General features: G+C 42.5%; 1 long non-coding RNA gene across 1 annotated transcript; it reads left to right on the forward strand.

Moving 5' to 3' along the window:
* Nucleotides 1–1777: 1777 nt before the first annotated feature.
* Nucleotides 1778–54054, forward strand: LOC136748894 (uncharacterized). Its single transcript, XR_010816651.1, has 3 exons — nt 1778–2267; nt 3295–3405; nt 52366–54054. It is a non-coding gene; the product is annotated as an uncharacterized LOC136748894 (long non-coding RNA).
* Nucleotides 54055–72089: the final 18035 nt, after the last annotated feature.

Raw genomic sequence — 72089 nt, forward strand, 5'->3', positions numbered from 1 at the left:
ACTGACATTTCTGCTAAGCTTGGCACCTCTCAAATACTGTTACAGCTGTTCTGGACACTTAATAGTAAATCTGTTTACATATCCTGTGTTGCTAGCGCATTTTTTTCACAGTCCTCAAATTAAATTCAGACCCAAGTAGCAGACACTTACTCTGTGCTCTGTGCTATATAAAAAAGTAATCCTATGTAGGTAATGTCATTAGAAACAAACAAACAAGCAAACAAGTGGCCAGAAGATCTTTTATCACTTTCCAATTTGCAATCGGTTCTGCAGCACACCACTGCCAATAAAGAGGGACTAGTCATGCTACTTAGTTGAAGATGCAACAGTAGCACTTGTCAATAATTGTTCACACAGAGAGCAGCATGGCAAGAATCAATGTGGCGCTCTGGCGCTCTGGGAGAGTCTTGTTTTTAAGCAGCCACAATTCTTTGCAGTTGTCAGTTTAATCATAATATTTGCATTTGGTTATTTTGGTCAGTTCAATATAGCTATGTTTAATAAACCTAACCTTTATTTAAATAAATAAATAAATAATAATAATAATTAAAAGAAAAGTGCTGAAATGAGCCGTGGGAGGCTGGTGGGGTCGATCTATAATCCTTTGAATGCATTGGCTGGATAATTCAAAGCCCACAGGTCCATGCGAGAACTATAGACTGTATAAAGGCTTTCTTTGGTCGTATCGGTGGAAACTGGTTTTTGCTTATTTTAGAATTAGTGTTTAATTTATATTATTATTTATTATCATTATTAGTTTGTCTGTGTTCTTCAAAGCAGTCTTGCTCGAACAAAGACGTGAAGTTAGGGAGAGGTTATCATCGCCTCCCCCAAGTAACTTTTCAGTTTCTCCCTTTTCATTTCCAGTGTGTGGCGTGGATTCACAGCACACCACCATCACTGCTGGGCAGCTGTCCATTGTGGACACGCTGAAGGGTCTGGCTGAGTGTGCGTTGGAAGAGGCTGCGGAGGGGGACGGGGGCTCCTGACAGGGAGGAAGAATTGCGATGATTCTGTAGAGGCTCCTCCAGCGTGCCACTCTGAGCCTGAAACTCAGGGGAGGCCTTTGAAGAGCAACGTTGGCTTTTAGGAACAACATGATGCTGACGGCTTAATTTCCTAGATCCCAGAAGAACAGAAGTAGTTGTCAGGATTTAAATGGAAATAACTCATACAGATGCTTTTATGTTCTGTATTCATAATGAGGAGTTTATATCATGAATGCAATAGGTTATTATACTATAGTGAATTCTCGCATTGCCATACACCTGAGAGAGACAGACTGGGACTGAAGAGCAGAGGAGATACCCAGAGACAATTACAGTGCACTCATTCTAGAAGATAAGCAAAAAAACTTTGTGTATTATGAGAGTATTATATGAGTGCCAATTACAATTACAGGCTACAACAGTGGGAGAATGGCCATGCGTAGACAGGTTATCAAAAGAATAAACAATAACTTGTAAAACAGGATACAAATGATCTTGCATTACTGTAACTCAGGAAGATGATAATAATAATGATCATCATCAATCAATCAAAAAATAATAAGCGAACTCTGCAGTTCTGCGCGGATCTGCGCTGCTCCACCAATGAGAGCGCTGGAATTGTGCAGACGTGTGCAGAACTGCGTTAGTCTGCGCTACACGAACGACACCAAGATGTGAACCGGCGCAGCTGCTGTACCTCTAATGTGTCACTGCGGTTGAATAATGACGGAGATCTCAATCCGACACACAGGTGAGAGCTGCAGTCACACACCCATCTGCGTGGGTTATGACCCATAATGACTACATATACCCATTCCTGAAGAGTCTTCAATGAGAATAAAAAACAGTTCACATTACAATGTGGTTTTCACAGCATCCCTGATCCAGCCCAGAGCCGGCGCTGCTGCGGGTCGGGTCGGCCGACAGAGGGAGCCCGCGGTCCTCCAGAGCCCCGCCACCGGGAGGGAAGCAGCATATCGGAGCAGGAGCCCAGTCCTCACAAGCGTGCTTTCAGCCCAAACGATATGCATTTAAAGAAGGCAAAAATAAAAGTATTAATTAGTATGTTTGTATATTATATATACGATTATAATTATATAACCACAGCCTCGACTTACAAGCCCAGAGCCGCATAGTTTCATTTCCTCACGGAGTCTGGCGTTAACGACCAAAATGAGACAAAGCACAGCATCATGCCCAGCACTTCTCACTCCTCCAGTTAGTTTCACGTTTTCCTCCTCACAAAATCCCCCTTGCAAGCCAGCATCAGCATCCAGAGTAAGTGTTAAACGTGCTGTGTTTACCTAGTATCTCTGCCTTGTCCGTAAATATCCGCAAGATGGAAATGCCCGGGTGAGATATTTACCTTTATTTTATTACTTTGTTTGTATTTTATCGATTTAATATGAATTGTTGTACATTACCCTGTGTTATGCAATTTGTACTGTACAGCATATGCATTTAAATATAGTGTAAGTTATAGTTACAACTATTAACGTTCACCATGACTTACGACAGTAATAACAATTCCGACCTGTGTTCAAAACCAATTTACGGCAGGTCACATGAAAGCACCTGAATAATACATAGCACAAACAAGTATGTGACATCATCGACAGTGAAAATGACACACTGCCAGAACAACAGGACAAAGATGGACAAAGGAAGATATCGAATGGATCCCTAGAGATTAGAAGAGACCTAGAAGATGACCACATAAAATATGGGAAGATTAAATAATAAACTTTGAAGGCATGACATGGAGAAGAGAAGCTGTAGATCGAAACAAGTGGAAACATCTTGCGTAGACCTTCATCCAGCAGACGATCAATATGGGCTGAAGATGATTGTGATGATGATATGACGTAGTATAATCATCATGATCTGCCTTTAATGAGCCACTTACTTTTTGATCTCTTGGGATCCATTCTATAGCTTCTTTTGTCCATCGTTGAAGAATTGTTGTGTGGCAGTCTGGGCCTAATGGGGAAGTAGAAACCTGCTTTGCTTGGGCACTGGGGTCTCCAGCTCAGGTGGTCAGTGCCCTGCATCATCTTACTTTGGTCTCAGTTTGCAGAGATTGAGCATTCTTCGTGTGTTTGTTTGTGTGCTCGTTTTCCTGTTTGCCAGGACACTACACTGTGGTAGAAACTGCGAACCAGGGGAGTGCTAATGTATTATTTTCCCTAAGCCTGTCATGTCATGTGGTTGTCGTTCAGGTTGTGTTGCCTATGTTGACAGGGTGCTAATTCAGCACTAGTTCATTGAGTGGCTTTTCTGATCTCAATCCTCTGATTTCCTGCAGGCGCCGCTCTTCTGAAGCGCAGTGACAGTGTCGCTCGGCGCCGTGATCCGATCCGAAACATTAACTTACAAGCTGTTGGGACTCTGGACGCCAATACGGTTAAGACGACAGGTGAGTTTTTGTCATGGCATCCTTCCCAAAAGGACCTAAAGTTAAATGGCCTCAATCTTATGAACGACAGATGCTCTAATGTCTTTTCACATCAGCCATCTCGGAACCCGTGTGGGTTTTTTGGTTTAGTTTTATTTTAGTTTTATTTTGTCAATGTGAAAAACCTGGCTGTGGCCCAAGCGCTATTCTGAAATCTGCCACAGTATAAATTCCCATGCATAATTCAGATGGGTTTAAATAATTTATTGAGGAATGAACCCTGATGAAGTACGGGGACCTTAGCATTCGTGTTTGGTGTTGCAGATTCTTTGGAGTTTTTTTTTCTCCAGAATGTGAAGAATTGTGCCAATTATTCGTTCTTTAAGAGCAGTTGAGTTATTCCAGTCCCCATTGTGACATAGAGCTGTCTTGTGGTGGTGACACACCTTTTCCACATCTGTACTCACTACCCATATGGATTTAGCTTGCGTGGTTTAAGACCTATTTCCATTTCTCCTAGTGACAGTTTTCCAAGGAGTTATCTTGATTTGTGAGGCTAGTAAAAGTGGTAAAGCTCACTTTTTCTGTGGGCAGCCATTATCCTCAGTACGGATAGAGGGGTGGGGGTGCAGAAAATGTGTTGTAAAGATCTGTGGTTTATTATACACCACCAGTGTTGATTACCAAGTATTCTGTTAACACTCTATCTGAAATCAAACCTCAATTCTTATTCTGAAGTCTTCTTCCAGAGCTAGAATCAATAAGTGGGTTTTATCAGGAGTGAGAGCAAACACGCTGAAAAAGCAGTGGAATTATTCAGCTCCACATTAAGTACAGTGCCGAATGTATTCACTTATTTGTGTCCCTCTTAAGTATTCCCTGTGTGTGTGTGTGTCCCGCTGCTCAAAAGCCCATAGAATTCTCTTTACTCTCTTTCTCGTTTCTTCTGTTTGAAGATTGAAGAATTTCGGAACGCCTGGCATAGAGCTGCGGTCTTCGGGGGGGGGGCGAGAGGGGTATATTAAATAAACTGTGTCAGACTTCCTCTCATCACAGTTTCTTATCCATTATATATATAAAAAATCTATGAAAATAAAAATGCATCTTGTAGTCTTGGTAAGAAAAGAAGCTGCTTGCCGCAAAAATCAAAAGTGTGTAGTGGAGGTGGTATGAAATCATGTATTCGGTGAACCTGGTCATTCTGTGAACATTGGTGTCCCTCTGCTGGTTTCCAGTGAGAGAGACCTGGCTCTTCTGCAGGCCAGGCTAACCTTCATGTTAAGGGCAGGTCTGGTAGACAGTATATGGAGAGTATTGCAACGCTATGCTGTATAATTCCTAACGATGGGTGAAATCACTGACTGGTTGCTTATACAGTACTGTGCAAACGTTTTAGGCAGGTGTGGAAAAAATGCTGTAAAGTAAGAATGCTTTCAAAAATAGACATGTTAATAGATTATATTTGTCAATTAACTAAATGCAAAGTGAGTGAACGGAAGAAAAATCTAAATCAAATCCATATTTGGTGTGACCACCCTTTGCCTTCAAGACAGCATCAATTCTTCTAGGTGCACTTGCACATAGTCAGGGATTTTGTAGGCATATAGTCAGGTGTATGATTAAACAATTATACCAAACAGGTGCTAATGATCATCAATTCAGTATGTAGGTTGAAACACAATCATTGACTGAAACAGAAACAGCTGTGTAGGAGGAATAAAACTGGGTGAGGAACAGCCAAACTCAGCTAACAAGGTGAGGCTGCTGAAGACAGTTTACTGTCAAAAGTCAAACACCACGGCAAGACTGAGCACAGCAACAAGACACAAGGTAGTTATACTGCATCAGCAAGGTCTCTCCCAGGCAGACATTTCAATGCAGGCAGGGGTTTCCAGATGTGCTGTCCAAGCTCTTTTGAAGAAGCACACAGAAACGTTGAGGACCGTAGATGCAGTAGTTGGCCATGGAAAGTTACTGCAGCAGATGAAAGACACATCATGGAGTTGGGGATTTGATCAGAATGAATGGTCTCCTCAATGCTGAGAAGTACAGGCAGATACTTCTCCATCATGCAATACCATCAGGGAGGCATCTGATTGGGCCCAAATTTATTCTGCTGCATGACAACGACCCCAAACATACAGCGACAGTCATTAGGAACTGTCAGTGTAAAGAAGAACAAGGAGTCCTGGAAGTGATGGTATGGCCCCAACAGAGCCCTGATCTCAACATCATCGAGTCTGTCTGGGATGACATGAAGAGAGAGAAGCAACTGAGGCTGCCTAAATCCACAGACGAACTGTGGTTAGTTCTCCAAGATGTTTGGGCCAACCTACCTGCCAAGTTCCTTCAAAAACTGAAGTGTACCTAGAAGAATTGAAACTGTTTTGAAGGCAAAGGGTGGTCACTCCAAATATGGATTTGATTTAGATTTTTCTTCTGTTCACTCACTTTGCCTTTAGTTAATTGATAAATATAATCTATTAACATGTCTATTTTTGAAAGCATTCTTACTTTACAGCATTTTTTCACACCTGCCTAAAACTTTTGCACAGTACTGTACATACACATAAGAATTGAGCTGCATTCACAATAAGAAAATAAAAAACAGAAACAGACTCGTCGTGGCTGTGGGAGTCTCGCACTCTCCTCGAACGGAGTGAAGTTCTGATTTGCGAGCGGTGGTGCGCGGCGCCGAATTCATTGTTCTGCCTCCTGCCTCTGATTGAGTTTGAGAGTGGCGACCTTAATGAGGTGAGGAGGAGACGGGGGTCACACTGAACTTAATCCTGAGAGCTCATAAAAACAAATAAATACATAAAACAAAGAAGGAATGAACGAATTCATCAATGAGTGAAAAATCAATGACGGTTTTGTGCCTGGTGGTGTTGAGCAGAGTCGGAGAGTAGGAGCAGTGGGGAGTGAGTGAATTTGATCTTGCGGGTCAGTCAGTGTGGAAACTACCTGAACCCGGGGGTATCTGTCCTTCAGGGTCAATATGTACTGTGGTATTTAGACAGGGTGTGCCTCACAATGGCGTTCACCTTGATTCCCTTGCGTACAACTCAGCCAGACCCTGTACATAGTAATGGAAAGGACAAAACTAAAAAAAGAGAAAACACACAAGAAACCCAGCAACAAATAAATAATTTGGTTACCTCCATGTAATAACCCTTATTTGTGATGCAAATTGTACTCTGCCTCATTAGGCATGGTAATCGTGTATTCACAGTTCTGTATTAACATTTAATTTATTGGGCCAAAGAAAAATACATAAATAAATCAATACATAAATCAGATAGATGAGCGGTTGGTACTGTACTGCAGGTGGGTATAGACTGGTGCCCTTGTTGACTGGGAAATCAGGGAACGACTGCAGTCAAGTGTAAAGAGCGTGAGGAGGCGTGTTCAGTCAGTCATTACGGCCGGACAGGAACACCATTATGATTCATGCCAAATCCCCATGCAGATTTTAGCAGGGTCTGTCCCCACAGTCTAGACAAGGGTCTTTTGGAAGATCCATACACACGCATATGTAATAATAAATGGAACTTATATAGTTCTTTTCAAGGACCAAACTTGCTTTACAAGGCCAGTGGAGTTCATGGAGGACAGGGGTGATATGCTGCCAGGACTCATTGTGGGTGAGAAGTTTGGACCATTTGGAGTTTATGTTGAGAGCTTGAGTTGATACCATACCAGAGTCATGAGTTTTTTTAATAATTGAGATGGGAGGAAATGAATGGGTGAATGAGGGCTTCAGCAGCAGGACGGGAGAGGGAGGTAGAAGAATGAGGATTTGACAGTGTGTCTCATGTGGCAGTCAAAGGAGAGGGTGAAGTCCAGGATGACGCCAAGGCTGCGTGCATTGGAGGAGGGAGAGACAGTGATGTTTCCAGTTTTGGTGAGGGTGGATTTTGGTGCCTCTGAGGACGAGTTCTATTTTATCCCTTTTGAGCTTGAGATGCTTTTGTTGAATCCAGTCAAGATTCAATGTCAGGCAGAGGTGGACTGAGGAGGGATTTGGTGCTGAACACACACACGCACATGCACATGCACACGCACACACACACAGGACAGCAAAAATATCAAAGTTGTTTGGGGCTGTGGCTGTATGTCACTGAGTTGGTGATGGGTTCTTACAGAGTGTTTGAATCTGTGTGATTCAGTTGATCCATGTGAAGTCAAAATGTATTGAAAACTGTCATATAGAAATAATGTAATCCCCCACAACCATGTTATTTTATTTTGTATTAAATAAGTAATAATAAATGGTGTCTTTGAGAATCCAAAGCTTTGTTTGTCTGAAACAAATGTGGAAAAAAACACCTCAAAGAGAAATACCAGTCTTGCAGTTCACACAGAGAGCTTGTGAGTTCAGATTGTGGCCAAACCCATCTCCGGATCTTGATTATGGTCAGCAGGACTCTGAGGCAGAGGGGGATGGGGGTAGGGGACGTGTCAGTGTCCTCCAGAAGTTTCCTCCCTGGGAGAAGTGCAGAGCAAATCATCCATCATCAGTGGTGAAGTGCTGGTATCCGGGGGGGCTCCATTAGCCTCGACCCAGCAGGAGGCACCTTGAGTAGGCAGCCGTTCCCCAGCACGGCTCTCTATGCTGGTGGAAGCGCATTTGCATATAAACACTGCCATACACACTCGCACTCAAAAACACAAAAATATTTACACTTTCATCTCCATTTGTTTAGGAATGTTACCTGGGCTGAATCTGAAGCTTGTTAAAAAAAAACACAATAAAAAGAATCAGTGCAATTTGAATATATTTGCACGCATGTCCTCATAAATTCAAGTCTGGTTTTCACACTGTCATCAGGTAGTCAACAAGTGAAGTGATTTCAGCAGCAGATACTGGTTATTCAGGTTTTCATTAGTTATGTATTTTTGGTCAGATGAGTATGACGGATAATTCACAAATTAAGTGCCGAGAATGCCAAACACGCAGATACCTAATATAGCAGCAAATCGGTTTCCATTTATACAGATTCCAGAGGTAAACATGTGAGGATTAAAGATGGATGTGCGAGGGGCCTGTATTGTGGGCTCGTCCTTCAGCTGTTGGCCAGCAGCCAGTCTAAGCCACAACAGTGAGAGGGCTAGATAAGGCCAAAAGGCCCGGGATGTGACCTGGGAGTCTATACCTCAGTGTTTCGGGATTATGGTTGTAATTAATGTGTGTGTTTATTAATTTAGGGGATTCCCTTATCCCAGGCAAAGCAATGCCAAGTTATAATGTGATATGTGCAGTCAAGCTGTCCACAGAAGAGGTTTCTAACTGTTTTTCACTGTAGTATTTTAAATGGAGAACTATGTGTTTCCTGATCTATTTGCCCGTCTGTATGTTCCTGTAACTATTTAATTTGTTTTGTTTGTTTGTCTTTTATTATTGCACAGTGTATCAAGTAACTGATTCCTCTGATACAGGAGCCAAAGTTGGCGTCTCTCCTGTCACAGAGAGGGGACCCAAAGGGGGAGGTGGAAAGAGCACAGGGACACACAGAGCATGATGGCCACTACACTCCCTGAAATTCAACCTTTTATTTTTTCGCCCCTGTCTCACCAAGGCTGCTTTGCTACACATGCAGATTTTTGACAGGTTATTCCGCGCCTCCCCAGAGACCAAATACATCTCCCAGAAGTCAAAGGAAGACATTAATTCATATTTAGAGCTGATCCTTAAGGGGCTGCTGCATTAAAGATGCATGCACTTTCGAGATATAGAGCTCTATGGTATATTGAACTAGCCAGGTTGTTCCTTCAATTCATGCGCTCATAAATATTTGATAAAATATTTTGAAATTAGCTTTTCTTCTGCACCAGAATACATATTGTATAGCATAGGAATTGTTTGTGTGTTTTCTCTCTCTGAAGGCTGAGAAGTAGAAGTTGAACATGGGGACAAAGTGACTTTACTGATGCAGACTCATTCATCACCCAGCTCAGCTGGAGGTGTGAAGTGATTAGCTGACAGTGTAAAACAAAGTAAATAACTGCAAAGTTCTCTGATCGTTTGTTTCCAGCAATGCCTGCTTTTGTTAATAATGTCCTTACTAGCACAGGATGAAATAATTTATGCATTTAAGCATACATTTCAGGTCATTTTTAGGGTTGGGGTTTGAACACTTACATGTATGCATGAAGCACGAATTACAAGTTTAATTAGCCACCGGTAACAAGGATATGACTTTGAGAAGACACATACTTGCTAATATCTCACCAGCCATTAATTAGCAGTTATTTAAAATGTCAAGTTTACAGGATTCCACCGCAATAAATCTATTGTACACCCCCCTGTCGCTTGACTGGGATACCATAATTAATGTTAATTAGTTATTAGCTGACGCATTTATTCAAAGCACCACACTAAGCCTGGAGGTGAATTGAGACAGACAGCTACAGCGACGCTGATGTGTGCTGGATTACCGAGCCGTGCTCAAACACCTAACACCTGAATCAACCAATCAGGAAAGACTATGGTCATGTCTGGTTCGCCGCAATATCCAACGTGGCAGTGGCGAGGTTTCTGAGCACAGTATTGTTTTGCTTACGTTGACTGGATTGTGCTCATCTGAAGGATGGCGCTCGGGGGGGTGGGGGGGTTTTAGGTCACATCAACTCCATGTAGTGATAATTCATAATTCTCTAAGAAAAACATACCTTCCATTTCCTTTCTAGTATTTGAAATGTGTGGCAATTGCTTGTCATGCTGTGTTCTGGAGCTCTAATTTTAATAATAAATACATAAATTACACTCCTTTCTCCCAATTTGCAAAATGCCATTACAAACAGGGAGCAACCCAATCACTCACAAGTTTCTCAGAGGTTCCTCCTCATCTTATTGCTGGAAAGGAAACGGCCTGTCTTTGGGTTGGATATGATGATTTGATGAAACCCATCTTGGCAGACCTTTCCATAGCCTGCTCTGTTAGTTGGTGCCAGAACCAGGGCGAGAACCTGCAGTCTGCTGCAAACAAGCCCCTTAGCTTCACCACGGGGCCGCCCGGCCTATGAGCTTATTAGAGACGTGTATAAGATATTCGCTGCGGCTTCCTTAACGGTGCCTCAGAGAATCAAAGCCTGTGACTTGCCTGCTTTGTGAATTGTTCTTACAGTTTTAAATAAAACCAAAATCAGCTGACCTTTAGGATTCTGGCGAAGACGCGATGTTTTATGCAATAATTGTTCTCCACTTTCCATACTTATTGCTCATTAAAACTAAATAAATAAAATCATGTCACTGTGCTCTACCTTTTAATAATAAACATTTTTTTTTAAATACATAAAGTTGAACAATACTGTGCGCACAGTTTTTGTAATGAGACAAGAAAAGTGTTTTAATGTTAATAATTTTTGTTTTACATTTATCTGAATGTTTAAATTAAAACACGGACCTCAGAAATGTCATCTAGAATGCAGCCGGCACTTTTAATTAAATTGCCAATATGAAATAATGTCGCTTGATATTATTTGTAATTCATGCCTCAGACTCTAGAGCATTCCTGTGCTCGTCTCCACTTCAGCTGAAAGATATTTCACAGGATTAGACATTTTCCAAGGGAGAGTTTTATTTTGTGTCTAAATGCTTTTAATTACACACACACACACATTGCATGGGGTGCAGATGTCTGAATCTGTGAATTTTTTAAACATAACAGGTAAACACATCGAGTGTCATTTGACATTCCAGTGTATTTATCTTATTTTCACACAAAAACCTTTCGCACAAAAACCTTTCGCACAAGACCTTTAGTCAGCTAATAAAGTCCAGGGCCGTCAGATTGCCTGGGGTATTACACCCCCCCCCGGAGCGACCCACTCCGTGTGGATGTCCTTACTCTGCAGGAGCAGGTGGCTTTGACCCGAATGCCTTATGCAATCCATTTAAACAATTGCTGGTTTGGTCGGCACCTTCTCCTCAGTGTCTGTCACCCGCGCGGCAGGTCAGCTCGTGGGAACTTTCCTGCACTGCTCTTTGAGTTGTGAATTGATGAGCGGAGCGGACGGCGCAGCCGCCATTTCCAGCGCTGAGCATCCTGCTCATCACATCCCCAGCAGGGTATTGATTCGAGAAGTTCATCAGGCCAGTTACTGAAACATCCCCAGGAAGCAGCTCCCAGTCCGTGTGTGTTAATGAGAAAGTGTTGTAAATAGGATGGTAAATTAACTTGAGTCTGACCCCACCAAGTGTCATCGCTCTCTCTCAGGAAGAGGCTGCCTTTATTCCTGTGTCGGGGTCGCTGCTGTTTTGTAGAACCCATGTACTGGAGTGTACATGTCCTCTGAGTGTGTGCATCAAGGTTCTGGACTGAATGTTCTGGAGAATGATGATGACAATAATAATAATCGTGAAATATAGGTGTATTATTTTGATGTACTCATGGAACAGACACCTTTTATCCAAGGTGACTTACATGTTTTTTCTAACGTGAAATGTACTCCATTTACACACCATTGCAAGGGTGAAATCGCTATAAAAAATGAATGCACACATTACTATGAATCATGGAAACCTTTCTCATGAGCTGCTGTGTTTCTGCACTTTCCTGTCTGTGGGGGGAACCTGCAGGAGGGAACTGGCTGGGATTGCACCGTATGCAACACTGATAGCACAGTCAGTCATGTCAGGAACTTAAAAAAAACAAAGTCCACCAGCGTCAGTGTGTTTTTGTGTGTGTGCTCTGGCAGTGGCTCAGCCCTGAGTTGTGTAATTGCTTACCCCCATCTGCATAGCCAGTGATATATTTCTGCTGAGCAGAAGAACCAGATTGAGGGCCGTGCTTTGGTATCGGTTAGTCCTTCTGTAAAGTGATTGCATTCATTTCTACTGCAGAATAACTAAAATAAACACATGAACAGAGAGCCATCCATGCTGGGCAGGAACATGCCAGTGGCTCCTGTGAAAACCTTCCTGAGGGGATCCATATTGCGCTCCTCTGGCTGCTGCTTCTCTTTCCTTCTGCTATGTATGCACATGGTGTTAGAGTACTATGGAGCACCGCTCAGTCCACTGGGGAAGGGGCTTCACAACTGGAAATCGAAATCCGTTACACAGAGACAGAGGGGGGGAGGGAGGGCGGCAAGGCGGATTCTGGATCAGGGTGTTGTTTGGTTAGTTAGCGCAGAGTTTGAAGCTTGGAAACGGTCGGCAGATTTTTCTATGCATCCCTCAGGATCATAGCGATCCATGCGCCAATCAGCGGTCCGCGACTGCGGCGCTTTGGCAGAGTCCAATTTAGCAGGATGACTCATGCCTTAGTCTTCTCTGCCATCCCGTGGGATCGCCTCGATGGAGGGGGAGGGAGGCAAACTGACGCACTTCAGTTGGTCCCTAACTGGGGTCCTCAGGCTGTATAATTGCCTGTATGTCAGCGGTGAGCTTTCTACATCAGAAAGGCTTCTCTACAAGGGCCCTTGGAGCTCTGTGTTGGGCCTTCATAGAGGGAAGGGCGAATTGAGATCCGTTTTAATTAATAATTTGTTACGTTGAGAAGACCTGCACATCTTTACTACCTGGCAGAGCAGTAGAAGCTGTCAGCGGTGGATTTAGAGTGGAAAATGGCTTCTTCAGTGAAGAGAGGGCTCAACCCACTGGTCCAAAGAGGCATTCCATGAAGTATGCAAGCACAACAAAAGTCTGATATGTATGTACCTACAGAGTGGCTATCATGTATGCGTTCATGCATTTTAAACGAACGGATGATTGTGCCCTGCAAATGAATGATCGGAAGGCCAAAGCTGTGCAAATGATCCTTGCAGGACATTTGCTGTGTCAGTGGGGCGAGAGCCCTGCAGCACCCAGCAGCTTGGGAGATATATGGAATATGAGAAAACAGTGGCTACACAGAGTGCAATTGACCCATTCCCTTATCAAGATTAATTATTACCAGCTCGTCATGGCTCAGGAGTGCCTGGCTTGAATTATTCTTGTCAATAAGTAATTTATATATAGATATACACAGTACTGTACAAAAGTTTTAGGCAGGTGTGAAAAAATGCTGTAAAGTAAGAATGCTTTCAAAAATAGACATGTTAATAGATTATATTTATTAATTAAATAAATGCAAAGTGAGTGAACAGAAGACAAATGTAAATCAAATCCATATTTGGTGTGACCACCCTTCACCTTTAAAACAGCATCAATTCTTCTAGGTACACTTGCACAAAGTCAGGGATTTTGTAGGCATATAGTCAGTTGTTTGACTAAACAATTATACCAAACAGGTGCTAATGATCATCAATTCAATATGTAGGTTGAAACACAATCATTAACTGAAGCAGAAACAGCTGTGTAGGAGGAATAAAACTGGGTGAGGAACAGCCAAACTCAGCTAACAAAGTGAGGCTGCTGAAGAGTTTACTGTCAAAAGTCAAACACCACGGCAAGACTGAGCACAGCAACAAGACACAAGGTAGTTCTACTGCATCAGCAAGGTCTCTCCCAGGCAGACATTTCAATGCAGTCAGGGGTTTCCAGATGTGCTGTCCAAGCTCTTTTGAAGAAGCACAAAGAAACGGGCAACGTTGAGGACCATAGACGCAGTGGTCGGCCAAGGGAACTTACTGTAGCAGATGAAAGACACATCATGCTTAATTCCCTTCGCAATCAGAAGATGTCCAGCAGTGCCATCATCTCAGAATTGGAAGAAAACAGTGGGACCCTGGTACACCCATCTACTGTCTGGTCAGAAGTGGCCTTCATGGAAGACCTTCGGCCAAAAAACCTCAGACGTGGCAACAAGGCCAAGCCACTCAACTATGCACAAAAACACAGGAACTGGGGTGCAGAAAAATGGCAGCAGGTGCTCTAGACTGCTGAGTCAAAATGTGAAATATTTGGCTGTAGCAGAAGGCAGTTTGTTCGCCAAAGGGCTGGAGAGCGGTACACGAATGAGTGTCTGCAGGCAACAGTTGAAGCATGGTGGAGGTTACTTACAAGTTTGGCAAGAACTGTGTGCAAGTGTACCTAGAAGAATTGATGCTGTTTTGAAGGCAAAGGGTGGTCTCACCAAATATTGAATGGATGTAGATTTTTCTTCATTTAGATAATTGATAAATATAATCTATTAACATGTCTATTTTTGAAAGCATTCTTACAGCATTTTTTCACACCTGCCTAAAACTTTTGCACAGTACTGTATGTATGTGTGTGTATATATGTGTATATATATATAATTACACACCGATCAGCCATAACATTATGACCACCTGCCTAATATTGTGTTGGTCCCCATTTTGCCACCAAAACAGCCCTGACCTGTCGAGGCATGGACTCCACTAGACCTCTGAAGGTGTGCTGTGGTATCTGGCACCAAGACGTTAGCAGCAGATCCTTTAAGTCCTGTAAGTTGCGAGGTGGGGCCTCCATGGATCGGACTTGTTTGTCCAGCACATCCCACAGATGCTCGATTGGATGTAAGTCAACACCTTGAACTCGTGGTGTTTCTCAAACCATTGCTGAGCAATTTTTGCTTTGTGGCAGGGCGCATTATCCTGCTGAAAGAGGCCAATGCCATCAGGGAATACTGTTTTCATGAAAGGGTGTACATGGTCTGCAACAATGCTTAGGTAGGTGGTATGTGTCAAAGTAACATCCACATGAATGGCAGGACCCAATGTTTCCCAGCAGAACATTGAACAAAGCATCACACTGCCTCCACCGGCTTGCCTTCTTCCCATAGTGCATCCTGGTGCCATGTGTTCTCCAGGTAAACGATGCACACGCACCCGGCCATCCACATGATGTAAAAGAAAACGTGATTCATCAGACCAGGCCACCTTCTTCCATTGCTTTGTGGTCCAGTTCTGATGCTCACGTGCCCATTGTAGGTGCTTTCGGCAGTGGACAGGGGTCAGCATGGGCACCCTGACTGTTCTGCGGCTATGCAGCCTCATACGCAACAAACTGTGATGCACTGTGTGTTCTGACACCTTTCTATCAGAACCAGCATTCACTTTTTCAGCAATTTGAGCTACAGTAGCTCGTCTGTTGGATCGGACCACACGGGCCAGCCTTCGCTCCCCACGTGCATCAATGAGCCTTGGCCGCCCATGACCCTGTCGCCGGTTCACCGCTTTTCCTTCCTTGGACCACGTTTGATAGGTACTGACCACTGCAGACCGGGAACACCCCACAAGAGCTGCAGTTTTGGAGATGCTCTGACCCAGTCGTCTAGCCATCACAATTTGGCCCTTGTCAAAGTCACTCAGATCCTCACACTTGCCCATTTTTCCTGCTTCTAACACATCAACTTTGAGGATAAAATGTTCACTTGCTGCCTAATATATCCCACTCACTGACAGGTGCCATGATAACGAAATTATCAGTGTTATTCACTTCACCTGTCAGTGGTCATAATGTTATGGTTGATTGGTGTGTATATATATATATATATATATATATATTTTTTTTTTAACGAGAGTGCACCATCCACTTGCTTTGAAGTGAACTCTACAGTTCGAGAGAAGAAAATGTGCGAGGGGAACATGCATTCACTTTGTTATGAGGAATTCAGCTGGAAGTCTAAATCAATGCTTGACCTCCAAGGGCATCAAAGCCAGTTGGAGACGGAACAGTCTCCGTGGATCAGAGACATGTCGTGTAAAGATGTTCCATCCTGAAACTGTCCTTTTGTTCCAGTGCTGAACAAGGCCGAGCCTAGATGCTTTGTGTGGAGTGTGCCAACAGGGCACTATACTAAAACACCTGGCTGTGTAAGTGTTCTCCAGAGTAGCTGGAAGAGAAAACAATAGAAAGGAAAATACAGTAAGTTTTTATATTCTCTCTCGTTCCCGTTTATGTGCTCTTGTTTACCTGTCAAACAATGTGTCAGCCTCAACACATAAGTGCTTCTGTTTGAAATGTTTTGCAATGAAAGGAAAGCTGTCTTTTAGACCGCAGCCGGGGGGATGGGGACCTGGGCAGGGAGGGGTCAGCGTTTTTTTTTTGCCGATCTTTGATGAAGGCCTTGTTACTCGATGAAAGAACAGAGAGAATAGACACATTTTGGTGTGATTGTGTGTGTTTGTAGGGGGGCGAGGATGGGGGGGTAAACATCATATAAAATAACGGACCTGTCCTTGTACATTGTTTAACAGACAGACATTACAGTCACATGCACTGACTTTACTGTGAATTATTATTATTATTAATTATTATTATTATTATTATTATTTATTTCTTAGCAGATGCTCTTGTCCCGGGCGACTTACCAAATATAAGCGCAATGTTCTTGCAGCTTGCACTAGTGAGGAGTGGCTTGATAGTGTTTGGGCTCGTATCATGTGGAGGTGTAGGTGTTCAATGCAGATCAGAGAATGAAATATGCAGTAGAGTACATCTTGTGTACTGATGTGATGCCAGTGCTTAAAATGTAAACGCAGTCAGCTTTTTGAATTATTTTTAAACGTGCTGGGTTATAATTTTGACATCTTGTTCAATCCTGCAACCTCTTTAACACTTTAAATAATTTAAATTTTAGCTTTAGCAGCTTTTGATCAGACTGTGGCATATGCTCTCTAACCTTTTAGAGCATTTCTTGAAAGAACACTTTATTCAGATTTTTTTAAATATAATTTAATTTCCTGCTGATATTCATGAAAATGGAAATCTTTGAGGTTCGAGTGACGCCAGTGGAAACACGGATCACATTCCCTTTTATTTATTTAATTTACATATAATCTTGTGTTCTCTGCTCACTCCCCGGGCCATGACACTATGTTCATAGTTAGTCATTATTTTTTAAATATCACTTCTACAAGTTATTAATCTCGTTAAATGCAGCTGAACATATTCATCAAATTTTAATTTTTTCTTCACTTCCATATCAGACAACTCTATTATCCTTCATGTTATTAGTTAAATTACACTTAAAACTGGCTCGATCATCACACTTTGGACAGAAGAAAAGATGTATTCTTGACTTTCCCTTCATGCGGTTTTACTCTTCGAATTCCAAGAGAAGCTTACGAACCTTCCGTGAAGGTCACTTTTAGAAGCCTGTTGATTCAATTACCAGGAAACGGACATTTACTTTTGATGACAAAAAATAAATACATTGAATAATAAAACCCGACTGTGAGAAACGTGGTGGTATTTCCTGTAAAAGAGAGATTCAGATCTGTACACATGCAGGCAATTAGCTTTTCCTTGACAGGCTTTCTTTGGGAAGTGTAATGCTGTGCCTTTGCCCTGAGAGTCCAGTAGTTCAGTGCGATGTGTGGGGGAGTAAATGTTTCACCTTCTGTTCTGTACTTATTTTTCTCAATTTCTGCCATATTATAATTGCTTTTTTGTTGGGGGGGGTCTGTGGTCAATTGGATTGAAAGTAGCATGACTGTTTAATAGCTTCCCATTGTTGACTACACAGAGCTGTGTTATTCGTGGCTCATGCTTATTTACAGTTCTGTGTGTGACTGTGCGTAGCGCCATTTATAGATTAATTTATTTTCAGAGTTTCCGAGAAGTATCATTTTGACAGAAGGCCAATGGGGAGAAGGTGCTGCAGAAGTCAGAATGTCAATTATAATTTTTGGTGTCTTGTTTTTCCATTAGAAACCCAAGAGTAGGAAAAAGGCATAGAGAAACTCAATCCTTAAATCTTTATTCACTGAGGAAGGACAATATTATCCCTGCTTCTTTTATACTCACCGTAGGGTGTCTCTAAACTCCCCTGATGTCTGTGATGTATGTTGACAGAGCGCTAATGGAGATGGGCACCATGTAGTAAGGTGAGATATAATAAATGTGTCTACTCCAGTCGTCACCGGTGCTCTCCCTTATTAAAGGGGAAAAAATTGACTAATTAAATGGAAGAGGAAAAACACTAATTAAGATTTGAATTTAATTGTTTTACCATTTTCATAATTTAGTCATGCAAGCAGGTTCAAAAGAAATGGTCCCCGCCTTGACTGTTAATGCACGTCAGCCATTTAAGTAATTTGAGAACAAGGAAGGAATTGGCGGAGGAGTGGAAGAGAGAGTGAGAGAAAGAGAGATAGGAGTGGGGGGGGGGGAAGGTAAGTTACAAAAATAATGATCTGTTAACTAATATATGAGAGAGAGAGAATAAAGCATGAAACCGAAAAGGATTTATCTGTTTTTATTTTATTTCACATTATTTGGTAATCTTTGTCTGCCCATTTTTCTGTGGAAGGCATGGAGATTCTGAGATTTTGGTAATCCTTGCCCTGTGAATATTCCAGTGTAACACTCCACACTGGTGTATAATCACACACAGCTGAGAGAGTCTTCATGTTCTTCTCGTGCTCCACCCCCCCTCTCTCTTTCTCTCTCTCTCTCTCTCTCTCTCTCTCTCTCTCTCTCTCTCTCTCTCTACCCCTCTTGGCAGTGATGGTCCTCAGACACTGTAAAGACTATGTAAGACAGGGTCATCCAGTAGACTTAGGGTTGTCTTTGGAAATTAGGAGGGAAAAGAGAGAATAATAAAGCAGTCATGGTTGGCTTAAAATCCATTTCAATTTTCTGTCGTGGCAAGTGAAATCGCACTGTTGAGCAATGGCTTCATCATTTTCTGGTCATCCGCTGGCATCCGAAGTCTGTCACAGACTCCACACAGGATGGCTGATACATGAAAGGCTACACTATGCCTCGAAGTGTCTTCATTGTACTCCCTTTCAATTCGCTTATTTATATATTTATGTTCTGTTCTGATGCAGTCTATCGCTGTTCATTGTTGAGATGATTCCCAAAGGCTGACATTTTCATGAGCAGAAACAGTCCAAGAGTATCTGATTGCATATCTGGAATGACCAGTAGATTGAACTGTCATTGCGTCTTTTGTTCTCAATCAAAGGAGGTGAAACTCACTGAGGCAGTGTTGCAGCCTTTGAATGCACGTAGTTTGAAAGGATTTTGTGTTGGGGGTGGGGGGAGCTGGGAGCGGGGAGTGAATACATGGATATTTTTCTCTGAGCTCCAGAAGAACATGCCACTGGCTGTTCCGGTTCCTCTTTGTCTTCTCTGATTATTAATGACTGTTCCCAAGTGCAACTAATTAGTCTTCAAAGATCGATGGTGTATTCCTCTATTGATGGCTGCAATAGTAGTTTGAGTGGCAATTAGCTGCCTGTGCTCGACTGGTCACACAGGGTTAGTCGGACAACGGAGGAGCTATTGACATGAAGACAGTCAGTGGTGCAGTAATGGAGTACAATTGGCCAGCTGAAGCCCCATATTCTTCAGTTAGGAACTGTTGAGAGCGATCCATTCCTCTGGGAGTGGAGACACTGAAGATGGGGGGAGGTTGATGCCTGTACCTGAAGAGTTGAGCTAAGTTATCTCTCTCCCACACGTGTATGCACACACACAAATTCACTCTAACGCACACTGCATTCCTCTCACATCCTCCCCTTCCCCTCTGCTATGTCAGACACCCGGGGCCTGTGGGGTTCCTGTGAGCGATCTGATAATCTAATGGATATGATGCAACAAGGAGATCACACTTACTGCAGTCTTGGAGGGATTAAAGGATTTGAGTGTTGTGTTCGCTACAGCTCCTCAACGTGTGCAGTCCAAGCATTGTGCAGATGCACTCTGCTGTTTCTTTACACACCACAGCTATCAAGCCTGGGTGCCTCAGTGCATGGCTTTGAAATTATTCAATTAGAATAGCCACAGCCACATGACCAGTCACTGCAGGCTGCAGGTATGAAGACACTCACAGGACAAGCTGGGTGGGGGGACATATACAGTGAGGGAAAAAAGTATTTGATCCCCTGCTGATTTTGTATGTTTGCCCACTGACAAAGAAATGATCAGTCTATAATTTTAATGGTAGGTGTATTTTAACAGTGAGAGACAGAATAACAACAAACAAATCCAGAAAAACAAATTTCAAAAAAGTTATAAATTGATTTGCATGTTAATGAGTGAAATAAGTATTTGATCCCCTATCAATCAGCAAGATTTCTGGCTCCCAGGTGTCTTTTATACAGGTAACGAGCTGAGATTAGGAGCACTCTCTTAAAGGGACTGCTCCTAATCTTAGCTTGTTACCTGTATAAAAGACACCTGTCCACAGAAGCAATCAATCAATCAGATTCCAAACTCTCCACCATGGCCAAGACCAAAGAGATGTCCAAGGATGTCAGGGACAAGATTGTAGACCTACACAAGGCTGGAATGGGCTACAAGACCATCGCCAAGCAGCTTGGTGAGAAGGTGACAACAGTTGGTGCGATTATTCGCAAATGAAAGAAACACAAAATAACTGTCAATCTCCCTCGGTCTGTGGCTCCATGCAAGATCTCACCTCGTGGAGTTTCAAAGATCATGAGAACGGTGAGGAATCAGCCCAGAACTACACAGGAGGATCTTGTTAATGATCTCAAGGCAGCTGGGACCATAGTCACCAAGAAAACAATTGGTAACACACTATGCCATGAAGGACTGAAATCCTGCAGCGCCCGCAAGGTCCCCCTGCTCAAGAAAGCACATGTACAGGCCCGTCTGAAGTTTGCCAATGAACATCTGAATGATTCAGATTCAGTGGTCAGATGAGACCAAAATCAAGCTCTTTGGCATCAACTCAACTCGCCGTGTTTGGAGGAGGAGGAATGACCCCAAGAACACCATCCCTACCGTCAAACATGGAGGTGGAAACATTATGCTTTGGGGGTGTTTTTCTGCTAAGGGGACAGGACAACTGCACCGCATCAAAGGTACGATGGACAGGGCCATGTACCATCAAATCTTGGGTGAGACCCTCCTTCCCTCAGCAAGGGCATTGAAAATGGGTCGTGGATGGGTATTTCAGCATGACAATGACCCAAAAAACACAGCCAAGGCAACAAAGGAGTGGCTCAAGAAGAAGCACATTAAGGTCCTGGAGTGGCCTAGCCAGTCTCCAGACCTTAATCCCATAGAAAATCTGTGGAGGGAGCTGAAGGTTCGAGTTGCCAAACGTCAGCCTCGAAACCTTAATGACTTGGAGAGGATCTGCAAAGAGGAGTGGGACAAAATCCCTCCTGAGATGTGTGCAAACCTGGTGGCCAACTACAAGAAACGTCTGACCTCTGTGATTGCCAGCAAGGGTTTTGCCACCAAGTACTAAGTCGAAGGGGTCAAATACTTATTTCCCTCATTAACATGCAAATCAATTTTTAACTTTTTTGAAATGCGTTTTTCTGGATTTTTTTGTTGTTATTCTGTCTCTCACTGTTAAAATACACCCACCATTAAAATTATAGACTGATCATTTCTTTGTCAGTGGGCAAACATACAAAATCAGCAGGGGATCAAATACTTTTTTCCCTCACTGTATACAGCAACACAGCTGCGTGAGTGAGTTGTTGAGTCCTTTGTTCCTGGTGATGTATTACTTCCTACTGCATATTGTGACTCCACTTTCTTTGCAGACCTCATGTTTGCCTGCTGGAGTTTGTCTTCTACTACCTGTTTGTTTTCCCCCTCCTCCAGCCTGCCATCCCTACTACGCGGCTTATCCTCGTTCATTCCTGAGTGTGCTGGGAAGCTGAGGCACTCCCGAGTTTAAGATGGCCTCCTTAGCAGGTTATCAGGAAAGTTAAAGCTTCAAGGCAGTTTGTCAGTGCTCCACAGCGAATGTTTTTATGTAGGCCTATTTTTTTTAAATGCATCGAGGATACTGATGGCTTTGATAGCCCCTTTGTTTGAGTTAGAAAACAGCTAAGGCTCCTTTTAGCACCTTGACATGAGAAAATGGTGATAGTAAACAGTGACAGTATGAGATACCTCTGGCCTGGCAGCCTGTGCTTGTCAGCTGACACGGTTCTGGCACCAGAGCTGGAGTGCTTGCAGACCACCATGTGCTTTGTGGAAATGTGGACAGTGTACCGTCTTTTGCCCAGTAATTCACACACCTTGAGAGCGTGACCGCAATAATAATCTGCCACCCATATGAAGAACGAAAATTGCAAAGCAAAGTTTAATAATCTAATGTCATTCGAATGTGCGGTCCATACGTCCCCCCAGGGCAAACAAACAACATTCAGCATTAAAATATTCCAGATATTAATTCCATAAATAGGCTCACACTGATACTCCCACAGGATGTTTTTATTTTTCCACAGTACAAATTACAGAACTGTGTAAATGCTTGTATGTGTGTGGGTGTGTGAGATAGTGAGTGTGTACATACATCTAGATATTATATAGCAGAGTTGATTTTCCTAATTCCACTTAATTATTCCATACCTTGTATAAAGTTGTTAATTGTACATAATTACATAATTAATTGCTATTATGGTACAGCAGAACCCTTATCTTATCAGCATGTGTTTCTATAGATTAGAGTGGGAACTTCTCTTTGAAAACAGCAGGTGTCTGTCTGAGCTCGCAATACCATGAGGAAAAACACTCTGCCCCAGATATAAGCCTACTGATGTTCTCACATGGGAAGGTGATGTTCAAAAGACATGGAGAAAGAATAATATTATAAAATTGTCACGTCTTCATAAATTCAGCCCTTAAAGTTGCCAATCTGAGTTAAATTATTATGAAATGATGGTAAAGTGGAAACCCAGCAGGAGCAGTTTGGCCTAGTGTCCTCTGGGATCCTCTGGGATGGTTTTGAGTGAAATCCACTGTGGTTCCAGATGAAGGGATTGGCTCCCTCCCAGAGCTGCACATCGAAACAGGGTCGAACAAAACTAGACCTGCGACTTCTCACTCCCATGGAAAATGTTTAGGATGCATTTCCAAATGATGACTTAAGTATTTTTGGAATCGAAGAAGAAAAAATAGAATAACGGCAAACTATTAGTGATACAGAAAACCGAAAACGAAGCATTCCTCTATCACAAACCCAGTGGGAACCCGTCTGACAAGCTGAACAAATCAACTACTGCTCTCCTGTTTATGTTTTAAAATGGTATTCTAATAAATCCATGACTGTGCTCTTTTAAAGCCCCGAAAGGGAAGAAAACATTTTTGTTCTTCTGTCTTACATAGCAGTGGACATGATATGCCCTGCCTACATGCACAAGATCTTGAATCTCAGACTGTTAATCCACTGCGCTCACTTCTAATTTAGGTCCTGGGAGATTTTTGACATACTTTGTCTGTGTTTCTCAGCACAACTATTTGTATATATTATTTATATACCACTCTTCTATATGTAACCTCAATCATTTACTGCCCTTTACTGTCCCTTGTTCAATAAACACAATTTTGAAATCAGTGGTTTTCCTTTTGCCGTGCAAAGGGTTTTCTGATGCAGCTTTGAAGCCCTGAGTGGATCTCGGTGAATTTAGTTTTGCAGGGGTCATTTTTCATGGTGCTGCAGTGGATTATCTTGACTCCTGGCAGGGTGCAGGTCAGCGTGGGTCAGGGAGCTGAAGTCTGTGGTGTTTACATGGCTCCAGAGTTGAAGCCGAGCATGGGTGTGCCGCTGTATAATGTGAGCTTCATTACCTAGAGGTAGTGCTTGCTTGTTCGTTTTGACTCATTGGCAAGACTGAAAATGTCCAACCTCATTGTTTTAGTGACAACCTCGCCCAGTCTTTGGTGTCGTATGATTGCAGAAATGTCTAAATATGCTGTGGAAAATGGGCTGTGCTAAATAAAATAGGAGAAAGGAGTCATTCAGCTTAAAAACAAACAAACAAACCTGGTCTGCTATTTTGTTTTTCTTGTTACTAGTGGGCAGAATCCCTTTGTGGGCATTTTGGACACAGTGGCCTGCAGGGCCCTTCACTCAGATTTACGTTAAGGGTGAGATGCTGAGAAGGTAAGCTGTCACACTGCTTAGTACTTACTTAATTGATTTGTTTTATTTAAATAAACAAATACATAAATAAAATGTTAACACAGATAACAACATTAATTACTGAAGTGTGTTTGTGTTGGAAGTCTGCAGAAAGGCGCTCGGCTAAATGAAAATGAATGCTCTGTAATTATGGGTTTACTTTTACAATAACGTTGCTAAAGTGAATCATGCAATTAATCAACATTCCCTAAATGGCAATGAATTAATTTGCTTGTGAAAGTCATGTGATGCCACAATACATATTTACAGGGTAGCTTGCAGCTGCAATTATTTCTTTATTTCAGACTGGAGCTTTGCAATATAATATAGCCCGTGTCAGAGGAATCTATAGCGGCAGCGCGGCTGAGAGCAGCTCCTTATGTGTGTTGGCGTAGGAAAGTATACTTAATGTGAATGGATAGCTAGGCAGCAAGGATGTGTGTGTGATCTCCAGAGGTTTTGCCCGTGGCAGTCCTCAACAGCCAGCTTGGCTCACAGCATAGTTTTCTTACTGTGCTGTTGCATATGTGTTGTGTCAACTACCTGTAAAGTGTCTGTAGGCCTGTTTAATTACTTGTGAACTGTTGGTATGATATTTTGATACCCCTACCCACCATACTGATGATGATAATCCTCATCGTTTTACAAACTTCCCTTTTGGTAATTTCTCTAAGTTCCTCTCTGTCCTTCTCCTCCGTCACTCTCTCTCTACCTCTCCATCCCTCTCCTTCCTGCTCTTTATCCCTCCCCCCCCCCCCCCCCTCTCTCTCTCTCTCTCTCTCTCTCAGGTGTTTTTTCTCTGCTCCTGCCTTCATTTGTTTTTCTCTTTGTTGGCTATTGTTAAAGACTGCCCTGTAAGAACGGTTACTTGTCAAGGGGAAAGCTTTGGAGAGTTCTTTAGCACTTTCAGCTACTTTTATATTATCTGTTATTAAAAGCAGGACTTTAAAATGTATATATACATCATTGATTGATTTTTATTTTATCCAGAGAGTGCTGTTGAGGGTATGGTGATGAATTACTGCTAAGTCCTCAGCACACCTGAAATGTTTTGACATAGTTTAGTGAAACAGTGAAGAAAGGATGTGATTGTTTTTGCTTGCTTATTAAGATCCTACCATGTGGTGTGTTGTTGGGCTTTCATCTCAACCTTTTTATTTATTTATTTTTCTTTTCTGTCAGGTACTGGTGAGTTTTATTACTTTATATTCTTTCAGTGTTTATTGATATTTTTCATATTTGTGCCATTAGTGTCCCTTTATAGCGAAGCATATCAACGGATGCAAAGCAAAGATTGAAAAATAATTGCGCCGCGCAGGATGCGTACAGAAATTGTATTCCAAATTGCCGAGCGGACCCAGACATATTATTTATAATGTCACTTTTTATTACTTTCTGTTTTTCATTGTTTTTGTCATTACAATTTTCGACAATCCAGAAATATGTGTTCTGTTCAATACCGAATCCGCACATAACAAATGCACAATGGAGACGCAGTATTCAATACAATTTCTTAAAACAAACAAATAAATAAATGGTAAAGAAAATGTGTGTTTGTAAGAGCATCCCTACCATCCACAGAGCTCACACAGTCACTCAGCAATGACTGATGGAGGACTGAGAGAGTGACACTGAATATGAGCGTTTCTGTGAATTAATTGTGTGTTTATCAAAGAGAGTGTGTCCCTGAGTTACCTGTCCATTATGGCCCACAGCATCCCCTTGGAACTCTTTAGCATCTGTTTATGGGGCCTGACACAGAAATAGTACTCAATAATGGAAGTAACTGCTGTTCATTGGTCAAGCTGTACTGACCAGCTCAGTCAGAGCAGATTATTCCAGGCCCTGCCCTTCAGCCCACCCTCTTCCAGAAGTTACGAGTTATTATTCATGTCTGTTGGGGGCAGAAACACTGGTTGCAGCTCGCTTCTCTGATCATGCCACTCTTTTTGTCACCCATTACCTGGTGCGCGATGCCTGCGTTCTTGCCTGCTGTCTGTGTGACTCTGTGGCTCCTGAGCTCTTAATAGCGCTGTGGTTTAGGAATGCGAGCAGCTGTTTGCGAATGGCAGCCCGTGCCAAATTAGAGGTGCTTTTTAGTAATTATGGGCTCTTTAACACAGCAGCTTTAATGGGAGCTGTCAGCCAAGACCATTTAGATGTCGACCAGATTGACACATCTGGGAAATTCTTAACGTCATGAAACAACGCTTGTTACATTTTAAAGTAGCCACACTACTGCTACTATCACTATCACCACTAGTAATAATAGTCAAATTAAGTTTGTTTTAATAAATAAAAAACAACAACATGCATCAGCTGAAAATCCACACAGTGAGGGATGTCCTGTCTGCAGTTAGGGAGCGAGAGGCTGGTGTATGTTGTCTGTAATGAGAAGTGTCCATCTTTCCATTACTAAGTGTGCCGGCCTTTTTAATCACGGGTGATGACCCATCCCATTCATTGTCCTGTCTGAGATGGTGTCCAGTCCAGCTGCACTTGAAGCAGCATTAACAACATGAAAACGCGGGGTGGGAATCAAACAAGTTTGGTATCATGACTACAAAAATACTAAATGAAACCAGTGCCATGAGACATGCAGTGGATTGTACATAACAGGGCACATTACATTCAGTTTCAGGAATAATGACACATATCTGCAGAGAAAAGTGAACCTGGAGCCTAAAACGCACTTCTGAAGCACAGCAATATGCGATCATTGTGGATCTTAACACAGTGACAGCATCGGGAGTGCTAGGGGAGAGAGAGACATTTAAGTGTTTATTTTTTCTTGTCTCTAATTGTATTCCTGATGTGTGTTTAAGTGGAGCTCAATCCCGCCCCCCCCCCCCGGAAAGTGTTCATGTCAGCAGCAACAATTGTTTTATTTAACTTTAGATAAATAATGTATGACTTTTCTCAGATGAAACGTCATTGTCAAGCAAATAGTTTTACATGAAATGCTGTATAAATCATTGATGGCATGTTGGTTTTAAGAGTTGCTTGAATATCTTGTTTTATGATCTGCAGAAATGCAATATGTACTCCAGTTATGAATTTTACATATTTTTTTCCCCGCCAAATATCTAAAGAGTGTTTTGTTACTTTTCATGAGCAGAATCTGATTTAAAAAAAAAAACCTAACAAGAGCTTTTGTACCTTTTGAATTACAGTAATTTAGGTCTACACACAGCTGTCGAATGAGTTGAATTTTGTATGAACCCCCTCCCTTCCCAGGTAACATAAACCTCTCTGTATTTCTGTGATCTAAAGAAGATTAGAACAGTTGTAAGCTGACTGAAAAGAAAACCACAATGGTGGAAAATCGGCAAGAGACGACTAATGTGGCAATGCTGTATTTCAGCAAAATGACACCTCTTTATCATCAGACTGTGGGTTCCCGATGGCCTCTTTCAAAGACCAATTTCGCATTACACTGCCTTTTCCTACAGGGGAGGATAAAAGGCAATCAGCCCTTGAGCTCTGAAACCAAGACCAAACGAGTCTCTCCAAAGTGCCACACTAAATTAAAATAAAATAAAATAAAATGTCTGAATTGTGGGGTTGGAAAGAACTGCAGAAAAAATAAATGAAATGAAGCCCTTAATTAGTTTAAATTTAGTTTCAAGGTCTGTAATGCAGCTTTTTTTTCCCCTTACTAAATTAGAAAATTAATGCGTTTCAACACTGACAGATCTGCACAGGCCTGTTGTGCTGTGATGCCCATGAAGAGCGTGCTGCGGCAGGAGATTGGAGATTGAATACGGACCCCACACTGCCCCCGCTGTTCCTGCTACCCCCTGCTACCTTTCTGAGCCCAGCCGCAGCGCTAACTCACTCTTCTCGACTCGTTGGCAGTGTAGTTGTACGACCTGCCCGACCTCCTTTACGTGGCTTTCGGCTTTCTTCCTCTGCCAAGCTGTCTTTCACACACCCTGCTGCAGAGGGTGCAGACATATGCAAACAATGGTGCCATAGTTTCAAACCTGGAAAGCAGTGGAGACCAGGAGTGGAAACCCAGTCAAACAGGCTCATATTTCCTGTGGAACTGTAATTGAATTTAGTTTTGAAAGAGAACCAAGTAGCTTGGCACTATGAGATTAACTTTCACTTTTCTCTTTTATTACACAGTGATGCCATTTTTAGTGTCAGTCTGCACCCAAGGTATCTTCCGCAGGGCTCGCTTTTCTTCTGCTTTTGTAGTTTCACTTCAGTTATCTCCACAGGTGGCAAGCACACTGCTACGCGGAGATAATGGTTTTCTGTTGGAGGCTGGAGTCATAAAAAGAGCTGAGTGGTGCACTGTAACTGGAGGAATCGCCGAGTGCCAGCTCTTTGTTGTGAACTGGGCATCTCAGTATTAATGGCCTGTCTCACCCAGATGACCTTTTACATCCTTGGGTGTTAATTATGATTAGTTTTTCTGGTTCACAATCAGTATTATTTTGTGATTTCAGCCCTGACTAATACAGCTGTGATTTTCCATCACGTCTAAATGCTACCGTCAGATTTCTTTGGCAGGCAGCAGTTAGTAAGTGCAGGATGCTGCAACAATGATCTTTTCGTTGCTCCCTCAACAAATTCTCAGCCTGTTTAAAGTCAAGACTATATGAAATAGAAATGTGTAAATACGAGCTGAATAAGGAAAAGAAAGAGTGGGGAACAGGTAGCCAAAAACTGTCACAGGGAACAAGAGATGCCATATGTAATATTATTATTATTTATTATTAAAAATGTAATTCTTACCACTTGGGTCATCTTAAACAAGATATTTTATTTCATTAAAGCAGTTCCACTGGATATAATGGTTAGGTTTGCAAATATATAACCCCAGCAGAGGCTGTGACGGTTAACGGGACGGCCGTTAATGAACATGGGAATGAATGCGAACTGCCAGTATTAATTGGCTTCTGTTGACACACTGTGAAGTTGAAAATGTAAATGGATTATAAGAGTAAAGTATCAGAGCTTCAAGACATGTTGCTTGACTATATATTTAGTGAACGTGGAGAAACGCCCGTTGACTGTTCAGTATTGATCTTTTTAGATGGATCTTGTTTGAAGCGCTTAAACTTTGAATTACGTGTTTAAAAGAAAGCACTTAAATGAATCCCCATCCTCTTTCTGCTCTGTCCCACTTTCACTCCACTCATCCAATGATGTTTACTGTGTTTTCAGTATCATAAGCAGCAGAGTTTCTACTGGCATTAAACTGCAGCACCAACACACAGAATGCTTGACTTAAAAATATAATTGCATAACGGACATATTCAGTACCTCTGTGCATAAAGTACATTTTAATGAAAAGCAGGACACCTTTAATCCTTAAATGTTGTAGATTGATATCAATCAATAATAATAAGAATAATATAAATAACTAAAGTCTCTAGTTTGGAGGGAGTGTGCGATTGGCCTGCTGACAGCAGTAATGTCCACCAGAGCTGCAGGCAGGTCAAGACCCTGGTGAGGATGACGAGCTTCCCCGAGAGATGAGAGATGGTTTCTGACATTTTGTGCAGAATTTCTTCAGTTGTGCAAACCCCCAGTTTCATCAGCTGGTCTTAGATGATCCCGCAGGTGAAGCAGCCAGATGTGGAGGTCCTGGGCTGGTGTGGTTACGTGTGAATCTTTCATTTCAGCTCTAGAAGCATGGGACCAACACAGTAGCCTACATATTGCGTTTATATTTTTGTTCAGTAAAAAAAACATTTAATTATTTATCTTTGCTGCTTGGAAATTCACTCAGTGCCATTTTTATTAATGTAAGATTATTTTAAAAGGATTATGATTAGTAAGCTTTGGCCCATTTTCTTCCATGTCTTACAATTACCAACAAAGACAATGAAAAGACTGAATGGTTTCTGGCTGTCAGTGCGAAGGAAATGCAAGCTGATCACTAAACCTTTCATGCTCTGTGTTGTGTCCTTGGAGCTTTGACATGGAATATGTTCCTTCCCAATCCAGGCCCAGAAGGTGGGAGTTTATCTTCTTAAATCCCACCTGCAATCTTTTAAACCTACATTCGCTGCAGGCAAAAAATATCCCACATAGCATTAATCCATGAAATACACCCACTGCCATTGTTATTAATTATTAAGCTGTGGTGCTAAATTGGACACAGTTGTGATTCATGCATGGAGATCTTAGGGTCTATTTACAAACGCACACATGCTGTACAGATGCAGTACCCCATAAGAAGTCATCTCAGTTTATTCCCTTCTTTTCATCTTTCATGAACAAAAGCGGCTGCATATTCTTTCTTCTTTGAGATGCTGAAGATCTGTATTACTCCCAGGCTACCAGCGTAGCGTTTGCACCCAACACAAAACACATCAGAACTGGAGTCATTCCAGCAGCCGCTCCGAGCGGTGCGTTTGTTCTCTCTGTTCTGAGGCTGGCATTTGGCAGATATATGTGGGTCAGGTGCGGGTCGTCTTCAGGGCCGGTTCCTGCTCAAGTTAAGCCGCTTGCACCTGATTGGCCTGTATTCTAACTGGTCAGTGGCCAGTTGCCTTACACACCTCTAACTTTGACTAACTGATCTATTATATACAGCAGCTTGAGGAGTGACTTCAGTGCAGTACACCTAAGGGGAAAACTGTGGTGAGAACACGCTTAAATACCTTCCTGCATCTGGTCACTGTCCTTCAGTCGTTCTGGTGAATTAAATTAGTGCATTGCGAGGCCACAGTTTGCAGCAGTGTGGAAATCTGACAGGTTGGCTTGCGGATTGTTGGAGTTTCTTCAGAATCAGGCTCCTTGGATCTCCCACGGGGAATATTGGTAACATCTAACAGATTGTAAAAGACTGGTATTTCACACGCACTGGTTTGCCAAAAGTTGTTTTGAATTATCTTTTTATGTTTGCTAAAGCCTTTCAAGATTTGGCTTGTCCACGCTGCCGTGCCAATTCAAGACATGAATGGAACAACACAATCCTCTTGTAGCGATGGGGACTTAGAGCTCAATTTAAACGAGACGTGGTGGTGGTTCATTGTGATGGTTTTCTTCTTCCAAACAACTGTGTTTGGAGGAGGTTAGAGCCCAGGACTCTACTCAGTGCTCCCCTGAGGCCTGCGTGCTGTAGTTTCTTACTGGTACAGAAGTAGCGCGGTCTGATCCAGTTTAGTACTCCAGGCATGCCTGCCTACCCTTACACCACCAGGATCCCAAAGACAGGATTCAGGATGATTCTTCAGCCCTTGGGACAAGCATGCCTCTGGGCTTTTATGAACAAACCACATGGCTGTTCTCCATTTCTGTTTGGCTTGTGCTACCATTACTCGCAGCACTGTGACTCAAGTTGGACTGGTTATCACAATGTTTCCGGTCTGTTTGAACTGTTTTAATAATCCAGCGCAAACAGAGCAGAACTCTGAAGTTCCTCACCTGGGTAGCTGCTCTGATACCCCTTATAATCATATTCCAACCACGAAAAAGCCATCCACGGCAATTGGATTTATTTCTATTTTTATTTTCCAGCTATGAGCAATGCTTCATCTCACAATAGCTCGTCTTTATTTTCAATCGAACTGGAGCGAGCCTCCTGCTGCTGCTGCGCATTAGCATCGTAGCACTTTGCCACATTTCTCTGGCCATAAAAATGACAAAATAAAAGGTCTGTGTGCCAGCAGGAGAGAGAGCAGAGGTGGGCTGCTGAATGGGCATCTTCAGAGCCAATCGTCATATTAACACAGACCGCAGGGAAAAGGGCATGCAACCTCCCCGCCTATGCGAACACGTCTTAATCTTCCCGACCAACACAGGAGCACAAACAAACACAGGCTTTTTAGGTAAAAGACGCATTGATAAAGGCTGCTTTTCTGCAAGTCTTTCTGTTCTTTTGTGCTCCAGCAGTACTGCGGACACTCGCGCACAAAGCACATGTAGAGGCAGTAGCTGTGGGCTCTTGTCAGAGTTGAGTATACATTATACTGTGTGATAATAAATGTTTGCATATTATATATATAAAAGGATCACATGTTTTTAGTGTACTGGTAGAGTTCTCCTTTTGGCAACAGGAGTATGCTTATCCCAAAATGGGATATGTATAGGGTTAATTGGGTTAATATAGTGTTAAATTGGTTAATATAGGGTTATTCTATATTATTTCTGAAGCTTATTTTTGTGTCATTCTAAATGATAAACTTGCCGTTTGGAGGAGCTGAGTAACACCAACGAACTCTGCCAGCACCTGCGAGCGATATTTCTGATACAGGACTGACCCTGAGAAGGTGAAAAGGCCACAAGGACACGCAAACTGTAAATCTTCAAAGACTGTGGAAATGTTAGCAGCTGTGTTTAACGTTTTGGTGCACAGTAGTCCATGATGTCGTTCCTGTGGTCTGGCGTCTTGCTGGATTTCTCTGATGACTTGTTGCACATCCTAGATGGTGCCAGAGAGGCAGGCTGCCATTACCCTCTTGATATCAAACTGGCTGTATCCTTCACTGGCATTCTGCACAGATTAGCAGAGCTGCCACCATAGCCTACTGCACAGCTGCTATTTACGGGAATACTCATAAATAAAAATGGAGATCGGCAAGTTTCCTAAATGTGTTGTAATTGTATAAATCAACGCTAAATTGTCGTTTGCTCCTCCCCACACTAAAGGCCTGAACTGGACTGCGCTTGTTCTTTGTTTTGACTGTGTTCGTGCAGATCACCCCAGTGAGGATTTGATTAATAAGCCTTTTTCACATTCCAATGCATCCATTTAGTTTTCGGATGATTTATTTAAGTGTCTTCTGAAGAAGCAAGATAAGTTTGCACACACTTGCTGGTTTTAAGCGCTAAACTACAGAATCTGCATGCTCTTAGCTTATCACTATAACACAGCCCATTAATCACCACAGCAGGGGGAATATTATAGATGAAAAATTAATAATTACAGTTATAACTTGCTATGCCGTTACCGTTCCATAAATCAAGTTAATACAGTAGGAAAGCACGCCTGTTGTATGCATGTTGTGTGAAATTTTGTGTGGAGAGAATACCAAAATTTCTGTAAATGCATTCACTCTATTAGTATGTCTGTGTATATGACCCACATTAAAGGCATTGTTTCAGTGTAATTCAATTGCCATCAACAGAGATCTCTTCAAACTCAATAAAAAATTATTTATTTAACAAATCTTCTGTGACTGACACAGAGACAGTACCTCAGTGCCATTTGTGTTTTGGAGATCCACAAATGTGTAAAATAAATGTCTGATAAATACGTATTTATAATTTGATCTCAAAGTCTCCACACGGAAGAACCATGAATAAGCAATTTATGGAAAAGCTATGCAAACAGATATACAGTATGATCCAAATATATAAAAAATGTATTACACATATATTTAAGGTAGCATATAAGAGTTCAATCATCTGGGATATGCGTCTAAACTTTAAGCCTTTCCCCACGTTCTGACCAAACAGAAACCCTTAAAGAAGACCTTGTTTACTAGATACAGTAACCATAACCCTAGTCTGAGCCTTACACTTATAACTAATGCAAACTCTAGCTAGGGTTAGGTTAAGGTTACTCAGAAAACATGTCATTCCATTAGTACTATGATTGCATTTCCTCCAGCCGAACTGAGACCAAATGAGTGGAGGATTGGGGGCACTGATAGAGTGTGTGCGTGTGTGTGTGTTTGTGTATAAGCACACCCAGATGGAAGGACAGATAGAGAGGGAGAGGGAGAGGGAGGAGGGGGTTGGTGCATTGTGACAGGAAGCAGGAGGCCAAGCTTACGGTAATAAGAGCTCGGGACAGGAATACTGCAGTGTTTTGGCTGGTGATTTTAATATTAGAAACTATTGGATTTTTCTCTGCCTGTTGATAAATATCCGCCTTCTTCAACTCTGTTACTATTTATATGTTTCTTTTCTTTCATTCATTAATTCCTTTTTTTTGCAGTCTATTGAAATGAACTAGTTTTTTTTTTATCATTATTTGTAGGTCACATTGGGCAGACCTTTGATAGCTCTCTGTGCGCAGTACTGTGTAATAAGCTGTCTCCACAACACATGCATGAAGTGCGAAAACACAACATGAAATGCCTGGGCCTTCTTACATATGGTTGTTGAATCTCAAGCGAATAGTTTTGCTCATTCCACTGGTGTGTTCATGGTACTTTCATGTTCCAACTAAAGATTCAGACATGCACACTACACATGGGGGTGTCAGTACAAAAGGTCTATATGTGTTTCATGTGTAATTGACATATTGGTGAAGAAATTGATAATTTGTTTGCAGTGCCTCTCCCTCTGTGGTGATAAGTTATTTATGTTCTCCTTGTCACTATTAACTACACGTGGTGATAGCGGAGACGGCAGCTCTCTGACTTGGCCCTCTCCCAGCTCTAAAGCTCGTTGCTCAACAGCAGAGCACCTGACAGCACAGCTTAATGTGATTTGATCAAAATCCACTGCATTACATATTCAGTAAAGTTGACATGCCTTAAACCTATTCCCTTTTCACTGTGTTGAAGTCATTAAAGTTTGAAAGTACACCATGACAGGCATAAATCTTTAAAATAAACTTAAAATATTTATACCCCCACCTACACTTTGGGTTGGGCTTTCCAAATGAATTAGGAAAACAACAAAACACCAAATAAATAAATCCAATCAGTGACCATTTCGATATTTAGAAGAATCTGACAGGATGTGGCAGTCTATAAACCTGTGATTGTAAATTTATTGATTTATTTTTCTGACATGGACAGCGATGACAGTCAAGTGAGCTGTTAGTGTTTTTAAAAGTAGTTGCTACTTATCTTAGGAGTGTTCTGCAGGGTCACTAATTTAAACAGCAGCATGGAGAATAATAATTTAGTTTAGGTGTCTGGTTTACTCCTGAAAAGAATGAGCAGCAAAGGAGACCGTTTCATTAGAAGCATTTCAAGTTAGGACTTAGTATGACTGAGACCTAGATTTATCTGTGGGATATGATTATTAATAATAATAAAGAAGAATGATGATTATAATTTGTAATATTAATATATTTTCCACATCTGTAATACAGTAACACCTAGGATCATGTTGTCATGCATGAAATCCTTGCAGTACCTTTATATACAGTGAGGGAAAAAAGTATTTGATCCCCTGCTGATTTTGTACGTTTGCCCACTGACAAAGAAATGATCAGTCTATAATTTTAATGGTAGCTGTATTTTAACAGTGAGAGACAGAATAACAACAAAAAAATCCAGAAAAACGCATTTCAAAAAAGTTATAAATTGATTTGCATGTTAATGAGGGAAATAAGTATTTGATCCCCTATCAATCAGCAAGATTTCTGGCTCCCAGGTGTCTTTTATACAGGTAACGAGCTGAGATTAGGAGCACTCTCTTAAAGGGACTCTCCTAATCTCAGCTCGTTACCTGTATAAAAGACACCTGTCCACAGAAGCAATCAATCAATCAGATTCCAAACTCTCCACCATGGCCAAGACCAAAGAGCTGTCCAAGGATGTCAGGGACAAGATTGTAGACCTACACAAGGCTGGAATGGGCTACAAGACCATCGCCAAGCAGCTTGGTGAGAAGGTGACAACAGTTGGTGCGATTATTCGCAAATGGAAGAAACACAAAATAACTGTCAATCTCCCTCAGTCTTGGGCTCCATGCAAGATCTCACCTCGTGGAGTTTCAATGATCATGAGAACGGTGAGGAATCAGCCCAGAACTACACGGGAGGATCTTGTTAATGATCTCAAGGCAGCTGGGACCATAGTCACCAAGAAAACAATTGATAACACACTACGCCATGAAGGAATGAAATTCTGCAGCACCCGCAAGGTCCCCCTGCTCAAGAAAGCACATGTACAGGCCCGTCTGAAGTTTGCCAATGAACATCTGAATGATTCAGAGGAGAACTGGGTGAAAGTGTTGTAGTCAGATGAGACCAAAATCGAGCTCTTTGGCATCAACTCAACCTGCCGTGTTTGGAGAAGGAGAAATGACCCCAAGAACACCATCCCCACCGTTAAACATGGAGGTGGAAACATTATGCTTTGGGGGTGTTTTTCTGCTAAGGGGACAGAACAACTGCACCGCATCAAAGGGACGATGGACGGGGCCATGTACCGTCAAATCTTGGGTGAGACCCTCCTTCCCTCAGCCAGGGCATTGAAAATGGGTCGTGGATGGGAATTCCAGCATGACAATGACCCAAAACACACAGCCAAGGCAACAAAGGAGTGGCTCAAGAAGAAGCACATTAAGGTCCTGGAGTGGCCTAGCCAGTCTCCAGACCTTAATCCCATAGAAAATCTGAGGAGGGAGCTGAAGGTTCGAGTTGCCAAACGTCAGCCTCGAAACCTTAATGACTTGGAGAGGATCTGCAAAGAGGAGTGGGACAAAATCCCTCCTGAGATGTGTGCAAACCTGGTGGCCAACTACAAGAAACGTCTGACCCCTGTGATTGCCAACAAGGGTTTTGCCACCAAGTACTAAGTCGAAGGGGTCAAATACTTATTTCCCTCATTAACATGCAAATCAATGTATAACTTTTTTGAAATGTGTTTTTCTGGATTTTTTTGTTGTTATTCTGTCTCTCACTGTTAAAATACACCTACCATTAAAATTATAGACTGATCATTTCTTTGTCAGTGGGCAAACGTACAAAATCGGCAGGGGATCAAATACTTTTTTCCCTCACTGTACCTCAGCATGCTTTTGGGATGCAAACATTAATGATGTATACATTGTAAACATTTTCCAAATGTATAAAATCCCCCAAACAAAATGGAATAGAGGAGGCTTTGTGTGATGGCTGACATGTTTCAGTGCCTGCTTCAATTTGAATGAAACACCCTTGACTTGATGGTATTGACGCCCAACAATGATCTGACACCTGTGTTAACCCGTGACATTTTATTCTGCCGTGCTGAATGCAGTCCTATTCTGAAGCACTGTGAGCTGCCCACGCCAAACAAGATGAAGTGTGTAATCCCAAGCTTAACTCTTCCCCAAATACACATCTTTTATTCACGAAGACATCCTGTTTTCATTTGATATTCTGCAATGTATAACTCAGCGGATGACGACCAGTGGTTATTGCTGCTATGAAACGATGACAGTATTGCAGGTTTTTTGGGCAATTTGCACCATCTGTATTTGTCTCTCTGCTTGTCTTAAAGAGCCCCTTTTGTTCTGTACTTATTACTAATTGAGAATGGCCTTATGTTCTCTGTCACGTAATGGAGTCCATTCTGCCTGGCGCAGTCAATTAATCATTAACCTTCTCACTCCTCCTCCCGAAGAGCGAGGTGCGTGAGGACGATTTCCATTATTTGCCATTACCGGGTGTGAAATAATTAATTTGGATTTGTGAAAATAAATAATTACAAGTGAGATATGTTTTATTAAATGGTATTTCTCCACCAGATGGAAGGCCACTTGGATAATTTTAGTGAAGGTCAGATTCCTGGTCAAATAATATACAACTGGAAAATGCTTTGATTATCCCTTACACCGGCTTCAGACCCGGTAAAGTACCGTTTGAAAGTAATACGTGATGGACAATGACACTATGAAGTGTTTGTGTTTTTTTTTTTTCTCTCTCTCTCTCGACTCTTGAGCTCTTTCAGTGTTTTAAATATGAAGGAAGTTCCTTGCAGTGTTCTCTGTTTTGCAGGTTCCTCATTACAAGCGAGAATGGAATTGGTAAGTGGTTTCATTGCTGAAGAGGAATGAGGCTTTATTACTAATCAGATTATTATTATTTTTATCTTCTCCTAAATCCCGTATCTTCCTTGCATAAGTGAATCTGTAAGGATCATTGGACTAATCACTGTTGATTGCAGCACCATGCTTGTCAGTGCCTTGTCACGACTCAGTTTCTTTAGTGTGTCAGAACAAAACTGAACAGGCAGAAGTAGAAATTTGTAATGATCTTTTGGTCTAAGACTCTAGGAATTCATAGGACATGAGTGGCCCTGATATCTGGGTCCACAGCCTACAGAATCACTCCTGGAAATTACGGATGCCCTCGCCACCCTTCAAAGCTCATCTTCCTTCTTTTGGCTTTGTTTCACCGAGGTGCACTTATTACCCTGCCCTGTAGGGGTCACTGTCACTATGCTCTCCTTCATACATGCAGTACGCCAGCACCACTCACTTGTGGAGGTGAAACTCATGATCTGGCAGCAATGAATTTCAATGAACGCTGCTGCTGCTTTCTTCTTGAACAAGATTCACACCTCGCTCTATAATTTCCTCATGTTGCTGCTAACATCTTTTTTTCCTGTCATTAAAACAAATATTGTCTTTGTTCCTTCATTTGGTTGTCAGTGTGCAGCTTGTGCGCTGTGGAGAGGGGTGTCTGTGTGCTGCTGCGGGGAGGCCCTTCACACTCTGATACCCACCTCCTTGACACCGTGATGATGGTAGCTCACCTTTTCCAGCAATGTGGCCGGAGAGCAGAGCAGCTGATTCGCCAGTGCTGAGCAGAAAGTGTAGCCTTATATATATTTTTTATTGTTTGTGTTTTTGTGCCACTTTTAGCATTATGGACATTTAATTCGCATACATTTTAATAGCGATTTTAATCAGGACCCGAACTTCCTGGGTGACTGGCACACTCCCTGATTAATGCCTCCCTCAGAGGTCTGTGATAAGTGTTCCAAGTTGCACTATCTGCACCAGCCAGACCCTAAACAATCAGTAGGGGAGTTAGGGACATAATGTATTTAATGCCTTGTGACTGATCTGCAGCAATACCTATCTACTGCTGCTGCCGGGCGCAGATAGGAACTCGCCGACACAGCTCATGTAGGGATATTTGAAATATATCACCTGTGGTAAGGATAATCCTCTCTGGGATTAAATTTTATTATCCCTGTGTGTGGTGTAATTCCTGCCAGATAACGGCATTAAAGGAAAACATCATCTAAAACAGAGGGAGGGGAAACTTTCTCTCTTAACGCCGCCGCCAAGCACTGCCGCTGTTTCTTCTTCTTCTTCTCATTCATCCACCCTGTGCTCCCTAGCTGTCTGTTCTGCTGCCGACTCCTGTGCGCCCAGAGAAGGCCTCCCTAAAGCGGGTGCTGGGCGTCTCCAGCCTCCTCCTGCTCTCGTCAGATATTTCGAGCCCCCCAGTGGCATTAAAGCAGTGACAGTGAAGGCGTTGCAGTGATGTTAGGATGTAAATGTTAGGTGTAGTAGAAAACAAACCAACAAGCAAAAAACAAAAACATATGATTCACAGAAATGTGTTGGAGTGAAGAGAGGTCTAGTTTTTGAAAGGTTTTAAAATGTCAGGAACTTAAATGTTGTAATATATATAAATAAATAGCTTTCTTCTCTAAAATAACACATTGGCAATTTAATTATTCCTCTTCACATTTAATAAAAAGGGAACAACAACAATAAACAATGGTGGTTTAATTACCACCATTTTTACCAGACTTAATTTCACGACTCATTTATTTTATGCAGCAGTTCTACCTTTTTAACCAAATCAATTAATCGCAATTAACAGATTTTGCTTAGTCAAAGCATTTTGCAAGTGAAACTAACTGCCGATCTCCATGAGAGCCCCTCGGTGTCAACATGTTACGAAGGCATTCATTTGCATCATGTATGAGCAATAACTGGTATATAAAGCGGTTAGTTTAATTTGTTGTCATTAGTTTTGTGCTTGTGTAACACCAAAGTGAAATGTCTCTTCCTCCTTCACAAAGCCACTGTTTGTTAGCACTTTTTGAGTGGTTCATGAAGGTCTAGGCAATGACTCTTGTTTCGCCGTTCAGCAGATTTCTTGGCTCATATATTGGGGGAGCATGAAGTGGGGTCTCGATCAGTGAGAACAAGACCACCGGAGAGCTGGATGAGTCTAATTATTTTTCTGCAGATGGTGTAAAAATAATTGAGATTGAGCTTTTCAGCCTGACAGGTGGATTGACCCGTGTCTTTGTGGTGCACAGTGACAGCAGGTTTGTGTCCAGTTAACAACAGTGAATATGTTTTACACATCTCTGTGTGTGTTTGTGTGTTTGTTAATTTCCACTATATGCTAATTGTATCTGAAATAAAATGGTGGGCAACCATGGCAAATGTAATTGACTACAATCCCTGCTGTCCACTGATGAGTGTCAGTACACAATGCCATCCATTCTTTGAATAGCGGGATGAATGATTTATAAGTCTAAACAGTTTTGAGTTTTTCTGAGAGAAGAGAGACTGCACCCAGACTGACAGCAGCTGTTTGATTACCAGTGTAATACCATTTACGACTACGTCAATATGTATTTTAAAGATAAAACATTTTTTTGATCTTCTACAAAGCAGGCCTTTTATTTAATCAAAAAGTTATTTGACGGGTCACGAATACTGTCAACTCAGTTTTTTCTTTCTCTTCCCATACATTCCTAAGCAAACTGCCTTGCAGCAGATCCCTGTGTGGTTGTGGGTTTCATATCTCAATTTAGCAATCTCTGGCCAGTTTGATGTCTCTCACGCCTCGTTTCAGATGAGCAGAGGTGCCACCTCTCTTTCCGTCTTCATGCACAGTGAGTTTCGGGCTGCAAAATATCTTGGCACTGAGCTCCTCTGGCAGCTGAGCTCCAAGCTTCTGGAAAGCGCCAAGTTTCTGTCCCTCTCAGGAAGAACAGTTGCTTAGTAGCCGAGATATCAGTGTTAGGCAGCAGGTCTGTCTGTAGGGCAAGGTTAAACCGCACGGCTAGGTCGGTGTAGAAAGATATAACAGGAAAACTGCATTTTAGAATTATTTAGGAACGTGCTTTTTTAAAACATGAAAATTAAAAATACAGCCATGTTGATAAGCCATTAGGTGCCAAGTTAGTAAATCATTAATAATGTAGTTAATAAAGTGAAATTAACTAACTTGCTACCCATCGTGTTGCAAAGCTGGGCATGTGAATTGCATCACTTCTCTTGTTTTAACCCTTTTGTCTCACAGAGAGTGTCTGAAGTATCTAACTGTTCGTCACAGAAGGCGAGAGAGATGATGTCAGGTTTTGGGAGGTTTTCTTTGAATGGGATGCACTGGAGAATGACTCCAGGGGTGTTCTCTTCTCATCTCTGGCATTCTAACCTTTATTCATTCAGATGGAGTTCCAGTGGAACCATCAGGGTGAAACAAGGAGGCCTCCTGGCGTTGTGTGCAGAATACTGTGCCATCTCGGAGAGTGTAGGTTTCTACCTGCAGCAGCATCGTTGTCATGGTCTGAGATGAGCAGGCCTGCCATTAGTCCTCAGATGAACGTGAATAAGGCCTGATTAATGGCCTCATCTTAAGCAGGACCCATAGTGTGAGCACTGATCACTGCTGCCTGAGCTTTAAGCTGGGCTTCCTGCTGCTTCCGCTGTCATCACTCCTCATGTCCTTCAATCAGAGCTCAGGGTTTACATCTCTATGATGGGTACGTAATCCTGTGGTGGGTCTTCTAGACTGCCCTTCTTTGCCGGAGGAGTTCAGTGTGACTCTGACTTACAGGTGTGTGTGTGTGTGCATATTTGGGATGTTGTTATAAAAATCTAATTCCTAATGTGAATAGTGAACAGAAATGAATAGAGTGAAAAAGCAAATTATTTACAGGGGCTGTGAAAAGCTGTGAGTGGAGACCTAATGCTGGAGTGAACAATAAGCTTGTCTGTGAAGGATGAAGAGACAAAGAAAAAACCTGCTTGGAAGGTTATACGTTAAAAATGCACATTCTCTCCATTCATGACTGTGTGTCTTATTCTCCCGGCCAACAGATCAGAGCTGCCAGCACCAGCAGCGTGAATCATTGAGCTACTGCAGGGCCTCTGTCCTCTTTCTCCTGGCTTCTCAATTGGCAGACGTCAATACTGGCAGTGACAGTATTCGTCGGGAACGGTTTGCCATCTCTCTGGTTACGGACGGTGTTGTAGTGGAAGAATACTCAGTGGATAAACTATATGTGCCAAAGAAGAGGCTGCACACCAGCACTGTGAGTGTGAGACCTGACACTTGTGACACTGCTGTCTAAAACGACACGATGCGCTGCGCTGTGTTGAATGTGTAGTCAATTTGTGTCGAGATTGCATTTAAACCTGTCTTAATCAGAAACATTGAACTAATCCGCATTCATCGTCCGCTTCATTCCCCCCACCCTCTCCACTTGGAGAATCCGAGTTACTGCACAATAAAATACCCTACTAATGAAAGAATCAATTATTGCAGTCGGGCTTGTGCTGAGAAACAGCACACTGAGTTTTAAATAATTATTAATGCAGACATGACGGGGATTAAAATAAATTAGCTCATTAAGTTTTATATTAGCAGAGTCTATTGCTTCATTATCTGCGCTTAATAGTCTGGAAAGTGTATTTTCATTCTGGAGTTTTGGGAGAGTTGTTGCTCTGCACGGTGAGTGACAGGGGTCAGAGGTCACCGCGGGATTGCGGCCTGTGCTCTCCTGCGTCTCTAGCAGTTATTAGAGGGTTGACAGGTCCTGGCAAGTGTTCGAGTGGGAACTGGACATTCTCAAAACAACGCACTATTATTATTTCTTCTTATTTACTTTTTTCTGTTGCTGTTGCTAGAGTGGAAGCAGCAGTTACACACATAGTTGTAGTAGTCTAGTAGTATCTTTAATCACAGCTCTCTGCCCAGCAGCTGAATCTCATCAGCTGATAACATTGATTCAGGGCTCCTGTGGGCTGCTGGAGAGAGAGTGCTGGTAATACAGCCAGCGTGTTTCTGCAGTTCCTTTTTTAATGTTTTTGCTTCGATTATGAGAATAAAGAGAAGCAGAATGAAAGGGCATGGAGCAGCTTTCTTCAGAGCCATTACACACTGACAGCCCACAGACACAAACACAAAGCTATCTGAAGCACTGGCCAGTGTTTGCGCAATGTACACAGCTACTGCTGGGCTCGTCTTCTTCCTTGAAGGTGTCAAGTGTGACAGACAGGGTTTGTTTTTGCGCAGTGACCTTTGTTTGGCCTCCCTGTAAACCGTGCGTCTGTTTTGGTTATGGATTACCTGTAATAAGGCTGTGATGGCAAAATTGATGCTGAGACCTGAGCTGGGCAACCTGTTTACACACCAGACCCGATGCCACAGTTGGCAACATGAGTAACAATTAAAATGATTAAACAAATGGCAAAATAAACTCATAAACACCAGAAATCTTTCAGAACGTGCACAAAGTCTGCCAATTTAAATTTGTGACGTACAGTTCCTTGCAGCCTAGCATTGTTTCTATTTGAGCAGCAGGCAGGTTCACAAAGGGAACAGGTCTTTGATCCAGATGTGGTAACCTTTCTAGTGTCTGACTGATATGGATTAGTGAACTCAATTGAAGAAGTTGCTCAAGGGAAAATACCTGACAAAGGGAGTGCCTGCAGAATCCAATCTTCTGAGCACAACAGCCTTATTCCAGGTCCATGGCCACCTCTCTTCCCTGCTCAGCTTCCCTGCATCAAGGTAAACGAGGGACCAGCTGTTAAAATCTGAAGCTAATGCTGTAGTCAGTGTGTTCTAAAAACAGACAACGTAATCTACACCAGAATTCATCCCCTCCGAGGAGAGTTTGACACCAGGATCGTGCCGAGGTGAGGAGGGACAGAAATGCAGTTTATTACAAATACACAGGCAGAGTGCGCAGATAAGACTGGCAGAATTTACTGCATGATTCTGATTGGTTGTTTCCCCCAGTTCAATTCTTTTATCTTTATCTTTATGTTACTCCTTTTACCCCCAGAAGTCACTGAGCCCTCTGACAATAGATACTGTTCTTTTCTCGAAGTTAATAAAACAGAATTAATGGACAGGCCAGCTCTACGAACAGCAGGATGCCTGACAGCTAAATTACCCACACAACATTAAACACAAAATAAAGAAATAGAAATTTCATGTGGATCATTATAGACGTTTCCCAGCCTTGTCTGTCAGGAGGAAAGGCTTGTCCATTACCACACCTGAGTGACAGTAATCATTTTAAAATCTTTTCTGCCACTTGATGGATTGCTGTTAATGTGCTAATAAGTACATTATTGACCTCAGTGACTACATTACTTCGTACTATTTTAACACACGTGCACGCGCACACTTGCACCCTCCATGTGCACACAGTGAACAGGAATGTGAGCCGATAGATAATAGATATAGATAGAGCTCTGCATGGCTGGCAAGTGAGGTACAGTGAGCGAAGTGAAACTGCATGGCAGCATTTTGGACTTTTTAAGTTAACCTTCACTTTCTTTCTTTCATTTTCTTTATTTCGTGCTCCCATCTAAGATGTTTCGGCTTTTCCCTCCCCCTCTCAGTTCAGCATAAGGGACAGGACAGTCTCTTGGACAGCCTTATGCCGATGCCCATCTGCAGTGTCTGGAGTTGCTCCCCTGAACCAGAGCTGCATTGGGTCTCGTAGAATACAGCACCACTTCTGGTCCCACTTCAGTGCGAGGGGGCACTCGAGAAGGTCAGAGTCTGTGTGCAGCAGAGCCCAGCTCCCGCTCCTTGGCTTCTCCCTCCTTGGTATCGACTGCTCCAGCAACGATAAGCAAGGATTAGAAGCCAGTGCAGCAGCCATTCCCCTCCGCTGGCTCGCTGAGATAGCCCTGCCAGGCATGATTCTCCCTCGTATTTTTCTGAGTAACACCGAGGCGTGGGGCTGTGTGGCAGGGGCATTCTGGGATATAACCACCAGGGCCTGAAATGTGTTTTTTTTTTTTTTTTGTCACGACCTTGGATTAGGAAACATGTTAGCAAGGCAGGGGATTTACACAGCACTCACCCCGGCACCCTGAAAAACAACAGATAAATAGTTACTTAACTGACTTCTGTAAATCTGTCCCCAGCCAGATGTAAGGGGGTGGGGGGCGGGGCGGGGCAGTTGTGTTAAGTGGGTGGTGGGGCTTCAAAGAGGAACCCGTTGAGCGGTGACATTGCAAAGTTGTGATTCACTGATGAGAGGCCATAGGAAAATACATTATAATCCTCTTCGGTTTGTCTTGTTTCTCTTGTCAAGTTTATTTCTACATTGCAGGCAAGTTAACATTATGCGCATAGCAGGTGTGTGTGTGTGTGTGTGGCGGGGGGGTGGGTGGGTGTGAGGTGTGAACCATATGACTATTAATAGGGTGTTACAGAATATGACAGCTGGTGAACTGCAATTTGTAAGATCCGTGTTTATCACCGAGTTCCACAGTCCAGGAAATAGAGAAATATAACGCCATTAATCAAATAAGAAGATGGTCACGGCTTTGGCTTTCACTCACGTCGTTTCTCGACGAGGTTGTTCTACTGAAGAGATGGTCATTCCTTTTCGGACAGCAACGTTGACTGACACGCCGGTGTTTGTTGATGCATTTCAAAGGTGCAAGTCTGTGATTCCCACTGTGTAGAATTTACCGCAGAAGGGTAGGCGATGGGTTTTTGTAGGAACAGCAATAAAAGTAGGTTATCACTTTTGAAGGACGCCATTCAGCTCATCTTACTCGTTTTGTTGCTAGAAGCTAAACAATTTATTTTAGTTTATTTATTGATCTTTTACAAGATTATACCCTGACATCAAAAGACGGTTTGCAACATTCTTTAATTCATGCTCAACTTTAAACAGTTCAATGAAACTGTGGACCTGTGGGCAAAAATCTTCTGTTATTAATTATAGAGGTTATGGTGCATTGTGTTGATCTTTCAATGAATACATAAATCATTTCCATTCTGCAGCAGAGATGAAAGCCATGACTTTCTAATGCATTGGTAACATACAGCAACTAGAAGAATGACTTGGCTATCCTTTGAAAGACAGGTGCACCACTTCCCCTGTAGTCACACTGTTCCAGCTATTCTTGTCATGTCAATAGAGAAGAATCCTTTGATCAGAAGTATAATCGAAAGGATAGGAATCCAATTAAATAAATCTCCTCAATCTACAATGAAACTCACAAAATGTTAAGAATTCAGCCTGACAGGAATGATTTTGTTTTAAGCAAACACTGCAGTAACACTTGTCAGCCACACGGGGGAGCAGATGGATCAACTGACAGAGAAACCGGCATGGTCTGTGTGATGTGCATGGTGTCTCTTAATGTCAGTGTGCTGTGGCTCTCATCCTGTTCAGGGCTTGTTGTTCTGCAGCAGTTTGTAGCTTCTGTGCTCTTGCATGTTTGTGTGTCTGAATGTGGCGGAACACATTACTGCCTCTGAAACAGCCATTGCTCATGCAGTGACAGAAAAATACAGAGTGTTTAAAGGGGCGTGTTTTAGGCAATACAGTACTTATATACACTCACCTAAAGGATTATTAGGAACACCTGTTCAATTTCTCATTAATGCAATTATCTAACCAACCAATCACATGGCAGCTGCTTCAATGCATTTAGGGGTGTGGTCCTGGTCAAGACAATCTCCTGAACTCCAAACTGAATGTCTGAATGGGAAAGAAAGGTGATTTAAGCAATTTTGAGCGTGGCATGGTTGTTGGTGCCAGACGGGCCGGTCTGAGTATTTCACAATCTGCTCAGTTACTGGGATTTTCACGCACACCATTTCTAGGGTTTACAAAGAATGGTGTGAAAAGGGAAAAACATCCAGTATGCGGCAGTCCTGTGGGTGAAAATGCCTTGTTGATGCTAGAGGTCAGAGGAGAATGGGCCGACTGATTCAAGCTGATAGAAGAGCAACTTTGGCTGAAATAACCACTCGTTACAACCGAGGTATGCAGCAAAGCATTTGTGAAGCCACAACAAGTACAACCTTGAGGCGGATGGGCTACAACAGCAGAAGACCCCACCGGGTACCACTCATCTCCACTACAAATAGGAAAAAGAGGCTACAATTTGCACAAGCTCACCAAAATTGGACAGTTGAAGACTGGAAAAATGTTGCCTGGTCTGATGAGTCTCGATTTCTGTTGAGACATTCAGATGGTAGAGTCAGAATTTGGCGTAAACAGAATGAGAACATGGATCCATCATGCCTTGTTACCACTGTGCAGGCTGGTGGTGGTGGTGTAGTGGTGTGGGGGATGTTTTCTTGGCACACTTTAGGCCCCTTCGTGCCAATTGGGCATCGTTGAAATGCCACGGCCTACCTGAGCATTGTTTCTGACCATGTCCATCCCTTTATGACCACCATGTACCCATCCTCTGATGGCTACTTCCAGCAGGATAATGCACCATGTCACAAAGGTCGAATCATTTCAAATTGGTTTCTTGAACATGACAATGAGTTCACTGTACTAAACTGGCCCCCACAGTCACCAGATCTCAACCCAATAGAGCATCTTTGGGATGTGGTGGAACGGGACCTTCGTGCCCTGGATGTGCATCCCACAAATCTCCATCAACTGCAAGATGCTATCCTATCAATATGGGCCAACATTTCTAAACAATGCTTTCAGCACCTTGTTGAATCAATGCCACGTAGAATTAAGGCAGTTCTGAAGGCGAAAGGGGGTCAAACACAGTATTAGTATGGTGTTCCTAATAATCCTTTAGGTGAGTGTATGTTTTCATGTAAATAATTCAGACTAATTTCAGGAGCCTTCTGCAGCCCTGAATGGTGGTTTGACCATTACAGAAAGTGATTCCGTGCTCTCCAGTCCCAACACTGTACTGGGACTGCAGACCGTTCAGCCCCACTAAGCCGTGCACTGCCCTGAAACCCAAGAAAAGGTGAACACTTGACTCTGTGTGCTGGGGCAGTGCCATGCTCTCAATTATTAATGATCGTAAAAAGCCTGTTTTGGTCCTGATGCAAGGTCAACACTTCTCCAGTGGCAGACTATAATCTCAGTGCAAATTGCTCCTCGCAGGCCTTTGGTGGCAAAACATAACTGTCACACAAAGCCAGGCCCCTGTTAATTAGGCCTGGATTCAGTATAGGGCTTCCACAGGCAGGCAGATAAGGAAGCATTAACACAATAAACAGGCTCCATTGGAATTCCCATAATGGTTTTTCATTTCAGCTACTATGAATTATTTACGTCTGAGCCTCCTAATCAAAACATTATGGGCATAAATACAGCAGTGAAATAGAGTATTTCATTTAACATGCCATTAAGCAAAACAACAACAACAACAACAACAGCAGCAACCAGAGACGCAGGGCTGTTGGAATCGTTTTTACACAGCTGCTCTGAATGGAGAGATGGCTGCAGTCTCCAAGTGATACCCATCTCCTTCCTCTCTTGAAAACGTCTGCTGAACAGTCGTCCTCAGACCAGTTGTGATCCAGGCTGTGTAGTGCAATGGCTGGGTGCAGTGGAGCCAGCCGGGGGGGCCCCCATATGTATCAGAAGAGTCCCCACCATATGCTCACTCGTCCACTTCTTATTCAGGATGAAGTGAATGAAAATACATTCTGTTCATGAGTTTTTTATAGCTTAGCACTGACCTGCTTATTATTAACAATACATAAGAATACTACATCTCTGTGTGGGGGGGTTTCCTGTCATGCTCCTTTAGTTGTGAGCTCTTCTTCTTCTGACTCTGGCTTTGAACAATAGGCCTGTATCAGTCTATTTTGTTGCTTTTCCTCAGTACTAGAAAATGCATTGTATCCACCACACAAAGTAATGCTTCTGAAGGTGTGTGGGAAATAAATTCTGCCTGAGATATCCAATTCAGTACGTGACCTTTGGCCTCTGAGTGAATGTGACTTTGAATTCAGTCAGGAAGCTTAATTTCTTCTGCATCTTCTCAAGGCCTGGCCATTGCATACCATCCAGGTAGAATCAGCAAGGTCATGGAAGTGTTCTTCAGGATTATAGCTTCTTCTAAACACTTTTTTTCCCCTGTTTTTTTTTGTTAAGATGTAGCTGTTGGGCGTTTTCTGTCTGCAGCTGGTTGTTCTGTTGTGCGTTTCTGCGAGTCTTGCACTTTGATACCAGACGCATTCTCTTAAATGTCAGGATCTCTAGAGAATTGTTTACACACCTATCTGTGACAGAGCAGCAGGTTTCGTTTTGCTGATATCGGTTTACTTTTTCAAAATGCCAGATTTTGCATAAAGAAACATTTTTCTGTTCATGGAAAGATTTATTTTTTGGGAAGTTTGACATTTGTCTGTTGTTGAATTTCTCTGCATTTTAACAGCTTGTTTAGTTGTTCTTTAAATATCTTTCCTCTGAAACCAGGGCATGCTTGAAGCAGATGGTGAAATAAAATTAAGGTCCACAAACCTATAACCTGGATACATTTCACATTTTAAACTTCAGAATGAAGAAGCAAAACAAAACATTTTACACAGAGCAGCGGACTAGGGACATCGTCGCACTTTTGTACCATTCACACGCCCGAATTACCTCATTCATTCAATCAATTAATCAATCAACCAATCTATCCATTTTTATTTAGTATTGGGGTGAATTTTTGTTTTTGACTTCAGAGTAGACCTACATTGTGTAGCAACAAGGAGGTTACACCCAAAACATCGTAGGACCAGAAGCAACCGAGATGACTCATGCAAGACGGTTCAGTCGGGTCCGTTGGTTCAGGAGATTCGGGGATTGTGTGTCCTGCTGTAAAATGGTTTCCCATTGGAACCTTTTGTTAATGGCGGATTAAACTCCCTGAATGTTTTTTTATCGAGAATTTCATATTGAAAAGCCTCAGGGATTAAGTAGGATTAAAAAATAAAATCCAATCCAATTTAAGCCTAATCAGTTGCAATTGGAGAAACAAACAAATTGACACATTCACACACACACACAAACTAACAGAAAAGAGAGCAAGACACAAAACAACCAAAACCTCCCCAATAAAATCACTTGCACGATGGCTTCACTCATTGTGATGGACCTCTTTCATGTGTGCCGTACTGTAATTACTGGAGAGGGGGGATAATTATGACATAGCCCGTGCTTGCATTTCCCTCATTTCTTACTCAGCATGCCCCCAAACAAAGGACTGGCAAAGAGCTTCCAGACGTCCGGCTATTTAATGCGATCGGGCTGATTTAAATATTCAGAGATGCGGTTTGAGGAAAAAAATTAGCCAGAACGCTGATGTGGACAGAATGTTCCTATAATTACATTTCTCATTACAACGAAGCCTGGAGCATTGTATGGCAGTCTCAGCAGAGGTTCTGTCTGAATCTCCAGTAAAATATGTCACAGCTGTTAAGAAGTTCAGTGAAGCATTCGATCAATATATCATGTCGGGTACTGGCAGCTCACCTTTACTTACCGCACCTGTTTTAACAAATGGCGCGCAGTCCATATTTGCTTCTAGGAGGGGGAAAAGTGAAGTACGTGCCTGTTGCAACGTGGGGGGTTATTTTTAACTCTGAATGGCTCCAGTGCTGAACGCCAGCAAAAAGTAACTGAGAGCACAAATAAAATAACAGTCCCACTGGCTGCAAATGTAGCAAACTAGCAAGAAAGCAGCTGGGATGCTTTTTGAAACATCTGGGGAGAAAGTAAAGGGATACAAGGCAATGCAAAAACATGATTGCTAATGTGTCTTCTGTCTTGGAAAAACAGATTCATTTTTTAATTGTGTGTAAAAAAAAACCCCAAAAAACCCTACTCTGAAGCTTCTTGAGATTTAAGAGGGTGAAGGACGACTGTGCAGATAATGTGAGGGGGCAAGGGCTGCGGGTTGTGCTCTTCCGTGTCCTGTTAAAAGGAACGGGCGAATTGACAGCTTGTCTCTGACACTCTGCCTCTCTCGGAGGGAATAGGGGAACTTAATTGCTGCCTGTGCCATTCACCCTCCATCCCCAGGAATAGCAAACACCATTTCAACTCAGATGAGAGCAAATGCAATAATAGTAATAACGCCAAAGAAAAATTCAGAATTGTAGAACAAACTTCGCAGTGCTTTTTGTGTGTGTTCCAAAGATTAAGTTTATGGATGGAGAAAGACTGTTATTAACTGAGGAGAAAGTCTCTTGGTGTGCACTTAGAGCAGGCTCCCAGTGAGTAAGTGTGTGGCGGCTCTGTTGGGGGTAGGCTGCAGGCTGGTTCGCAGGATTTTTTTCCTGTCGTCTTAAAGACTACTCCTTGAATGTCTGAGGCATCTACGTCATCTCTCTTCTGTGTAAACATGAAATGCCTTGTGCCTTTTTCAGTGCTCTTGTCCGCCACACGTGTCTTGTTTTGATGTTCTTCTAGAGTGTTTTTTGGAGATGCTGACAATAACTTTGTAGCATAACTTGAATCTGATTGTGTTTGCTTCAATGTACTTCAATTTGTGTGTATACAGTACAAACACTCTCTCTCACACTCCCACACAGAAGAGAGACAGACCTTCACGTGTCAATCATAGCAGCGTCGTGTTTATAAACTCACCGATCACCACAGAACCGAACGACCAGGTGTTTGACCTGCATTGTCATGGGTCTTCAGGTCCTTTGGAGAGTAGCCAAGGTTTCTTTTGGTTGGAGTCATTGTTTGCAAAAGTTAAATGAATCATGTGGTCGGTCATTAAAGTGAACTGCGGCTGATTGAATGACTAGTGACAGCTGTGTGTAATTTCAAGGTTATTCCTTACAAAGAATAAATTGATTTTGTCACTAACGTTTGTTTCCATTATGAAACGGCTGTGAAAAGTTGGACATGTCTTGGCAAGTTCAAGATTACAATAACATTCACATGTACCATAACCTTCCTTGGTATTTATAGACAAAGGATGCGGAGAGGGTGTTTTTTTTACCCTCCTGTAGGTGATGAGCTATGCCACAGAAATGAGATGCAGCTCTATTTAGCTCAGTCTGACTCCGAGGGGGAATATAATCCACTCCTCAAAACACTCTGTAGTGTTCAGAGAGCCCTGCGTGTTTCAGGCAACCACACTCTGCCAGTTAGGGAGATCAGTTAGGACTCTGCTCGTTTTCTTACGGTGTCTCCAGTCCACTCTTCTTTGAAATGCAGCACAATAGCCAACCGCTCGATGTCCAGAACCGATACTTTGGATTTTTAGGAGTATAGATCCCAAATAAATATTACGATGGAGGGGAAAAAAAGGAAAGAAAGGACTTTTGAATAAATGCACATCTATACCTTTGTCATATTTGCATCCTTGTAGGGCCGGCAAAACCACTAGTCACCTGGGGCCCTTTAATTTTTTATCAAAAATATTGTGGTGAGGGGGGTGAACAATAAAATATAATTGGAACAGGAAGTTGGCAGCTCTTTAGCCTAAAATATCAGAGTGAAGAGGGGTTATGGCGATGGGCATCCAGGGAGACAGCTTGCCTAGGAATTCACTTACTATTGCATTGTGTCCCTGCTATAATAAACTAAATATGTTTAAAGTAAATACACCCTGATTTGTTTTCTAGAGGGACACACTATACCTGCTTGGACTTCAACTGCACCTGTCACCTGCTTTGAAATGACCGGAACAGCTTTTTGCCAACTGGAAGGATGAGATCACACCAGACAAAGACGCAGTCCTCGCTACCTCAGCCTCACCCCCTGCACCTGTTCAAGCAAAACATACAGAAAGAGGTACGCTGCAAATGAATCCCTACAATCGGGAGATGATCCATGTTGTTCCTCACAGTTTTATTTATTTATGTGTTTGTTTATTTATTTCAAATTATTTTGAATGAAGAGAGGTAGGAATCGCCTGTCCTGCTCATGGGGTGCTGTACGTCCACACTCAGTGATAATCCTCCCTGGTGTCTCGATCGAATCCCACAGAGATCGCTTAACCTGTTAAGTGAGTTAAAGCTTTATGATGAGCAATTAAGCTGCACATGTCTTCACCCCCCCCATTTTATTGTTTAATTTGATAGTCTGTGATGAAGTGCACATGTTAGCCCAATGCCGCGGCCCGGAGGAGTTCTGGTTTGCTATGTCTGTGTTAAGTGGCTTTCATTCTCAATAGGCCTGTGTGTGCATTAAAACAGCATGTGGTGCGCGGGGGGGATGGGGCAGTGTATAGTATTCTGTAAGTGGCACTTTGTCAGTATTGACCGGCACGATTCCCTGTAATTGGGCCCTGCAGAAGGTATTTAGCCTAGGGCCATGGCCTGATTGTCCTCATTTAGCATTAGTTTATTACTACTTTGGTGAATTTAAAGTGTGGGGCTTATCACAATTGTCCTGGGATTAGAGGAGATTCAGGTGGTTCAGAATTCAAATAAGAATATTTAAGCTCCTCTTCCTCTGAGAGGACTCGCTTCAGCCATTCCTAATGAAGCCAGCAGGAAAATACGGCAAGCTGGCAACGCGCAGCAGAAATGATCTTGGCAGGTAGAGCAGGAGATCTGGAGATGCCTGCAACACGTCCACCCCTGCAGAGCGCTCTGTACTGGACTGAGAGTCTGCGGCTGCGCTGGAATCATGTCTGTGAATTGATCTGCATCTCACGGTGACTGTATAGGGCTGTCGGTGCTGTAGTGACACAGGCCGCGATGCAGAAAGACCGCAAAACCGAGGCCCAGGCTCCTCCGCAGCGCTGACCCGCCCTACACACACTCTTGGGAAGTGCTGACGAATTTGACTCCGCCTCCCGCCTTTTCGAAAAACACAGATGTTCTAATGCTAAAAGTAATTTTAAAGATTATTTTAAGGGTATAGCAAAAAGTAAAAATTTATTGATTTCATGGGAAGATTTTTTTTCTTTCATTTTTTGTTTTTTCCCTATGAAGTTTTAACTTGAAATGAGAACGTGGCAGATGGGACTGAATGCTTTGCAGTGTAGGTGGTATTTTAACTGTTGTCTGGAATTGTGTAACAGACACAGAAATGCATTTAATGTGATTAAAAGGCTTAATTAACATGCAGTTTGTGCAGCTTGTTGTTCTCTGTATGCCTGAGCCGAACCATCAGCCTCTCTCTGAGTGTTACATCTCTGAGACTAATCAAAAGCTTTGATGAACTGGGACTCAAACAGCCCAATTTGTAGCTGCCTGCAAATATGAATGCATTACCTGTAAAGTATCCAAATGTTATTTTGAAAATGTAATTGGCTTTTTGTATAACACATATTGTATTATATTATACATCCGTCCTGAACAATACACAGTGTGAAGTTTTCTTTGAAAATGCAATTTTTTGTGTGTTTCTGCTGAAGTGATGTGCTTTCCTACCAGTTCACATCAGCTTAATATTAGCCATCTCACTTCACAGTGAGACGATATCTACAATGCACCATTAATCACAGCAATTATCTGATAAACTTTGCATTATTAAGCTGTTGCAGATCTCTTAATAATTGAAACGTGTAAATAATTGAAACTGAACATAGCTGTTAACCCAGAGAATACAACTTTTAATTTTTATTATTCCCTCCAAAGAAAACAATTGCATTTTATTATTTGGTTTATATTCCTCTTAAAAATGCTTCTTATACTTAATCAGCTTCGACAGCAGAGACTGTCCCAAGGTAAGCAAGCTTTACGGTATTGAATGTGCAATTTGTCATCGGCAGCAGGAAGTTTCGCCTTATTGTTGCTGTGGGGTTACGGTTCGCACCGCTGCTATTCGCTCAGAAAATTGATCTTTGCGTTTCGGATGGGGTTGCCAAATGCTCAGTAATCGTTCATTTGTTGCTTGTCTTGTTGGTGGACTCTTTGAATGTGGCATCCAGGGTCTCAGCAGCTCGGAGGATCTACCTGGTGCTTGCGATGACATGTTCCCTTCTGGAATGAGCCTGAAGCATGCTGGGGTGTATAGGAACTCATTCGTACACAGCGTTTCCTTTGTCTGGAGTTGGCCTGAATGGAGGCAGTATTCTCCCGGGGGTGCGCAGCGTGACGGTGAGACTCTGCACCCAATTGTGCATCGTCACTGAGTGAGACCCGACAGAACAACACGGCCCAGTTCTGCTCACTCATCCCTGGCCTCACCCCTCCTCCTCCTCAGCAAGGACATCATCAGCCCTTAAAAGCAGGCACTGGAGTCTTTATGTGCGCTGAGTCTCTGAGGGTCTTGGGGAAGGTGGGGGTTCACACAGGTGTCGAACACTCTTGAAGTACCGAGCTGTCACTGCCGATACACAGGCGGCTACTCTGTCTGAGACTTAGCCTCCCCTGTACCACAGTGAAACTAGAAGCCCGACACCCTCAGTAATTCTGTGTCGGAGCCCATTTAGTTAACTTCACAAGAAGCAAGAGAAGTGCAGTGGGTTGTGTTTTGGCAATTTGTTTGTTTATTGACAAATCATCATGTATCTGGTGTCGCACATAAAACTGCTATGACCTCCATTTCTAAGTGGATTCTGGACTGTAGTAGATGAGGCTGTAGTGAGAAATGGAAATTAAATATTGGACAGTTAAGCGAGTCAACACGAACCCTGCTCCAACTGCCGATGTGCAATTGGATTTTAATATGAAGAGCTCTTCTGTAATGCAGCCTGGCAAGATTTTGCACAGCTGGGAAATCAAGCGACACGCACACTTCAAATGGCATATAGACTTTCTACAACAGGTGAGGAATGCTTATGGGAGCCACTTTCAGAAGAATACAGAGCGGGAAAGCCAAGGAAATCTCAAAGTCCTGGCATACATGGGTGAAACCAACCTTGAACCATGGGTGTGATGATTTGAATATAAAAAACATTATGAAACTAAATGGTAAAACCTTAATACAATAGATATACATGTATTCTGTCTTGCCCGCAAAAAGATTACAACTTTTAAATGGGTTAAGATTTTGTATGAATTTTCCAGTTGATTTCTCATTACCGCAATGTGTCATCAAGAACATCTCCATAAATTAGTTTGAGGTCCTTATTTATGTACAGGTGCGCAAGCCCATTCGTTCTTTTGTCTTTCATTGTGGAGCAAAAATATGTTTTGAGTAGTTTGAAATGTGAAATTCCTGACCCGTGAACCTCAGGGTCTCAATCTGATGCTTTACAGATGAAAGTTTGCAATAAAATCATAGATTCTGCTCCAGTTTCACTTTCGCTACTGAAGCTGGATACCAATAAAATTGAGGTAAAAACATTAATGGAGATGGTTTAGCCACTCCGGTCTCGGAACTCAGGGATAATCTTGGGCATATTTAAAGAATCACAGTTTTTTTCATGAGCCCCCCTAAATGAAAATCCTCTATCCACCCCCAATACTTATATAATTATCTAGGTTTTTAAAGTCATTTAATCACCTATGGATATTATGTTTCCTTTGATATGAAACACAGAATACAGTTTTTTCACTTTCCTACACAATGGTCTTTTCCGTTTCATCTTTGGTATTATAGTAATACTATTAATTTCAGGGCCGACTTTAATGGTACCCTAGTCAAGATTTTGGATTGGCAACCCCAAATACCAGCTTAAGTAAAGCCATGGAGTGTGATTTATTATGAGAGTAAATGGTACTGAGGAGGGTCTAAGGGTCTTCAACTACAACTACATCAATTATCATGTTTATATAAATTCAAAAGTAGGCAATACTAGGCATAAAATCAAGTAATATATTTTAATGTCAACCCCCTGGATGGATGTTGGCCTAGGTGACCGCCTGTATAGCCTATGCCTGGAGCCAGCCCTGATTAACTTAAATTCAAAAAACTTTTCTAGTGCTTTATGCTTTGATATTGATGCTGCACCATATCTATAAATGGTAAACTGCTATTTGATTAACATGAAACATGAAATGAAATACTATTGCTCTTTACATAGGCTACTCAGTTACTCTCATTTCCAAAATATTCACTATCATTACTGCAACCTGCTTATCATTATCGAAATATGAAGTAATTTAATTATTATTACCTTAACTGCACCTTCAATTAAGCTTTCCATAATATAGACCAACATTTTGAATTAAGCTGTTGTAGGAACTCAACAAAATGTGGTAAAGTAATTAATTAAATATGAATTATCCCAAATGTGACGATCAAATTCTTGAGGTATATTTCGGTAATGAGAAAATCTTGAAAATATATTAATAAAGTAAAGAATGCTATTTTGCCCGTTACTATAGGTAGTATAGCTATAGTGTTTTATCATAGCAATCAAATCAAAAATCAAATTTCCCATTCTTGTGCTTGTGAAATGTTATTGCTTTAATGAGAAATTTAATTCACTTGGTACAAAGAAAGCACTAAAATGTATATATAATAATGTATATATAATTTTTAAAAAACTCAAAGAGGATCACTCTGAAATGAGAATTTAGTGAGAATCACCCATATACTGTGCCTTCCTCTCTGTGTTTTTGTTTTTGCAATTCTCGTATTTATGTACATGCACACACACTGACACATACACACATTCACAAAGTGTTAAAATGTTATTGATATTTGGACCAGTGTATTTAGAAAACCTATATGCAATGACTGTGCGGTGTAGCTAAATCCAAAATAAAATGCTTACATTTAGAAATTAATTGAAAGGATGGCTGGGCTCTGGTAGTGCGCCCTGTGAGATACCAGGGAGGAAGTTTCACATGCAAAGATTTTACGTTGGTGGGAGCTTCATAAACCATGTGCGTCAGTCATCCAATTTGCTCTTCCGATCGTCCGATCGATTTCCTTTGAAGAGAGGGAGACCTGGGTGTCCGCCCTGGTCTCTGGTTCCCAATCTGCCTGGAGGGCCAAACTGTGCTCCCCTCTCCTCCCTCAGGTCTCATGTACTGCTGCTCTCTCTACATCCTTTGCTGTCTCTGCCTCCATCTCCCGGCTATGAAAAAAAAAAAAGAAACATTAATTGGTATTCAGTCATACTCTTCAAGGGGGGAGGACAAGGAAACGCCGGTAAGATGGCTCTGTGTTCGCAATGCGCAAACAGCACTTGTTTTTTCTTTATAAACAAGGAAAAGGTGGGACAGACAGTGTTAGTTCTGAGAGATGCCCACTCCGCAGGGATAGGGGGGAGGTGACCCAGTGTCCACTCGCTGCAGGGGTCACAGCTGTACCAGAACATTCTGCATGCTGATGAGACAACAGTATGTTTGTATGTATTCAAGTATGTATTTCGATGTATTTTCTTTGTGTTCAAGTATCTAGAATCCTGCATTCACCCCTCTGGAAGGTGGTATATTAAGCTGGAGAGACACCTGTCTGTTCCCTCTGCCACCATTTTACTTACATGGTAATTGGCATGATGGTAGTTGGCAATGCTCTGTTGAATATGCCAGAATTAGTTTTTCACATTTTGGTTTTAATTGAAGTTTTTGGTTAAAACAATCACGAACTTCAAGCATTGTGGGCAGGACCATCCCGGATGTGCATTGTCTTTTTTCCATATGCCTCTCAAAGTATGCCGGCACAGAACGGAGGAGTGAATCCAGGGATGGCAGTCTGCCCTGACACGTGTGCCCAGAATTTGTTGGGGATTTGATTTGCTTTGTGAGAAGTTTCTTCTTCTTCTTTCCACCACAGAAGGAATCCGTTTCAGAAAGACCACATTGATGCTGTGGATGTGAGTGACAAAGTGTTGTATATTTATTAATAATTAAACAGAAGAAGAGAGAGCGCGATGCATCTTCACTAAGGACACAGTTTCTCAGCCTGGGCCTTGATGGAGTGATACAGGCCTGAACTGAACAAACTCCCTGACTTACACCTCTACCCACACACTCACAGATTTGTGCTTGCCTTCTTTTCATCACGTCTGTTCTGTCTTCTGTCTGAATATCTTCACTTGGATCCTGCCCCATGCCCTTCTCCAAAAACAAAAACAAAAGCAGGAGCAAAACAAAGGTAGTTGGGGTCAAAACCGGGTCGTTTTTGTTATTGCTGCTTGTTGGTTGTTTGTAAGTCCTGTAAACTCTGCTTCGGAGCGGATCATCGTTGTTGTAATCTACAAACCCTAGCTAGGTTCTGTATCGGTATCTTGCCCTTAATAATGAGTGTTGATACAATTTATCTGTCATTTTACTGTTGTACAGTCCGCCTTAAATCGGAGATGTAACTGACTCCTCCGACGGATTCGATATTTGCCAGACAACCTGAAGAGTCTGAAACTCTCGGCGGGGAGCCCCCTGTGACAGGCGGATCAGAGAGCTGTGGACGTTGTCAGGAGAGGGAAAAAAAAATAACTCAAAGATGCAGAGGGAAAGATCAAAGGCCAGGGGGGAGACAGAATGGGTGGGCGGCATCCGTACATGTGACATCCGTACATCACTCCTACCCTGCACCCTGCTGCACCCCAGGCTTGTGTCTTTCACAGCTGGGGGGGTGAAGAGGTGCGGGGAGGGCGGTGCAGTGTGCCAAGGCCTTCTGTTAGAGTGGGAGACAACTCTCGGGTGGCGACGCACACAAACACACATAGCTTAAATCTGAAGCTTACTTTCCAGTTTCAGGGGCTGAAAATGCTATTTTCCCCAGGCCACTGTCCATGAGACTGACGGAGTCCTTGGAGCTGGCAGAGCTATTTGATTCCTTCCCCTGGTTAGTGTATCAGCTCTGTCAATAATTTACAACCACAGCTCCGGCCTTTTCCATTCCCCCGCTAAGAAGATTCAGCTTTAGTGTTTGGAAGAAATATTGGAGGTGTCTAGGAGACTGCAGTATTGGTTGATTCATCTGTTATAGTTTACTACAAGTTTTTTTTTTTCTCTCTAACTTTAGTTTTTGTTTGTTAAGACTGCTCTGCTCCTGATGTGACTGCACACAGCTGTGGCCTGACCCTAGGACATGCAGGGCTGGCACTCTGAGCTGCCGGTGGCTCTGCCAGTCTGGGCTCACTGCTGCAGAGACTGGAGAGAGGGCTGTGCCAGTGGACTATCTGGCACAACCTTCAGCCTGGCACCGGAGAGGTGGGCTGTCAGTCAGTCAGAGGGCATTGGGGACAGAGAATTGTGGATTCTGCAGAAGGCGGGCAGAATAACACTGCATTGACACGCTGATAATACACTCCCAGAACCATGATTTATTGTGCTGCCCAGCATCTGTGTCACGGGTGATGCTGGATGCCAAGCCTCATCAGCAGGTTCTCACGATTCCATTTTTTATTTTTTTAACTTTTCTTGATCTGTGTTTCTTTTATTTAAGTTAAACTGTGTCCATGATTTTGAAATTAACATAAAGAAAAACTAAAAATATATAATTGATCTGATTCTTGATTCAGTTTACTCTTGTACGGCATATGTACTGCACTCTGCCTTTTTAAGGAGCTTAGTTTTTTCTTATATAGATATGTTATTTGTTTATTTTTGTGGTTTGTTTGTATGTTAATTTGTTTTAAGTATATAGTGGTCACTGTAAGGGTTGTAAGAAATTATGCACAAAGTGAAAAAGGATCAGACTGCAAGGTTTCAGTGCATTTACATAAAGAGTCCCAGAAGTGCAGAGCAGGGGGTTAATAATGGGATTAAGGTCAATGCAGTGATGTTAAATTTGATTTTCTCTCGCTTGGAAAGGCACCGAGTGTTATATTTAATTCTGTTTGTGCGGCGCGGCGCCCACCGCTCGCCTGCTGTATGATTTCCCCTGACCTCATTCAGAGCACAGGGTCGTGGCTGGGCTCCGCGCTGGGTCTATGGAGCGCTCTGGCCTCGAAGCTCCAGCACCAGCAGAATACTTCTTTCCTTTTCCTTCCTTCCTTTCCAGAAATACTGTGCAAAGTCAGCCGCTGTGTTCCAAGTTGTCTTTTCCCTGGTAAATACGGGTGTGCCAGGAGGACCTCCAGCCAGTCTGTTAGACATGAACATGGGGCTGTGTGCGTCAGGGCCCAGTCTGGAGCAGCATTTGCGTCTATGTCATCTGTATTGTTGTGTTTACTCACTTGATGTCTGAGATGTCTCCTTTACAACCGACTCTGGTCTGGGATTTATGCCTTACAAGCAGTAGATGCTTGTTGGTAGTTGATAAGACATCCAATTAAACGACCTAGCGTTTACTTTCACGGCATCAATGCAAATTAGGAGAGTTCATGAACATATGCAGTAGAGTAGTTTGACAGGTCACCATTGCTTAAATTGAATCGCTTAATGCTATATATGTGTATATATTATTTTTTATGCTCCAAACCATTGAAATGCAAGGTTATGTAAGTTTTTATTGAAATTAAACACTTTAAATGCTTCACATGAAGTGCTTACTTGTACTGCAGACCAGAGATAAACCAAGTCCAGCAACTAAAACCTCACACAGAATTGTACCTTAAAGAGAAGAGTCTGAAATGCAGTGACTGCCCAGCTAACACACAACATTGCCACATTGTGTGTTAGCAGGTTGGGTGCTTTCGGTCTGTTTGTGATGAGCTCAGAGAATGGGACTGGTTCTCAGTGCAGCGTGAGGGATGTAATAGCCGCGCGCCGCCCCCCTCCCTCTGCTGCTATTCACCTTCACTGTTATTTATTGGGAGCCTGTTCTGTATGATTTGAAAAATATATGGCTACGTGTGCTTAACATTTTTAAAGCCATTTCTTTGTGAAATGAGAAAGGGGGGAAAAAAGAGAGCTGCCAACCGTCAGACACCTTTGATTATACCGATGTTATATTAATGTAGATGTGAGCTGCCTCATGCATTTTCGCATGCTTTACCACCGCAATTTCACACATCATTCACAGCACCAGGCCGCTGCTACTCTGCTGCCCATCTAGGCCTCTCCACAAGTGATCTCAGAGCCGATCGACGCAGCCTCACACGGCAGCGGCCCTCCAGCCTGTGCTCGTACAGGCCTGGGCTTTAGAGTTCGGCAGCCCAAGGTGAAGGACCGAGAGTGCGGGTCTGGCCTTTAACAAGAGCAAACAGCCAGAATCCACAGACCTGAAGGAAGAGCACTGTGTAGTGTGCTCCCATAATGCTCCTGGTATTTGCGTCTGCTACGTATGTGTCTGCTTAGGCTAATGCACTAACTAGGTGTGCGTACCTCTGTGAGTCGTCCACTGATGGTGTGAGAAGCCTTTACTCTGTTGGCAGGAAGGTCTGGGGTCTGCCGTTAGACTGTACCGACACACTTGCATATGATTAGAGGAAACAAATGAACAAAACGAACAAAGAAAAATAAACCTTTCCAAAACCTTCGTATTGACTTGACAGAGACTGTGGCGAGCAGTGATGGGGACTAGCCCAGTGATGGCATGAATCTGTGTTTTTGGGAACCTGCTCTTTGCTCTGTAATGTGCAGTTTGCAGTGTCGGTGTTTGCACAGAGAGCACAATGAAATTAGTCTTTTTTTTTTCTGGTGGGGGGTGTATGGGGGTATTTATTTATTTATTATCTCTGCTTATTTCAAAGGGGTGGAATTGTATCCTCTTTTGAAAATAGCTTTCCGAGATTATCTCCTGCCTGCGCTTACAGTAAAGCAGAACAAAAGAAGGAGACAGTGTTTGTGAATCCGTGGTGATGCAGCCTGTCTGAGTCTCTTCTTGTTTGTTCACTTGATTTCATTGAGTCTCTTGCTCCTCCTCTGTGCTGCCTGCAGTGACCGTGCATGCTGCTCTGTGATACGCTTATGCCACCAAGTTTTGAAGTGATTATAAAAATCACACGCACACACAAACACGCACACACACACACACCTGCATTTATTGAGCACTACAGCAGGTCATCCCTAATTAATATAAATAACATAAAAGACCGAAATAATTATTTTTGCAGAGATATCTCTGTGATGTTACATTTAAGCTGCATTCCCACTCTGTGTGTGGTGCGCTTCCCGCAGAGGACCGAATTCACATTTCTGCCTCATGCTGGTACTTTATCTGACGGCCTGCAACCCCGACTTCAGTCCCTCGGTGTTTGCAAAGTAAAGGTCAATGTACTCCTTTGCTTTCTTGTTTCCTTTCTCCAATTTTTGCCATCAAATGGTATAAAAATAAATAAAATAATAGCAATCCATTATCATGTATGTAAACTAGTACTGGTAGGACACAAACGAGACATGAAATTAACTAAATAAACAAACGGCAAATTAATAAATAAAACTGCAGTGGATTATATGAATTAGGCTTGTTGCAGTGTCCCATGCCAGGCTGACATGAAAAGAGCCTATTTATACATACCTACCTAGGTGTCCTTTTGTAAACCTCAGCCTGGACAGGCCTGAGTCTTTCACAGCTGGATGCATGTACACCCTAAGACCACCCTAAGTGTGATAACATCTCTGTGCAGATCCCTTGAACTCGGAGGCAGTGGGGGGGCTGTTGGGAGACTCTGCACCACTTCCAAGCCATTTTATGGTCTTGTGTTGAAGTATGGGCTGCTTCCTGTGATGGTCACAGACGTCTCTTTGTGAACACAGCTGCCTGCCTGTCTATCAGTTGAAGTCCGTTTGCTGTAATTTAATTTTAGCGATTTCCCTCTCTGAGAGTGAAACTCTGACTTTTGTCACAAATCAAACCAGCTGTTTTGTGCTGCCAGCGTCGGATTGCATTATAAATAATTCAAGCTGACGGGATTGTGGCGTGCCTGTGTCATGGTTTTGAATTTGGAGAAAATTTAATTTAATACCAGCAGGGGGAGACAACATGATGCAGAAAGTATATGCTATTTTTGCTATTTTTTCATTTTCATTTCCTTCCCTCCTGTAGTCTAATGCCCTACAGCAATCCTGTTGAGTAAGTTGAGACATTTTATTAAAATAAGATACTGTAAAAAGAAAATCTCCTCAATATTTCCTGGGGCACAATGGATTGTTGTAACTGTTTCACATCTTCTTAATTTCATTGGAAAAATCACATGTACACTTTAACTGAATACATTCCCAATTTTCTTGGTTTGTTTTGTTTTATACGTCTTAAACTGGAAGTAAGCATCCAGAATTGTCTGTCTGCTGCGCGGTGGACAGCTCTAGCTCTTGGCATGAGGACTTGCATTAGCTGGAGCAGTCTGACAAATCCTAATTAAATTCCTGAAATCCCTCAACCTTCATCATTGTGCAGAGAATTTCTCCTTCATCTTGGGATGGATTTAGTGAGAGGATGATCCCATCCCCTCTGTCGACAGCCCTCTTCTGGGCTCAGCATAATCATTTTACCCACTGGAAGAAAAATTCCTTGAAAATAGAGACTGTTTCCCTGCACTCATTGCAGCTCCGGTGTCGGTCATGCCTGAGAGGGTGCCCCCTGCAACCGGCATGTGTGAGGAGCAAGGCGAAGACTGTACAGACTTGATGGACGGATGCAGCTCTTTAAAAAGCAGAGGGAGAGATTAAAGAATCTGTAATGTTCTTTAGAGATTACTGTCTGGTATTTCTACCAACACACCAAATAAGTACCCCACAATGACATTAACCTTGTGCAGCCTGGTGAGCTGAGCCCTGGCTTACAGATAACTACGCCTTAGCCAATGTGTACTACTCGGGGAGATAACACTAATGAGCCTGCGGCAAACTTCATTTGTAGATGGTTTCTTGGTTATAACTGCTTTGAAGGGGGGGCTTGTTTCCCCAGACATTCTTTCATAAGAAGTGGGGGGCATTGTTTCTCTTCAGAAGCAGGGAAAGTGAAGGAGAGAGCTGGGAACCACTGCGCTGCTCCCACTCCCCTTCACCGTCTCTGAGAAGCCATCCAATATCCACTCCTGTGCATGAAAGAATGTGAGTCCATTGTAATGATTGCTACCCCAGCATCCACCAAGAGTATTTGTACAGAATGAGATTGTTTTGTCTTATTAACTGGTGGGACAAAAGCTAAATTATCTTCTCCTCCTCCACCTGCTTCTCCTTCTCCAGTAATTATGATGATAATAAAGTAATGCTTCTGGAAAGGTTCAAGAAAGGCCTCTGTAAAAAGTGCTGTCAGGCTCAAACCCAGCTACAGGTAGCACAGTTATTCGCTGGCAGCAGGACGGTGCAGGAGCTGATCGCGAGTGACCCTGTCATGTTCCTCGTTGTTAAAACTCTGTAGTTTCAGACGAGACGTACTTTCTAGCCATGCGTTGGCTATGCAGCCGCCGGAGAAACTTTTGACTGACAGAGCAGCCTGGGAGCAGCTCATTAGGAGCAGTGCCACAACTGCTCCTCTCTTCTGCTTTCATTACATTCCCGGACGTCATAGAAACATTTTTTGAAGTGCACGTTTCGAAAATCGTGAAATGGGACAGGAGGGCAAAGGTACAAAGTGAAGCGGGAGGAGGAGTGAGTGATGGGGACTCTCAAAGGAGCACTGCTGCATTGCAATGAAGCATTGTGGTTCTCTGCAGTAGTTATTATTATTAAGTTATTTATTGTTGTTGTTCTTATTATGTCATTAAACAAACGATGCCCACACAACATTACAAGGGTAAAACCATAGTATGGAAAGCAATCCTCCACACAATACAATGCAAACTGCTCGAACTTCTGATTTAAATTTCAAGGGGGGGAAAGCTGAGAAAAGACAGGCAAGTCACTGAAAACTCACTTTGCTTCCAAAATAGAAACAGAGGTCATCACAATCCAAGGCAGAAAATGGTTCTAAATTATTTTATGCTGGTATGTGAAGGAACAAAAGTGCTTAACTCCAAATATTTCAGTAGAGCACGCTGCTGCCATCAGTCGGAAACCATTCTGGCAAGACTGTCACATCCTTGGAAGCCCCGGGCGTTTACCAGGCAAGCTGAATTCTGCAGTGGGAATGGAACGTGTAGGACACTTGAAAATAAATAAATAAATAAATGTGTTTCCTAAGCAGTCCTGCATGATTAGGTATTCTGATACTTCACTGTCCTTGTGCTGCTGCATGCTTCAGTGCCCTACAACCCCTTACAACACACACACACACACACGCACACGCACCCACGCGCACACACACTTCTTGCCTGACAACACTTGGTCAGTCCGGGAGAGCCGGAGCTCTTGGCTGGCCGATGCAGCGTGACTGACGGGCTGAAGAGAAGGAGAGACGTGAAATATACTGCTATATAGGAGAAGACCTCCAGAAACAACATTGAAATATACTGCTGTATAGGGGATGATGAGCTGGACATCTAAACTATGATGGGAAGAACACTAATTAATGCACCGAGAGATTAGCAGATACTGTGTTGAAAATTAGCTGCACACATAATGTTGTCACTTAGTCTTCAGTAGAGACCAGTAGTGGAGGCTGCCTCTGTATCTGGTCTGCAGTTGCTAGTTTGTTCCTGGAAATTGACATCATTGGTGTAACTGCACTAGGCTTATGCTAACTGTGTGTCAACACTACAGGCCTCACTCTCAAGCTCCTGGCAGAGATGAACCCATTACCAGTCAGGGGCCTCAACCTGTTGACCCTGTCTGTGAACTCTGACCCTGGAAAGGGTCAGTAGTTAACAAAATCAGTTAGAAAGTTGAATAATAATAAACAAAACAAAATGAGCCACCACCACCAATCATGCACCCCTCTCCCCTGCCTGGAATTAATTCTGTATTATTTTAATTTTAGTTTTGGCCCAAGACTGAGAAATTGCTGGCCCAGGGAAGAGTAGCAGATGGCTGCTATTTACCCAGGCTGGTGATGAAATCATATTTGAGCTCAAGGTTGCGCTGTGCTGGGGAATGCAGGGGAAGTCAGTAGGAACTGCATATTACTGTCTTAATCTCCAGCTTGTCCTCACATTCACCACATCCAAAGCTTTTTTAAGTGATGTCTCCCGACCCTGTGTTATTGGGAATCCGATCTTCACGTTGCAGCAACCCCCAACCCACCCCCCACCCCAATCCATCATTTTCTGAGGAAAAGCAGGGGTCGACGGAGGAACATTGGAAAGCTGTGTACGGCATGCACACTGTCACGTCAGCCCTCCCCGAAATAAAATGAATAAAACAAACAAAAACAAAACAGAGACGTGATGCTGGACTTCGTGTTGCCACCTGAAGTTAGTGTTTCCCCGTTCTGCGCTTGGTTCAGACTAGATAAGTTGAGGGCTCTGCAGAAGACATGTCATGATCCAGGAGATGACGGCTGTGCGAAAACTTGATTCTGGTTCAAGTTGCATTGAAGAGGTGTTTTGTTTTCAAACTTACACAGTATTATCTGTCTATGACACAGCAGTCAGTCCAAGTGCAGCATAAGACCTACTTGCTCTGCTTTGCATCCTTGGGAGTTTAACGAAATAGAAGACCGATTCCAACTGACTCAGCAGAAGGAGATATAAACCATGTAATCCCCCGTTTTTATTCTGATCTGAAACCCCTACTAAATATGCCGAAGTCTGCTGTGTAATACTGTTTCAGCTCAGCCTCCTGGGATTGCCCTGTGCGCTCCTATATCAGTGAATGCCAAGTGTGTCGATGGGCTATGGGGATCATCCCATCAATGGGAGGTTCATTTCAGCATAAATACATTAATCATTCTGCTCTCTGTGTGTACCAACATAAATGAAAGCAGATGTTTTTTAAATTCAAGTGCATCTAGATTTGGTGCTGTCCAAATTAGTTTATGAAGGTTTCAGAAAGAAAACAGAAATCTGATTTATTTTTTTTGAAATACTGCAACACGAAAAAGAGCCGTTCCATCCCAGGGCCACACACCACAGAACTAACATGGATATAATTAATTTTCTTCTATTTTTTTTCTCTCTCTCTTCTTAAGACACTACTAGGATTCCTGTAAACGAATGCGAGTAGCCAATGCTAAGTATATTAGCCTTGCACAGAAATCGTGCATTGTGTGCTGGCTTCGCCTTTTTCACTTAGAGCTCTCTAAACGCTTAGCTGTGTTATGGAGAATGCCATGCAATATATAGCCTGTAGCACTAATTTGCAAGTTTAATGCAGCTAACAGACATTGACGCTTAAGCACTTCTGTAGTCTTGGCCAAACTCCAGGCAAAGAGTATCTCTTAAAACCCATATGGTAAACTAGAGATAGAGGAAACAATGACAGCTGTTCACATTTCCTTTCCACTCAACTGCAGGTCACATGCTCATATGTTCTTAAGATGCTTCATTAACTCATAGTGTACAGAGACTGGTGCCCTCGGGGGCTCACTGTAATGAAGAGTCTTCAGAGTTTTGCCAGATTTAAACTTTCGTCCTGGTCTGCCGTGTGTGAGTCACTGTTGTCTGCTGTTCAGGCGAGAGGGTGGGTGTTTTTGTTTTGTGTTTTTGACTGGCTTTATGGACTGCACCTCAGACACAACACAACACAACACAAAGATAGCTGCATGATGTCACTGCCCAGGGGAGAGTGGTGTGATATTTTCAGTTTGATTTCCCTCCCCGGGAGGTGCTGACATCAGTGCGAGCGTGTAAACACTGGAGGAGGCAGGGGCGGCGATAATTGATACAGTAGAGGGATCAGAGGCTGCGATTCTTATACTGCGCAGAACAAACATACACATAAGCACACAATCCTCCAGCACGAGCTTTTAGACACAGGGAAAAAAACAACATGATCTACACTTTCTCCGACCCAGTTTTAAATTCTCAGTGAAGCATTTTTCACTTAAAGATTCCCCAGCGCACATGACAAGATGCTTCATTGTTTCCATGTATGGATCCTAATTAATATTAGCAAGCGCTGCCAGCAGCCACACAAGCCTTTTGCAAATTAGCACCCCACGTCTCCCCCCGTGTTCGAGCTGCCCTGCGAAGGGGGCGGCAGGATCACACAGCTTGGCAATGAAATGGAGGAGCATGTTCTGCCTTCCCTCCCAGGGCAATACATTCCCTGATTCTGGCCGCACTCTGAGATGCAGAGTGATTGTATTTTCAGCCACACAGCTGCAAAGAGTGAGTCTGCAAAAATGAAATGCAAACAAATTATAAGTGCTCGCTGTGGCGATGCACACAGCCTTTCTGATATTCTGACGGAAGCCAGGAAGACTTGTAAGAAATATGTTTTTTCATTTTCTGAAGGCAAAATTGCTCTGTAAATTATATATTTCTCGTTGGAGAGGATAACTTGATATATATATATATATATATATATATATATATATGTATGTATGTAGATGGAGAGTAAAAGAAAAACTATAGGATGGCAGGTTGTTTTAGAATACAATAGATACAATTTTAGAATTCATCTTGGGTTCCACGGCTTAAGGCCCAGGCCTAATGATTGTCTCCCCTCCAGGAAGTATCATTTTATGAAGTTGGGAGGATGGAACATCATCAGCCCTTGGGTGTCAGCCCTCAGGGGTGGGGGTGCATTTTGTAATTGTTAAATTGTACTTCGTATTGATTATACTACTGCACTTTTGTAAAGCTTGTGTTAACTGTAAGTCACTCTGGATAAGGTAATCTGACAAGAAATTAATTAATGATTTACCCTCTGGGGTGAGGTGCCTCTTCAGCTCTCCAGGGTGAGGGACAGGATGCCTCGTTAGTCCCTCTGAGGAGAGCTATTGCTGGAAAACAAATGGAGATATTGTGCTCAGTTACTGATAGTGAGATGCAGGAGATGACAGGATGATATGCACAATGTATGTCCATGGCACACCGGTACATTATAGGTTATGGTCACTAGTAAAACAGAGATTAATATGTATATATTTATTTTTCAAGTCGAGAATCAAAAGGTGGACGGGACATTTCATGTAACCATGGGGAACTCATGAACAATATTTTTAACTCCCTCCCTCTGCCTGCTTTATCTGGTACAGCGCACAGACATCCTGCCTCTTTTTGCCGATTCACCTGGGACTCCTGTCTGACTCATGAGAGAAAAGCTGTTCTGTCTTAATATGATTATTAATATGAATTTGGCTTCATCGATCGACGTGCAGTAAGCTAGCAAAGCTCTGGAATAATGAAAAAAAATTAAATATTAAGTTTAAAAAATGTGTATGCATCATAAAATGGCATAGGAAAGGTCTGAATACTTTTGCAAGGCTCTGTATGTATTTATGTATGTATGTATATGCATGTATATATATATATATATATATATATATATATATACATACAGTTAGGTCCATAAATATTTGGACAGTGACACAATTGTCATCATTTTGGCTCTGTATGACACCACAATGGATTTGAAATGAAACAGTCATGATGTGCTTTAAGTGTAGACTTTCATCTTTAAATTGAGGGTAGATACATCCAAATTGGGTGAACGGTGTTGGAATTACACCCATTTTTTATGTGGTCCCCCCAATTATAGGGGCTCAAAAGTATATGGACAGACTAACATAATCATGAATTAAATTGTGAGTTTCAATACTTGGTCGCAAATCCTTTGCAGTCAATGACTGCCTGAAGTCTGGAACCCATAGACATTAGCAGATGCTGGGTTTCTTCCCTGGTGATGCTCTGCCAGGCCTGCACTGCAGCTGTCTTTAGATCCTGCTTGTTCTTGGGGCGTTTTGCCTTCACTTTTGCCTTCAGCAAGTGAAATGCTGCTCAATTGGATTCAGGTCAGGTGATTGACTTGGCCATTGCAGAACATTCCACTTCTGCACCTTAAAAAGTCTTGGGTTGCTTTTGCAGTATGCTTTGGGTCATTGTCCATCTGCACTGTGAAGCGCCGTCCAATGAGTCTTGAAGCATTTGACTGAATCTGAGCAGATAATATAGCCCTTACACTTCAGAATTCATCCTGCTGCTTTTGTCAGCAGTCACATTATCAATAAATACAAGGGAACCAGTTCCCTTGGCAGCCATACATGCCCATGCCATAACATGCTTCACAGATGAGGTGGTATGCTTTGGATCATGAGCAGTTCCTTCCCTTCTCCTTTCTCTTCTCTTCCCATCATTCTGGTGGATCTTTGTCTCATCTGTCCATAGGATGTTGTTCCAGAACTAAACAGGGTTCTTTAGTTGTTTTTTTGGCAAACTCTAATCTGGTCTTCCTGTTTCCTGTTTACATCTTGTGGTAAACCCTCTGTATTTACTCTGGTGAAGTCTTTCTTCTCTTGATCGTTGACTTTGACACAGATACGCCTACGTCCTGGAGGGTGTTCTTGATCTGGCCAACTGTTGTGAAGGGGTTTTTCTTCACCAGGGAAAGAATTCTTGTCATCCACCACAGTTGTTTTCCGTGGTCTTCCGGGCCTTTTGGTGTTCCTGAGCATACCAGTGCGTTCTTCCTTTTTAAGAATTTACCAATAGTTGATTTGACCACACCTCATGCTTTTGCTATCTCTCTGATTGGTTTGTATTGATGTATAATGTATAAGGCAAAACGCTCCAAGAACAAGCAGGAACTAAAGACAGCTGCAGTGCAGGCCTGGCAGAGCATCACCAGGGAAGAAACCCAGCATCTGGTGATGTCTATGGGTTCCAGACTTCAGGTAGTCATTGACTGCAAAGGATTTGCAACCAAGTATTGAAACTCACAATTTAATTTATGATTAAGTTTGTCCAAATACTAAAATTGGGTGTAATTCCAACACCGTTCACCTAATTTGGATGTAATTACTCTCAAATTAAAAATGAAAGTCTACACTTAAAGCACATCATGATTGTTTCCTTTCAAATCCATTGCGGTGGCGTACAGAGCCAAAATGATGACCATTGTGTCACTGTCCAAATATTTATGGACCTAACTGTATATTCATTTTGTTCAGGAGAACTATATTTTCAAGGCTCTCTGTGATAAAAGGGGGAGGTGAATATTATAAAAGCCATGTGTTTATTCTCTGTGGTGTTTGTTAAGTGGCTAGGGATGCTGTGGCCATAATTGGTACCATTCTGTGGAAATAAATATATAAATGTTCGCTTATGAGACATTAAGGTTTTCAGGACTGGGTTTTTGTCGGTTTTTATATGCCAAATAACTCCTGCAGTAATTATGTATCGCAGTGCCAGCAGGGAGTACCCTGCGCACAGAGATGGCGCATTTGTTTTAATTGCCTTTCAGGCAGCTTCATAAACACTGAGCACTCGCTCTTCCGTGCCTCTGGACAGCGTGCCATTCACTCCAGCAGCGAAGCCACTTTGCTCCTCACGCCTGCTTATGAGTCTGCTAGTTTTTAATTGTCCTGCAGATGTAGCTATCCTGAGGTTGTGCACTATTGTGGGCAGATCCTGTAAGGGTCTCCTCACTCACGGGGGGTTCCAGCTCTCCATCCTTCTCTAACCAGTCAAAGTTGTGGTCTAATTTGCATCACAGACTATGACAAACAAACTGTCATTTTTGCACTTTGAGAAAGTCACACACGGTGTGGGGGCTGGGGGGGTGGGGGGTACACAAGGGTGGGCGGAAGTCAAGTCTGTCATTCCCGCAGAGAGACACTGTCGTCTTGCTGTGCCTGGTGATCATCCACATGCCTGTCATCTCAGCTGCTGCAGACTTAATCACCT

The sequence above is a fragment of the Amia ocellicauda genome, chromosome 4 (genome assembly GCF_036373705.1).
Source record: "Amia ocellicauda isolate fAmiCal2 chromosome 4, fAmiCal2.hap1, whole genome shotgun sequence".
Lineage (NCBI taxonomy): Eukaryota > Metazoa > Chordata > Actinopteri > Amiiformes > Amiidae > Amia > Amia ocellicauda.